Raw genomic sequence first — 71,565 nt, 5'->3', positions numbered from 1 at the left:
GTGTGAAGTCCTGGCTCATAGTGTAAAGGGGTGTGTGGGGACCCAACTACTTTGAAAATGAGACTCCTTAGGATGTTTCTGAGCATGTGCTTTTGAGGGAAAGACCCTGTTTCTACAGCCTTGACCTGCAAGTGATCCCAGTTGGTGTCTCTGGTACAGGACAATCTTAAGACACGACATGCAGGTAAAATACAGACATGTAACTTTGTGGTGTATTGTATGTGCTCTCTGTGCAACCTAAGAGCATCTTGTATGTGAGTACTTGTTCACCATTACATGGAAAACATCGTATGTGTTCAGTCTAGTGTGCTGGTGTGTGTCAGCTTGTTAGAAGTGGCCTTTTTCATCTTGGAGAGACAGGTAATCGGAGGGGAGAACCAGAGGAGGATGTTGGTGGGTGGATCTGCAGGTATGTCTTTGCAATGTGTTTTCTGTCTTGTGGGTTAGTTGCCCTTGAAGCTGGTGGCGTCAACAAGGCTTCTGGATTCACTAAGGCTTTGTTTCATGATCTGTGGCTCCTACTTCTCCCATTCCCTCCTTTCTCCAATGCACGTGTGTTTTAGGCCATCAGTGGAACTAGCTGATGCAGAGAGAAGCTGAGACATCCTTTGCCAAATACCTACTTTCCCATCTAACTTCTCCCATGTCAGCTGCTGTTTTCTGCAGCTTTTTACCTTCCCTTCTCTCCTGGCTTTCAGTTCAATTTCCTAAGCTCCTCTGTGAAGAGATGGGCTTCTTTTGCTCTGGCAACTGGAGTCAAAGTACTTTAAGAACTGACTTCTATTTTTTATCCCAGGTTTACTCTTTTAGGACATTCCTATCAGTTAGAGGATCTGCAGCTTAAGACTAACTGGTGGTAGGGTCTGTGGGCAGTGGATGAGCTGCAAGGGGCTTGTGCCCTTCACATGGCCATGGAGCTGAAGATGGTGTCACACAAAGATTGGGTCCAGTTCTGTCTCCTGATGGATCCTTGCTCTGCTGAGAACAAAAAGGGCGCCTAGTCTGACCTCCAGCGCTTGTGCTGCTCTTGTGTAGCCCATGATGGAACTGCAGCACCTCCTTTAGGCTGTTAATGTCGAGCTACTGGCTCTGGATGGTGAAGGATTTCTTCTTAAGCCAGGTAATTTTTTGTTCGCAGACAGTCAGTGATGCTCTGCTCTGCCCTTAGCTCACTGCAGCCACCAGTCTTTCTCTCAGGCCAGATGCTGGTGGCAGGTATCTGGCTTTGATTTGAGCACAGGCTTTCTTCCTGAGCTCTGTGAGACACACTGCAAGTAGGAGTAATGTCACTGAATGAGTTGGCTGAAGAGCTGGGCATGCTGACAGTAATTTCCCCAGCCAGTAACAGTTAGGCAGCTGTAACAGAGGTCTAACAAATTAGATGAGTCTCTCCTCTTTCTTTCCACCCTTAGGCTCTTTTACAGTAGTTTGCAATTTATAGGGAAGACCGGAGCCTTTCACCTTGTGCCTCGTGAGGACATCTTTGCCCAAGATGTATGGTACCCTGTGTACTTTGTCTGCTGATTTTACTGTATGAAACAGATCATGAGAATAGGGAGATATTCCAGCACAGTGTTCTGTTTTCCCTGAGAAATGGAAGCTAGCAAATGAGACAATAAAACATGTTTCATGCCAGCATAAGGAGAGCAAAATGGAGGGGAAAAAGAAGGAAATTAAATGGGGTGGCAGGGCCAATTAGGAAATCAAAAAGCGATTGAAACCCAGCCCCTCCCTCACGATTTAAACTAATGCAGTGTTTATTTAAAGTAGCTAATGGCCTGATGTCTGAGTCCTCATGCCCCTGGGGACAGGTGGTGAGGGCTGTCTGGGAAGGCAGAGAGCAGGTCCCAGTATCCCGTATCAGCAGCACTGTTGGTGATAAGTGTGTAAGCAAGAAACTGGGCTAGGACCTGAAATGCCCTCCGATTTCTTTCTGCACTGTGGGCAGTAACACTGTGACTGCTGCCCTGGCATTGCAGGGCAAGCCTGTATCTGGAGGCAACAGTCTGTGTCCTATTCCCAGTCCCACAGACACCCAACCCTCACTTCTTTACTTTCACCTTTCCCTTGGCGTTAAGCACAGCAGCAGGAAACAAACTTACAGCCCATGGTCCTAGTGCCAAGGTCCTTACTCCACATTTTGAGTTTTATCCTTTCCCATTTGTTATCCTTGCTTTAGCCACTTTTTGCTGCCAGTAAAATGTGTTGTCAGAGCCTAACTGTGCCAGATGTAGTATTTTTATTTCCAAAATGATTTTAAAGCCTTGTTTGATTTATTGTCCATTAAAGAAAATTTTCCTTGGGAAGTAAATCTTCATCTGAGGATAAAGAGATCATACAAAGGAAGGCAGAAGCTTTGAGTTTCCCAGTGAGGAACACCAAACAGTAGCTAGCCCAATGATCTCTCTATTCCTGCTGTGTTGTCACAGGACTAGCAGTCAGTCTCAGTAAGCCCCATGTTACCTTGTTCTCTTGCCTAGACATCAGGCCAACATGTCTTCTCTTGAGCTAGTTTTCATTGATCTAGGGTATCTCCTTTACTCAAAACTTTGGGTTTAAAGAGGTGACCCTGTAAGACTCCTAGCCTGCACTCTTTGAGAGCTGTGTTTTCCCTGATGTGCTCAGCTTTCTCTGCCAGATCCTATGTGTGAGTTAGATGAGATGGACAATGCTGCCGTGACCTTCCAACCTGAAAGCTTTCCTGCACTGCGAGGTGGGCTCCAGAAGTTCCTGCTCACTGCAGGGGGCATTGGAACTCCGTCACCTTTGAAAGGTCCCTTGCAACCCAAACTATTCTAGGATTCGATTCTATTCTAAATGTGTGAACCACCTTGACAGATAGCAGTGCGCTGCTGGGAAGCATCACCATGAAGATGGAAACCTGAGCACTTCACCCCAGGAACACCAGGACAAAAAAGGTTCCGGTTTTCTTTTTTTCAACCACCTTGCACACAGCTGTTTTACATAGCTGAGAAACAGGCAGAACATGTGAGTGAATCTGAGCCAACCACTGGAGTGCTGAGCTTTCTTTTAGGGTTTTTTTCCCCCTTTATCAGCTACATCTTCCATCAAAGTGGTCCTGTCTTACTCAGTTAAACTTGTAAGAAATTTGACCATGCATTTTATCTCCCTAGCACAGAACTGCAGCTGGGGAGGGAATGGCTGAATTAACCTCCCAGGTAGGACCACAGGATGATTTTTCACTGGGAAGAGTGACTTTGCTCTTTTTTTATTCATTTATTTTTACAAGGCAAGCGCAAGTGCTGGTGTGAGTCTGACTGCAGATGAAAACAATGGAGTGATATCACTGCATGAATGAGCAAAATGCTACCAGCAAGTTGTGAAAAATACTTTAATCATAATTAACAGGACCAAATTAAAACTGAACTTTAACTCTTCCCTGGTGTTTTAATTAGTAGTGAAGTTTAATATTGGTTATGGCACATCTTTGCATGCTTTGAGGTACCTGTGGCAGGGCAGTCAGGAGAGCATAGTTCTAGAAACTTCTATGATGATATATTCATAAGCTAAGGCTGGAGGGACCCTTATGAGCAACTTGTGCCATTGTGTAAAAGTAATCAGTCCTACAAGATCAGTGGATTGATGTAACGTGGCACAGAGCACTCAGGTGCAGGGTGGTGTTAACTACACCTTGTGTAACTATCTGATACATCCTCTATCTGGGGCAGATGCTATAGCTGCTTCACAAGCTATATCTTTTACAGTTTAGCCAGTCTGTTTTGCATTGAAAGTGCAAGCTCTTCCTCATAAGTTTCATTTAGCATCCCTTTAGAGTGCTGCAGACCCTGTGAGAAGTATAGGCCAGGAGATGCTATCTGGTGATTTAGGGTTTTTTTTCTAACCCACCTTGAGCTACAGGCTGGTTTCCAGAAATGTGATTGCCTGTGGTGGGGGCTATGGGCAGCAGGTGTGATCCCCAGTGGCTGTGCTTTTCCTCAGTGCTCAGCTCCACAGTCCCAGGCAGAGCACTTACTTCTCCCACCTTTCTGCTCCACGTGGATCAGTTGAAAGCATTTCTCTCTGTGGGTACCTGTTTTGTGCTGAATCCTCCTTCAGAATGCACCTGGGAAGCAAGAGGAGTATGTGAACATGTACCTAAAGCTGATGGGTGCTCAGAAGTTACAAGCAGGTCTGTAGCACTGGGTACTGTAACAACCAAGTTCTACAATACAGCCTGAAGATGATTGGGAAGTCCATGGGCAAAGCTGATGGCTCGTGAGGGAAAAGCACATAGAAGATGGCAACTTTTATTTCTAAGCACCTGTTCTGAAGCTCTGATGATGCATAGTTGGGCTGACTGATATTAGTGACAATGAAGTGTGTTTGGTGGCTGCTATCTGTCTGGGGCTGAAGATGGATGCTGAACCAGCACGTGGCTTGTGCACTGTGCCTGGGGCCTTTGGGACTGTGTGATGGTGGGTGAGGATGTTCATGCTATGGGTTCCCTCAGAGCTCATCCTTCCCTTAGGGATCAGCCTTGTGCTGACTGTTCCCTGGCATGGAGTGTGCTGTTTCAAAAGCATGGAGAAGGGACTTGGCCAGCTAGCGAGGGACGATTCTGAAAGTGCAGAAGTTGCTGGGGTCTTTGCTCTCCTGGCCATGCTGACTTGAAGCTCTTCCACAGGAGCCTGACTGGGAGGAATCAGATCTTTTTTAAAGAAGATAAACCAGGAGGAAAAAGATCAATCTTGGGATGCCTTAAAACTCGGGGCTGTAGTCCTGGTTGCACAGGGCTGGATGGAACTGTGGTATGGAAACTGGGAGACTTCCTGTGCTGCACTGGAAGAGACTTATAGAGGAAGGGAGGTATGTTGTCTCTTTTGACCCACAGGGTGATAACACCTCTCCCAAAATGCAGGGCCTGAACAGCTGTGGGATTGTAGAAATACTCCTGCTTGCTTCGGTGAGCCGTCTCCACGTGAAACACACCTTGCTCGTGGATGTTGTGCTTTCAAATATGTCCACCTTCAAAACGTAACTGGTGAATGTCATGCAGGTTAAAAGATGGGAGATGTGAGGAAGTTGAATCTGGTGACCAGTGCACTTGTGTGACTTCTTATGGCCTCTTAATGAGGCCAATCTTAGCTATGCAGGAAGATGGCTGTGAGATGAACAGTGCTGAGGGCAGTTGTTTTCAGAAGGTCTCTGCCTTGGTTTGCAGGTGCTTGCAGAGTCCCATATTATGTTGATCCAGTGGTGAACACACTGTTTGGAAGCATTGCTAGGAATAGCTGACTTGGTTTCTGGCTTTACAGGAGTTCAAACATAGCAGTAACTAAGGCAATTCCTTACCTCGCCCACCTTTTCCTTTGTCCTGCAAGCTTCCTTAAAGTTTGCATTGCTTCTGTGCTCCCTGAATGGTCTGAAGGTGCAGCAAACTGTAAGGAACTGTTACAAGGTGGTAGAAAGTGAGCTTTGAGGCTACAAATGCAACAATTCATCCTGGGATGGTGACTGTGGTGTTATTCAGTCGGGAGTAAACCACTCTCAAGTCAGAGGTCAAATCTAAACTGTGCACCAAAGATTTGCATTTCAAATCTCAAACACTTGCAGTGAGGAGCTCATAAACAAGTTACAGGTCAGAAATCAGTCACCAAAACCATTGTGACTAATTTTAAATAACAGGTATGGGGGGGGAAGGAAAATCTGCTCAGAGATCACTTGCAAGCTGAAGAAAATAGTCGAAAAATTATTCATCGAGCCTATCAAGCTTTATTCTTGAGTAATGTTGTGTCATCACTAGCAGGTGGTGGGAGAAATGACACAGCATACCATAATTAGGAATAGTCATGTATTTTTGATACTGGTTTATCTGCGATGTGTGTCCAGATGGCTTTGGAAATGGAATGAAGATAAAATACAGCTTCCTGAATCAGAATTTGCTTCTGGTTATTGAGTTAATTCAAAGCTCATTTTTGTTTAAAAAAATAATTATTCTGGATTACTAAGGAATAGTATTAAATGTTGGGATCATTCCAGCTTTATCATTGGATTTCTATTTTAGATGAATATGGCACATGAACATTCCTGCAGGTATGTGTTATAATGCCATCGTGTTATGTGCCTGCCTACAGAAATGTTTCTGCTTGGTGCAGATGGTCGTCATGTAGCCTTGCCAAACTTCAGCTGCTGATCTTCAAACTGGAAACAGCAGGAACTTCCTCAAATGGGCCTAATCCTCCCTTAAAGAAGTACTGCTCATTCATAACATACACTGTCTGGGTCACAGAATTCTCATCTACATGTCTGTAGCTTTTGCTAATATAAGTTTGCTTCCAAGTAGCCTTCAGCTCCAGCAAACACCTCCTCAAGTTGCGTCTAAATCTCTTGACCTGGCGTACTTGGACGTCTTTTGCAGAAGTGTTCTAGGAAATCTCCAAGTAATTTCTTCTTTCCCTTTCTGACCCCCTGGGCAAGACCATAACCTTTGTTACACACATCAGTAGTGCTACTTGTGGACAACTGCAGGTGAACATGCATCACTTCGCAGAATTTAGCCACTGTTCCAAAGAAGAACAGTGGGTTTCCTGTCACCCTAAGTTTAGACATCTGCTAAGTTTAAGATAGTTCTCTACGCTCCTTCTACAGCCAGTAGAGAGAAATAGCTTCAGATCCATTCTATCCCAAGGGAAGCTTCTGAATTGCAGCAGCTTGCTTAGACTGCGATAACTATTTGCTACTTAGGTGAGATGAATTTCACCCTGGGTTTCCAGCTGACCACAGTTGGCGACTACTTGGTATCTAAATACAGACATTCAATACTCTGGCTCTGTTCTGATTAATATACTACAGTGGTAAACTCTGAGTTTGTATCTGAACCTAATGATGATTTTCTTTGGAGGAGGGGATAGGAGGGAGACGTGAAGGGATGGAAACAGAAATCCTGTATTATCTGGTGTTCTTTGTGCCAACCAACAAAGGTGAGGAAAACTGCTGTTAGGAGGTTTGAGTGTTTGTCATGAGTGCTGGTTACTGGGAGACAAATTGTTTCTTGGTGCAGCTGAGGAATATCATGCCTCTTCTAACACTGGTAGTAAAGAAACCAAGAAGCACTCTAGATAGATAGGTCTCTTCAGACATTGTCCTTGAAAGCAGACTGCTTGTTACAGTCTGTGACAATGGGAGCTCTGTATTTTCAGAGTGACTCTGCACACTTACTTCAGTGATTGTCAGCTTAGCTCGTCAGGAAATTCCTATGACTAAAGTGGGCTCCGGGCACGAGAAACACTTCTGAATTTGCTATTAGGAGCTTTTCTTCCAGTAGAACAGGTATTTCAGAAGGATGCTTATATCTGTTTCCTGATATGAGTACGTTTGATGCTTAATCATCCTTTTATGCACCAAGTAATTTCAATTGTCCATGTGAGGCACAGTGCCTCTCGCCAAGCAGCATGCTGTGACTTGCACTGGGCTGGTTTCTGGTGCTGACCTCCTTTTCTCTGCCTAGACCTGCTTTATGGTCAGTCTCAGTGCATGCAGCACCCAACTGTACTAAGGCAAGGTATAGCTGATTCTTTGGAGTAAAATCGGAATAGCAGCATATATATGTAATAATAGTTATAATGCAGATGTATGTGGAGGTGGATACTATGGGTACATTCTCTGGCATGTAAGGGTCATTACAAAAAAGAATGAGTTGTCACCAAAAATGCAGTTAACACTTGGGATAAGAGTGCTTAAAAAGAGTTCAGTGAGACAGAAATACCCTTTGTATCTGGCTTAAGCTGCAAAAGGAATCTAGGTTAAAATGATTTACAGTGAGTGGTCAGATCAGTGTGGGTTGGGAAAGTTAGCATCCTGACTCAGTAAAGGGAGAGAAGGTTATGCTTCAGTTTTGCATCACTATGAGATGGTGTCTTTGGGCACAGAGCCACTCTGGTGCCATCACGCAGTTAAGAGTGGGATGAGAGGGATCTGTGCTGAAAGATGTGGTTTTGCAGCCCTTGGGTGTTATCATTCTGCCTCGAGCTCCCAGAAAAGGGATCAAGTAATGAATGTGTGCCCTTTTCCAAATGAACCCAGTGAAGTTTGTTGCCAGGAATTCAAACCTCTGGTGAATAACTTGTTCCTGGGCAGGACAAGAACAAAGCATGAAGGTATCCTCCTGGGATGCAGGTGAGGGAGCAAGCCACCTCCCTTGAAACAACTGGTGTTGCAGGGAAGGAGCTTGTGCTGTCTAGTAGTTAACAGGTTCAGCAAATGCCAGCTCATGAGTCACATTAGTGGGCAGGGTGAAATAATGCCTCTATCAGATGGAATGTGGTTGTGTGGATTTGTCTAATCCAGCTAATGTTTCTATTTCTGGAGATTTCAATGCAAGAAATAGCGCAGCTTCTAGCAGAACCATGAGTGGATGTGTTAAACCCAAACTTGGATGAGATAGAGAGGCTACAGGCAGGAAAACGGAGAAGTAAAGGCCAACAGCTTCTTAGAAAGTTGAAGGGTGGGGGAAATCCCTTATCTGTGGACCTGAGCTTTGAAAGCCACAACCCTCTGCTCCTTCTGAAGCTTTTCAGTACCTGCTACTTTCAGCTGAGCTGTCTGATTAAGCTGGGTCTTTGGAAACAGATTAATACAAGCTAAAACAGATATGGCACAAGTCTCTGTAAAACATCTGCCTTATCTTTACGTAATGAATTAACAAAGATGAGCTTTGAAAGAAATGTAATAAATTATTCAAAAACCTCCTATGCTTTTGAAATGCTAACAAGTTAAATCCTTTGAGACTGCTTGATCAGATTATGGTGTGTCATACAGTAAATCTAATTGCTTATATCCAGTCCTGAATTATCAGATTTACTAGTTTGGCCAAAATAATGTAAGCAGGGTATAGAACATCAGTGCTGTGTGTAACAGAAATAATGCCAATTTTTTTTTTTTAATTAAAATAAATTCACTTTCACAAAATAGGGAACTCAACCCAAATTCTCTGCAGTCTGGATGCTGGGAAGCGTTTGTTCTTTTACCAAATCTCTGCTCAGCAGCAAGTCTCATGGCTTCCTTCCCACTCTTTCTGGGTGCCCAACTTGAGACTGTAAGTGCCCCAATTTATTAAGTAGGTGCCTGGGACTTTCTGAGAACCAGACTTCTTTTAAGGCAAATATATAACCACAATAAAGACTAAACATTCAAATGGAGTTTGAATTTGTTTAATTTAAATGCTTCTGACCTAAATATTAGCATGATATATATGCTGAAGTAGTTGGCTTCAGGTCCAGGCACATTATGTGGGGCAGAAATAAGCTTGCTATAGGACCCTAACCTTAGCACCTTTTACATATATTGGTAAGGACAGATCCTTTAACACAATTCACTCATGTTCATCACATTCTGTGAATCCCATTCTTCATAATTGTCATGGTTTAAACCCAGCCAGAGGGCTCGTTCACTCACTCCCCCCCTTTCCTCCCTCTTTCTTTCCTTCCCCCCCGCCTTCCCTGCTCCCAGGGGGATGGGGAGGAGAGTTGAAAGAATGTAACTCCCATGGGCTGAGCTAAGAACAGCCCAGTAACTAAGGTATAACACAAATCACTGCTGCTACCACCAATAATAATAATGAGAAGGGGAATAACAAGGGAAGAGAATACAATACCACCCACTGAAACGAGCCTGACCCAGAAGACCCTGTGTCCTTCTGGGTAACTCCCAGTTACCCCCTTGGGCATGACGTGCTGTGGTATGGAATACCTCTTTGGTTAGCTTGAGTCAGGTGTCCTGTCTCTGCTTCCTCCCGGCTTCTCCTCCTCCCTGGCAGAGCATGAGCCTCACGAAGTCCTTGGTCAGGGTAAACATTACCGAGCAGCAACTAAAAACATCGGTGTTATCAGCACTGTTCCCAGGCTGAAAGTCAAAACACAGCGCTGCACCAGCTACCAAGAAGGAGAAAAATTGACTGCTACTGCTAAACCCAGGACAATTATGACCTAAACTGGAAGAGTGTTTATGTGCATATTGGTGTACTTCAGTGAATAGAGCTGACCTTGCTGAGTTAAAGCCAATAAAAGAAGCAGTATATAATAAATAATTAAAATAAATAATAAAAGAAGCATATACAGGCTCTCTCCTCTCTCTTCAGCAACAGTTTTAGAGTTCAGCTTCCAACCAAAATCTCGCACAAAGGAGAGGACCACATCTTACGCTGACTGGGAAAATACGTGTATCCCTTAAAACCTCCTGGTCACTGTGGATGTTGCATGGTCTCACAGCAATATTTGTTCTCTCTACCTATTTTTCTCAGCCAGGAAAATATTCTAAAATGTGGTGATTGTTTCCAGAGCTGCTCAGTTGCCTAACCATCTTCCTTCAAAGGCTTTAGCTCTGTGCATGGGTTTGAGCCTGGCAAAAGGATCCCTGGCACTGCTCAGCACTTGATTCTTTCTCACTTAATGCTTTCCTGCTTCCCATCTCTTCCAAACCTTTGGGACAGACTGACCCAGACAAGACAGCACCTACGTCTTGGAAGGGGTGCAAGTGCTGGGTGTGTGACCCTGTGCTGGTTCCTGTCCTGGTGTGAAGGTGAGCTCCTGGTGCATGGCCCTGCTCAGGGCTGCAGGGAGGGGAATGGGGTGCTCAGCAGACCCACCATCTCTGACAGGGTATTTATTACTGCTCACCTTCTGAGGCTCAGAACATCTCTGGGAGGAGCTTTAAATATTGCTTTCCCTTCTACAGCAAGTAACAAGGAACACTGCTTAAGAGCCTCTTCTGTGCTTTTGAAGGCTTTTGATGGGCTCCTCTGTCTGTCTCTGTGTGAAGAAATAGTAAGGCTTGAAGAGTAAAAGCATTCCCCTTTTGGGAATGTGTTTTCCTGTGCTGATTGATAATGCATTTGCTGAGCAAGCGAATTCTTTACCAGCCTTAGCAATCCCAATGCCAACTGCATTTGTTATTCAGGAGCAGTTAACACTGACCAGTGCTCTTATCTCATTGCTTGGTGAAGAGGAAGAATGAACGAATCAATCCCATAAATGTTCAGGCTGGGAGCACAAAAACTGGGGAGAAGCTGCTGTCCTCTGCCCAGGCTGGCCTCCCTGCAGGGAGACGGTGGCCAGGGCTTTACTCTGTCTTGGGAGCAGTGGAGGGGAGAAGTAACACAGCTACACCCATAAATGCTGCTTTTGTCTTTCCCACCCCTTCATCCAGACCCTTTGGGTAAGTGGTGATGTGCCCTTGTGCTGGGGCAGCACATCGCAATGCTTTTGTCAACTGCGGAATGTGAGAAATTGGGATTAAAAACTGAGGACAGAGGAGCCCTTGGATGTTCCAAAGGCTTTATGTATAAATGAGTATTTCGTGCCAAATTCTGAACTCCTTGAAAAGCTCTGATATGAGGAATATAGTACTGGGAGGAAATAGGGCTTTGGTGTAGAGCCAGCTCTCCACTGGCGATGCCCATCTCTGGGGGGAGATGTGGCAGTCATCCAAATTGCAGCTTAGCTAGCTGTGAAGCTGGTGCCAGCATTGACAAAGATGGGGAGCCAGGCTGTCCCCATGCCTCCATCATCAGCCATCATCTGTCCATAGAGTGGGCTGGACCCTGTTTACGAGCTGCTGCTGTGGTGCTTTTGCCTGAAGTTAAAACCTTGGGTCTGGTACAAACTAAGAGTGGTAAATGGTGTGTCGGTGTATAGTTGGTGTGATAAGAGCATCTTGGCTTGATCAAGCCCTTCCTTGGCAGATGGTAGGGCAGTGCATGATACTGAATGCAAAGAAGAGAGGTGATATAAACCAAAAGCAGTTTGTAGGGCACGCCTCAATTCCCAGGGAGGAGGCTCTGCAAAGACAGTGCTGAGCAGCACAAAGAACTAACAGCTTGTGTGTAAACAGAATCATGTGTAACGAGACAGCGAGACGGAGGCACAGCCAGGCTGGTTTAAGACAGGCTAGGGTGCTAAAGGCAAATATTGTGATGAGTGCTAACACAGTACAGGGAGTGCTCGGGTACAGTCTGTGCTGAGGAGCAAACAGACCTGCATGGGGGCCTGCCGTGCCTCATGCTCCTTTGGAGACGGGGCAGACAAGTGACCTGGATAAATATAGGAGAACAAACCCGTTGGTTTGCTGCCCAGAGGTGGGTATGTTCTGAGTAACTGTTATGTTCAAAAGCATGCTGTAGTCCTCGGAGGCGCCTGAATCCAGCCCTGCTGCCCAGCGTTGTGTGGATTTGTCTGGGGCACTGCATAACTATGAAGGGAATGCAGCCTGAGCCCTTAGTTTGCTCTGCTGATCCCTTGTTGGGGTGAATGGCTTGTCCCAGATGCAGCAATATGTTGTGTTGTGTTTCTGGCTGCGCCACGGCCAGACCTGCCGTGCAGGAGACTTCCTGCTGCTCCCTCCATGGCTGTGACCAAGCTAAGATGGGGCTCTGGCCTGCAATATGCTGGTGTTCGGCACATGGACAGGTTTAATGGCCTAAAATGAGCGGTTACCTAATGATGCAAGGGGCAACTTTGGTATTTGGGCACAGCCAGATGCCACTGCAGATCCGAGGGTGTGAGAAGGGACCCGCATCCATGGGCACCCCAGCAAAGCCCAGCAGGGCTGGTGCTGCAGCTGGGCACTGCAGACATCTCCCAGCGTGTTTGTCCATTTTGCAATTAACTCATTGAGAAGCTGAGTGCTCATAAGGCTGTCTCATGATATAGTAGGGGAGAAAACAGGCTTGTATATGTTTCAGTAATACCTTTAAAGTGTCAGCTGAAGAGACAAAGCTGGTCCCTTACCTCCAGAAGTGAGTCATGGTTGGAAGCTGGCCGTTTGCAAGAAATCACAGGCAAGTGGGTGAGTACCTGGCAGGTGTTTAATCATTTTGTGGATTCTGCCTTTTCCGCTTAATTGAAAATCTGCCTGGTGCAAACCCGTGCTGCAGAACGGGGCTCCTTCCCCACTTGTGTGTGGGGACAGAGTTGGTTGGGGTGTTTTGCCATGATGAACGCTCAGACTGTAGATTTCAGGCGGACAGGGGTGTGATGGACTGTGGGAGTTTTGACTTACAGTGACTGAATGTGACTTCTGTACACGAAGGTAGCCTAGCAGGGCTGGCTGTTCCTGCTCCTTTGGGTGGAGGTGTTGGCCAGGAAGGACTGCCTGTTGATTTTCTTTTGATTTGTCTGTGAAAAAGCCTATGAAATTATTGTCTCTCAGGGCAAGAGCCCTTTTGCAGAGGGTTGAAGTGGCTGCAAGAAGCTTGGTGATGCAGAAAAGTACAATGACTGTTTGACGGTGGTCAGAGAGACTTCAATAGCCTAAAGCACATCATAAAAGAGGAAAACTGTCTTTAGCCCCTGCATGGGCAACAGGATGGATGATCTTTGAAGACAGACCTGTCAGAGCTGCTGGAGACCAGTAGTGAGGCGACAGTGTGCAGGGAAGGTGTCCTGTGGTCTGAGTGTCTGGTGTAGTTACAGGTGGAAATGAGTGGTGCACAGAGAGGGTGACAGCAGTGCCTGCAGCCCAGGACTTGTGCAGGCCGACTCTCTTGGCCACTCATTGCTAGCTCTGACATGGGTGCCTGGCTTTCCCATAGCGGTTTCCTTCTGGATAAGAAGTGGAACTTCTCATTCCAGTCAGTTTGACAGCCTGAGAAAAGGGAATTAAAAGCATCAATGCTGCTAGCAGAAGCTCACATATCCTTAGGTTTTCTCAACTACTCTCCACAGAGCTGTAAAATCCATGGAGAGCTGCAGTGGAGAAATGATATACATATTCCCAGCTTAAAATGCCACGGTCCAATTTGCTGGAAATGATCTGCCATGACAGATGTATTGTGTGCTGTCTGCTGGGTAACCACCGGGAGACAAGACTTGCCGGAGCAAAAGAAAAATAATGTCCTTCTGCCTCTCTTATTTTCTGGTAAAATTACCTGTAGGTCACTGATCACCCTTTTCAGCCAAGCTCACAAGTGTCCTGAGTAGGTGAGAGACTTTTCTACACGTGCTTTAAGCAAGATGGTAAAGGCAGAGTTACGTTTCTCTGCTCCATGTGATGGCATAGGGATGCAGAAGACCTGGAGCTTCTCGGTACCACTTGCACATCCCCGGCACTGGTGTGAGTGGGAATCCCAACAAAGCCACAGGCTTTCCTCCTCACACTTGGAGATGGGAAACCTTCACCTTGTCCTGCCTGCGTGAGTACCACCACCAGTTGCAGTGCAAAGAATGGGCACCTGCTTCTGCTCCAAAGGAGAGCCTCGAAGAGGAGGCAGGGAAGGATTTGGAGGCAATACCAAGTTGATCTCTGTGTGAAATGCCAGCTGCAGCATTTCTGAATGCAACTCTCTTAATCAAGAGGGGGTTTTGTTTTATAGCCCTATGTGGGGTGAGAACCAGACATCAGTGGTGGTTTATGGCTCTCTGGGCTAACTACTCAAAATGAATGGCTGCAAACCTGCTTGCTGCAGGTGCCACCAGATCTTGATTTACAGGTGACATGAAAAACATATGAAAGCTTCCTCAGGCTCCTAATGGGAAAAATGCTGGTCCAGGTACTCAGCTAGTGCAAATCAGTGTAACTCCACTGAAATCCATAAAGATTGATTGACCATGTTGGAGGAACTGCACTGCTGGCCTTTACTGAAATACTGCTAAAGTTAACAGGCACTTCACATGTACTTTTGCTGTGGGGAAGGACAACCGAGTGGTTTGAAAGCAGTGAGATATTGATTTGGAGAGACACCAGTAAGCGGTTTGTCCTAACAATCAATCCCAGGAAAGTTTTGGTTTAAATTAAATCCACATCACCAAAGATGATGCAGTGAACTTGCAAGTTTGTCACTGCATTTCTCCCCTCTTGATAGGGGGTGGGTTGAAGGCAGAGCTCTGATTCTGGTTCAGAACTCTTGATTTGGGCACTTGCTTCCCACTTTCCCTAGCACTGCCCCATACCACCCCTTCCTCAACCAGGCTGGCTCGCTCCCTGTATCCTTTTCACCTTATTTCAGAGACAGCAGTGGGGGAATGCTCTAAACCCTCAGTGTCCAGTGCTGTTCCTGCTGTCAGAGGAGCCCTGGAGCAGCAGTGTGCCTGGCTGGCTGCACCTCCGGGGAGTGCATGGGGTGATGGTAAGGTTGAGGGGATATTGATGTGACCTCAGACTATGCTTGTCTTGTTTATTTCCTTGCACTGTCCTGGCAGAGAAACCCCATCCCAGGACAGGGGGGAGGCTGATGCTGCTCTCCCTGTCAGGGATCAGCTCTGGAGGCAGCCTGCTTGCTCTCCTGAGAGCACAGGACACTGCCTGAGAGGTACTAAATGATGGCTTGGGTGCACTGCACCTTCTTGAGGGAAGGATCTCCATTTCAGGCGGCTTCAGTACTAGTTTCATGCCTGCATTATTTAAGGCTTCACTTATTCCTTTCAGTTTTCATGGGCTTGAATTAGTCCTTATTCATCCAAGTGATATTAACATCACATCAGAACTGACAAACACACAGAAATGCAATGTAGTACAACTTTTTACAATGGTCACTGCTCCAAAACAATTTTATTTTGTCTCATTCTAAAATAGCAAAAGCTCTTAATTCCACCAGGAGTCTTTATCCATATTTGAAAGCTGCTGCTAGACAAGTTTTGGTTCATATGTTCAGTTGCCTTTAATCGGCTGCATTAGAGCTTCTTCCATAGGGCTGCTCTGATTTGTGTCAGCAAATGATCTGGTGTCTCATGTCACAGACCTATCTTTATTGTTAGCTGACTGTACACAGGCTAACTTAGTAGTTGGTACTCTTATTTCAGAGGCGCCCATTAGTTCCAACTTTACACTGTTTTTTTTAGCACCCACTTTATGTTCTAAGAAATCCTGTTACATAAAAACGTGCTGAAATTTTTGAACTTTCTATAAATGAAATTAGGAACTCAGCAAATGGATGTGGACAAAGCCATGCAGTCCTCCTGAAGCTGGTATGGTTTCAGTTGAGTGTGTTTGAAGAAGGATGCTCATCTCTGCACTGACACTACCTGTGATGAATAGGCATTACCAGAATGCTTGCTAAATGTGTGCCGTATGCATGGAAATCATATTTGGTGTGGGGAAAGCATCCATTAATCCTGTTGGCTCAGTGAACATGTACAAGAAATACAAGGAGTGCACTGTATGCAGAGCAGGCTATGCCAGCTGAAAGCTGTTGGCTTGTAATCTGTACTCTGCTGTGACCAAGACTGTAAAGACTTAGGTTTAGCACATGGGTGACTGGGAATTATCTGAATAAGAGGAGATTGTTCACAGGACTTCTTGAAGTTGCAATAATTAGGAATCTGGCTGCAGAAAGACAGCAATATTAGTGTGGTGACTGACAAATGGTTGGGTCCTTGGCAAGTGAAACTTCATAAATAAAGAAATTATCTTTATGAACTTCATAATAAAGAAATTATCTTTAGCAGCTGACCAATCCACAAACAAAAAGAAACTCTGATTTTAGTCACTGGAAAAACATTTGTTTGCCAGGGTCCCTTCCAAACCATATTGTGATCTTTGATAAGATACCTCATTTGCTATAGCTCAATTCAAGCATGTGGAGGGAGCAAATGAAACCTTTTGCTTGTTTGTTTGCCTGGAAGGGCAGGTGTCACTGAGATACCCATAGGAAAATTGCTGAACTCATTGCAATCAGCCATAAAACGCAATTCTTGTGATGTAAACTGAACAGTGTTCAAAATGGAATTTCACTTCTCTCTTCTCTGGCATCTGAGATGTTGTACTCTGCTCTTGTGAGACCTCACTTGGAGTATTGTGTGCAGTTCTCGTGTCCTCAGCATAAAAAGGACATGGAGCTGTTGGAACAAGTCCAGAGGAGGGCCATGAGGATGATCAGGGGACTGGAGCACCTCCCGTATGAAGACAGGATGAGAAAGTTGGGGCTGTTCAGCCTGGAGAAGAGAAGGCTGCGTGGAGACCTCGTATCTGAAAGGGGCCTATAGGGATGCTGGGGAGGGACTCTTCATTAGGGACTGTAGTGGTAGGACAAGGGGCAATGGGTTAAAACTTAAACAGGGGAAGTTTAGGTTGGATATAGGGAAGAAGTTCTCTGTTGTGATGGTGGTGAGGCACTGGAATGGGTTGCCCAGGGAAGCTGTGAATGCTTCATCCCTGGCAACGTTCAAGGCCAGGTTGGACAGAGCCTTGGGTGACATGGTTTAGTGTGAGGTGTCCCTGCCCTTGGCAGGGGGGTTGGAGTTGCAATTTTTATCCATACCCCATTTTTGTAGGGGTTACTGTACTGAACCATACTGAAAGTATGTATCTTGGCAACTGGCTTCTGTCACTGGTTAGTAGGTGGTTAAAAGTCCTTAGCTGCTATTTTTATTACCTGTTATCTGTATATTTTTGCAGTGTAATGGGTTATCAATGCCTGTATTTAGTATTTAAAGTGGTCTGAAAGCAAATAGAAGTAGTGTTTCCTTTTCAAAGCCTTTTAGTGATTGCTCAGGCTCTACTCCTTCTGTGCTGTTTGGAAAGGTGCATTTGCCGGAATGAACCTTCCTGGTTTATATCATGTTTTTCATTGTTTTTCCTTTGAATCCAGTCCATGTGTCCTCTTGACCCACATGTATGTTTGTGGAAGGAGCTGTGTGAATGTGGAGTGGGAATTAGTCTTCCTGGAAATAATTTGCATGTTTTTCCCCATGTCTACACATTTTAGACACACAGCTACCATTTTGCTTTTCCATGTTCTATTTCTTTTTCCCCCAGATCCTGGTAACAATTGATTTGGGACCTTTCTTTTCCCATTTGTTTCCTTCTTCAGACGCAGTAATTTTCCCTTGTCCCAGGATCTATATTATTGATCTTGGGTGGTCCACTTCACTCTGGCAAATGTTTCTATTCCAATTCCAATTGGATTGACTTTGGTTTCCTGGCCAATTTGAGAGCTGGCAAGCTCCTAAGTGACTCCTAGTGTCTGTGTAATACTGTGAAAAGCAAGATTCAGCTGTAATGATTCTGAAGGGGGATATTTATTAAGGCCACTTGGTGTTCAGAGGATTTTGTTCTACTTTCTGACTTTCTAGCCCTCAGGCAAATTAAATTGTTGACTTCTGTCAGTCTCCCATAGTTTCCTTAGGCTGGGCTGGGTCCTGGGGACTATTTAAGTTACACAACCTCCCTTGTGTTCTTAGAGCAAGAGCTTAGCCAGAAAATCAGGAAAAACTTCCTGATGATAACTGTAGAAAACCATTATGACATTCTTACATAAGGCCCATTTGTGCCAATAAGAGATGCACAAAATATCTGTCCTTTCCCCTTAAAGAAACAGTGGTACTGCACTTAGTGATGAAGTCAGCCAGCTCTTCAGAGCAGGAATGGGATGAAGCAGCTCCTGGCACACCAGTGAGAACAGCCTGAACGAGACGCTGAATGGCTGTTGCTTCAACTTCTGCTCCTAAGCTGCCTTGTTGGGGTTTGCACCCTGAGCTTCCACTCCCTTTTAATTTAACTGATTGTGTATGTCCCTTACAGACTGCAGAAAACTGAGTTTGTTTCCCCATCCTGAAGGCGTGCAGCTCTGTCACAGGGAGCTGCATCCAATCAACATCATCCCTAAGAAGTTGCCACTGGGGTCCATTGAACTTGTCTGTGTGTTTTTTCAAGGAGAAGCATCGAGATCAAAGTCTGAGAAAACCATTTGATCTTTCAGCTGTAAACAACTACTAAAAGAGAACATACGCTATATTTAATTACCCTTTGTTGAGGTGCTTGTATACAAACTATGACAAGCTGGTTGAGTTTTTCTCCTTGTTTGAAGCCATAGGTAGAGGAGATGGGCAGTGCAAGAAAAGGTGAGTGAAGAGGCAGGAGAGCTGAACAAGTTTCAGTCCTTTAGCCCTTTTTATTTCCCACTGGAACTACTGGAATGCAGCTGGGATGTTGGTTTAGCTTTGGGACTGTACCCATGGGCGCTCAGTCTCCCACTTGTGTATCCACTGGCTGTTCACAAAAACATCATCCAGAAAGCTCTTGTCAATGTGTCCTTCTTCTCAGAAGTTTTCTATGTACCCACCAACAATAAACGTGGCAGATGGTTAAATCTGAACGGTAGCTCTCAGTTTCATAGTTAATTATCAGAAAGACCTTGCTTTGCTTCACTCCCTTCCCCCACACTCATTAAATACTTGAACAAGATGAAGTGGTGACCTGATCACACCAAAACTATAGGGGTTTTGTAGGAAAAATGAAGTCAGTTCACTGGTCTAGTAAAGCACTTGTGTTGAACTCCCACCACATCAATCCTGACCCTAATGGAATTGTCTGTATGCTGAAGTTCACATCTGCTTTTACATTTTAAAGCAGCACCCGGACGTCAAAATTCAGCAGGAAGTAGATTTCCTGATAATATACGTGGATTATTGCATCATTACTGTAATGAGGTGTTACTATCTACATTGCCTTGGAAGGTTGATTCACCACATTGATAACTGATCAATCTGGAATATTTCCAGTAGCTAGGAGCATTAAAAACAGCAACAGATAAAGATCCAACGCAACAAACGTGCTTCTCTTTCCTACAAGGAGACCTCCTGGACTGATCACTGGTTTTATGTTAACCAAATTTACAAGATTCAAGGTTTGACATGTTTTGCCTCAGTGTTTGATACTTTTGAAAAAACATAGTAAGTAGTTGGGCTAAATTATCCTGGAATTTCCCTGGAAACCTATTTTTCTTCATCTTCCCCTCTCCCAAGCTTCTTAGGTATGATTTTGTTCCAAAACAATGATGCATAGCCATGAAATGGCTTTGCCCTTTATCGCTTCAGCATAGGAGGAGATAAACCAAACAGACCTGTTTATTCATTTTGGAGGAAAAACAAAATTAAAAGGCTTCTGTGTATTGTGGTAATGTAATTCTTAATCAATGACAGTGGGTTTAACAGATTTATGGGTTTTTAACTTGCAAGATTAATGGCTACATACATTGATGCTGTCAAAATGACAGTATCATGGTCACGTACCTCATGGAACAGATAGCAACCTCCTGCCAGACACGTCCTTAAGGAAATGCAATTATTGCTACCCATTTTACAGTGCTTAACTTTTTTCTCTTGGTAAGTGATAACAGAATGGGGTTTGAGCATAAATTAATCTTTCTAGATGAACTGTTAACCCTTCATGCCTAGCAGCTGGTTTTATTAGCTCAATGCCTGCATACTGTTTTCTAGGGTGGCCCTGGCAAATAAAGCAGTGCCAGAAGTACCATCTGGAGGCTCTCTGGAGCACTCTGTTCCAACAGCCATGTGGAGGATCAAGTCTGCAATGTGACTGTCTCGTATTGGACTTTGTTACTGAAGCAGTTACTGACAGTGCCCTTGGCAACACTTTTTCCCAAATGTGTATGTGCATACACAAGCATATACAGGTCTATGCATTTACATATACATAGAGCGTAGCAGTGAGCCTCTGTATGTGCAATGCACTGCAGGCAGGTAGCTAGCAAATGCAGATGTGGGGGAATATCTGCTCTAGCTGTGGCTATTCCCAGGACAGTGGAGTTATCACAACATCTGGTTATGGGTGTATGATTACAAGATTACCTGACTGCCTGTGTCCTGAGAGCTGGGTGTGAGGTGCCAGGTCTGGGACATGGTCAGGCTGAGAGCTGCAGTCACTGTCATAGCCCTGTTGCTGGGTGGCTGAGATGTCCCATTCTTGCTTGCGGATCTCCCACCTTGTGCTGGGCTGCAAAACATGCCAGCACAGCCTCTTCTTGGGAGTGAAACCTGATGGTTGATAAAATACATGTGAAATGTGGTGAAGGGACATGCGGGAGTCTTACTGGAGGCTTAGAAATCCCAACGACAAGTTATAGATAGCAGAACAAGACCATCCAGTGCTGGTCCCAGATGCTGCTGGGAGCCAGCATGCTGTGCTCTGTTTCTGTGCTGTTCTGATCTTCTTTCTGCTTCTGCTAGTGCTGTAACTCCTGAGTACTTACACTGCAAGTCCATCCTTTTGTTCTGAAGCTATTTATTTTTGGGGAATGATCAGGTTCAATTGTTCCCGTTACTGACACTTGCCAAGCTGGATGCAGAAAGCAGCTTTTCTCCATATGAGTTGTTCACGTGGTATAATTACACTATTGGTTCTTGGACCTGAACAAGCTTATGTTGTGCCCAGAAGCAGAAGGGTGCAGAAGGGTTGTTATGGGTTTTGTTTTGGGATGTTTTCTTGGGGTTTGTTTTGGTTTTTCATTTATTTGTTTTGGGGTTGTTTCTTTAAATATTTTTTGCTTTTCCAAACCTGGGAATTGAATACTTGGTCACCTGGTTTTCTGATGGTAGATGGTCTCATAAGGGCAACCGCTCTTCCTTGTTCACCTGCCATTTTTACCATTGTCACCCCTGGTGGGGCACAGCAGTGGAGTTGGGGCTACAGCTCTTATTTTATATGAAATAAAGCTCAACTGCTCATTTTAATGTGTAAGAATTAGTAATTGCAGTTGGTTTTCTTTGCTTCCTGATAAGCATAATGATGGTTTGCCCAAAGCAGTGGTGAATGCTCCTTCCCTGGCAATGTTCAAGGCCCAGTTGGACAGAGACTTGGGTGACATAGTTTAGTGTGAGGTGTCCTTGCCCATGGCAGGAGGGTTGGGACTAAATGATCTTAAGGTCCTTTCCAGCCTTAACCATTCTATGATTCGATGGCAAGCCACTGTAGACCTTATCTTTGTCTTGAATGTCATGTTTGTTCAGGACTCAGAGGTTTGTTCTCTCCCAGTATTCCTCCAGGGATTAGAAGAGGTTAGAAGCTGCTCGAATGTTAATAGCCATCCTGGAAAAGTACAGTGTTCTGGTCTCCTGGATTTTGCAGCTCTGTTCGCACATTCTGGAGCTTTCTGTCCATTTATAACTTCTCTTAGTGTTTCATAGTCATTTTTTTTGCATTCAGTGCAGAAAGCATAGAATGAAGTTCTTGGCTTCTCCCTGTTAATGACCTCGTTTGCATATTAAGGTAGTGTCCTCTGGATCTGGCTGCTTGTTACAGAGCAGAAGATGGCAATGTAGCAAGGCCAGCGTGACCTAAATTTCTGACCTGGATGTTTGTATATTTCCAGGGAACATGTACCGATTTCTTAGTCCTGAATCTTCAGTCCATAAAGGGAACCCAGCTTTTTCTCTACAGTTTTGCTATGAAGTCAATTGTGTTTGCCACAGGAACTTATCCCAGGTGACCAGACGTGGTGCTAGCAGCATTTGGTATTGATGGAGTCATGTTCAACTTGGTTCAGCTTTGTCAGATAACACTGGCTTTAGCACAGCTGTCCCTTCATGCAGGTTTTCCTGACAGAGGGCAGAGGTGGTTTGGATCATACATAGGCTTTTAAAGTGGCTGTTAATGTTGGATTGTGTATTTGCAGTCATCCTTACAGCAGTTTCTGCAGCACTGCAGTTCTCTAAGCAAAGTACTTACAAGAAGGCAGTGCGCCTGGAGAGTACCCCCATAGTCCTGGAAAGCAGCTGTCTATCCTAGCCCCAGGTCTTGAAGCAGATCTCCATACCTGCTGAGAGGCCAGCCTGGCCAGAGAAACCTTAATAGTGTGCACAGCTCGGTATAAACTGTATTCACAAAACGTTAGTGTGCATGCAGGTGTCTTTTGTCTGACTCTGTACTAACGCAGCATTCAGCCCCTGGTTGTTTATTTATGTGAAAGAAAGGTTGCTTTAGGAACTGTAAAACTGAGCTGTCTTGGCAAGAAGGATGTGATTCAAAAGACTGATCCAGATGAGCTGCTTCTGAAACATTGTTTTGATGGATAGGTACTCCGATCATCCATTGCTTAGCTGGGAGCTCACCGGACATGAGCACCTCCCATTTCTGAGCCCCTGACTGTCTGAACTGTGTCACAAACTTCATCAGTGAGCATCACACGGCCGTTGGGAATGTACTGAGGAGATGGGGCTTTGCAGGTGCAGGAAGCGGCTTTGGTGGGAGGTAATGTTGGCATGGTGGCATTTATAACCAGCAAGAGGCTGGTTCGCTGGTTTGAGAACCCACAGCAACATTCATTTCTCCACCTGCTTCCTTCATAATACGAGAGCTGCTTGAGACTGCCAGACTCTGCTGGCCCATGGGATTTGGGTTGAGTCAGTTGAAGTGTTTGCTACAGAAGGCTGGTGTGACCCCAGCTGAGGGTGGTGGTTGCTCGTGGGAGATGTCCAAACTCAGAATGTCTTCTGTAAGAATGCAAAAGCTGGGTTTTCCCTGATACCCACTGCCGGAAGCTATTGATTAATGAGAGGGGTCTGTGTTCCTCTGTGAACCACTGATGCATTAAAGAAATAGATGGGGAAGGACCACGGTGTCGTCCCAGTCTGGCTGTGGGTAGGTGTGTGGCTTGTGAACTGAGAAGGATGTCCAATGGCCTGAGGAGGAAGAATGATGGCTGCAGATGCAGGCAGAATGAATGTTGTAATCTAAGTGCACACTGAGGTTTGCCTGTTAGACAAATAGACAAAGGAAAGTGCAGTAAACATCGTAACTCAGAATGTATTAGTTTGTTTTCCGGAAAATACTAAAAGAGTGTGCAACGTGGATTTTAAATGATCAGTCTCCTGTGAGCGTGTGGAGATGAGGTTTGCGGAGTAGTTAATACTTTCATCTCCTGAACGCTTCAAGCTTTTAGAACCTGGTATCAGATGTAGTAAATGCTAGAACAGAAGAAGGAAAAATGCTTTATTTTTTCAAGTCCAGCTTGCAAGTTTGTCTTTGGAAAGGAGCTGTTCACCTGAATGAATTCAGTGTAGAAAGAGATGATGTTTTTTAGTGGCAATTCAGTGCAGTCTCTTGCTGGTTGCCTTGCAAGCATGAGAACCCAGATGCTAGCAGACACTAAAATAGCTGATGTGAACACTGTGCCCTTTCACATGGAACATGAAGGCTAAGGGATACCGTGTCTAAATCCTGCAAGATCTTGTATCGCTGTTGTTGATCAGTGGTTGTTACCGACATCGGGGCTCTGGTCATCTCCTTACCACCAACTCCTGCTTTGTGGGAGCGCTTGGCTGCACCCTGCACCTTTGTGCTTGAGGGTCTCATCAAATGGGCACCCAGTGACTCAGGTCTGGATCCATACCAGTTTGTAGGACGTGTGGGTGCATGTGCTAATTCAGAGAATAGGGGATTTGGCAGTCTGGTGCACAAACAGAGCACTGGTGTGTTGGGGCATGGATTTTGGAAGCTTACAAACCTGAGATAAGCAATCTGTAAAGGGCAGATAGAGGAGACAATCCATTATATGAAGTTTTTATATGCTTTTTAGCATGAAAAGTATTAAAATTCTCCAGCTGCCCCTCAGTCTAGCCATTATGTGTGATCCATTTCTTAGAGGCACCCAAGCAGATTGGCGCTGGAGAAGCAATTTCCCCTGGAATTAAGGTTTATGAATGTTTTTGGTAAAGTGGAGCACCTTCATACCCAGACTGAAGCAAATGTTTGGGTCAGCAGCATTTCAGGTGTTTGCACCTGAGAAGGTGGACTCTTGCCCAGTTTTACCCACTGTGGTAAATTCAAGTGCCAATGGTACTCACCTGCATGGGGCAACAAACCGTTCTGCACAACTGTGCTCACCTAGGGAGGGAGCCCAGAGAAGACCTGGGAAAAGAGCAGCTGCTTTCAAAACCATGTAGAGCTGTATGGTTCCAACTACAGCCCCATTCAGCTCTCCTGGAGTGTAGCCACAGCTCTGATGGGAGCAGAGCCTGGCAGTTTCTTGGTGTTCATAAAGTGACCCTTGGGGTCCTGTGTTGCTGAAGGGGGCACCATGGGGTGCTTGTGGGCAGCATCTTTCATCTGGGGCTTTCTCTCCCTGTTATAAATCAAATAACTTTCTAAGTGGGCAAGGCCAGGGATCACTGCCTGTAGGGAAAATAACTTGTCCTCATAAAAAAGGACAAGTCCTCATAAAGTCCCCAAGACTTGTACAGACAGGGAAAAGATGATGACAGACTTAGCTGTAAGGAAGAAGGGGGGGGGGTCTACTCGATATTTATCCTTTTCTGTTTCATGGAGTTCAAGAGGATAACTGACACAGAGAGGCCTCAATGGAGAATGGTTTGTTTTTGTTTAACCTACATCAGCAGCACTGATTAGTTGTCATCTCTGCCGTTGCCTTTTTCTGCTTGATTATAGCTGACTCTGTGCTCAGGGGGTACCTTGCAGCATGTCAGCTTGATGTGATGCAGTAATTGTTCCATTTGGCAGACATGGAGTGGTTACCGAACAAGCAATAGCTCCTGTCTCTTCATGAAGTGATGTGGTTAATGTGTGTGATTATACATAGATGCTTAAAACCAGTGTGCCGATGTGCCTTTCTCTTGGAAAGTGGTTGTGCCACGTGGGAAGCTCCCTGTGTCCTGTTAGAGGAGAAGGGGAGGCTGGCTGTAACCATGGGAGGTTGCGCTGAGGGATGGCTGTGAGCCTCAGTGAGTGCAGAGGGAGGAGATGTGCTTGCAGCTCCATTCTCACTCCCCACAAATGCAGGCAGTGCTGCTGCTGCTGTGCAGGCTTGGCCTGCCTTTGCTCAGGGCCAGTGTTGTGGGCATTGCTGCATGGAGTCCCCCTTAAGCAGCAACGTGCAGCGCCCGGGATCAAGGCACACTCACATGTGCCGTTTTGCTACATTAGTCTCCAAAACTGCTTTCCTTTCCCGAGGTTTCTCCTGGCCTGGAGAAGAGCAGAGCCTCTTGTGGCACATCTGCTGGCTGCCACTTAAGGGACTCTCATGGTTTCTGGCTGTAACAGGTGGCCCCTGAAGGACAGCTCATTCTGCACAGTCTGCATTGCCCTCAGCCTCTGTGGGGATCTGGTAGGACCCCTCTGAGACGGTGATCCACAGGAACGCTGGCCCTTCTGATACTTTAGACTATGGTTGTACTCAGTATTAAGGATCTTTTTCAACCTAAATGATTCTGTGCTGTCCTAATTCTTATCTTTGTGCCTCCTGGATTGTCTTCCGGATCCTCCCTGCAGAGACCCACTGAGACTTTTGAGATTTAGATTTCCTTTATTTATACTAATATACTCCTGTACTAGATGACAGCTTAGCAAAATGGCCATTGCCTTCTGCCCGTGGATTCCCCTGTGCCTTTTCTCAGTTTTCCCCACTTTGATAATTCCTAGTAGTTTAATTAAACTTCAGATTTCATCCTTACTCATTCTCATCTCTGAATCACTGGTGCAGTTGCTCACACAGAGCATGGTGGTTTTGCATGTTAAACAGGTCTCTCCTGCGAGGCTGCAGATGTGTATCCTTATCTTCACCCCACGAGCCCTGCTACCATCTCCGTGCTCACAGACACAAACACAAAGTGCTCTTCTCTCTGGTGTATGCTGGGTTTGGCTGCGAGTGGTGAATTGTCAGGCATGAGCCTTCCCACATGCAGCTGCTGAGTATTAGTGCTGTTGATTGCTGGAGTTTACACATAGACACTCCTGGAAAAGGTCACACCAGTGCAATATTGGCTTAAATGAAAATTGGTTTATTATGCATGTGCCTCTTCCCTTGGGCAGCTGATTAGGCAGCCAGCTGTAGCCAGATGTCTGCTGGAGATCCTCTGGGATGCACGCAGCTTTAAAAGATGGTTTGGATGACTTGTAGTGGGGCCTGTCTTGGCTCAGTTGGGCTGGTGGTACTTTTCATGGCAATTGGGCACAGCGCTTCTCACCAGCACACGCAGGGCTGCTTGTCACTCGCACCGCTGGTACATGGAGCATCAGAAGGGGGAGAACCACCTCTGGTTCACTTGGAGTGCGCGGGCTGTGCTGGGCACTGAGGAGGATTCATTTCAAACACTCTTCTGTATTGGGATGTATCAGAAGCAAAACATATGAGAAGTAAATTGGTTTTCTTTACTTAGGCTGTACTTTTCCAACCTGAGTCAGCTGTAATCTATAAAGCAGCTTTCAGCTCATGTTTTCTGCACATAACCTCTAGTTATATTTGTGAAAAATAACAATGGATGCTATTTTAAAGACACTATTTGATCAGATCAGAAAGATGTATACAGTGTGAATCATTTGAGAAGGGAAAGGAGTGCAAACGGGGGGTGCCGGGGCTGTGCAGGCTGAGGAAGAACAGGACTGAAGAGCAGGCAGCGATGGATGGGTCCAAGAGCCAATCTGGGGCAGGAGTGGAGCTGGTAAGGCAGAGAGAGCAGGAGCTGCTGTGGGAGCCAGGGCAGTCTGAACATCCATGTTCAACCAACATGGACTTGTTGTTAGATGAATGCTTGCTTGTGTTTAAGGCATCGTTTGACCCCTGTTCAGTAGGACCTGTTAGGGATTCATAGCATGACATGGGGGGTTGGGTGGTTTCTGTTTAAATTGAGCCCCCTAGTGATAGAGCTGAAAGATGAGGTAATACTGATGATCCCTCTGATACTGCTCCTTTGTTATTGGGCATAATTATCCCTTCCTTGAGACCGCCTGTGGTTCAATTAGATAGCTTTCTGTGGAACTCCTAAGTAGATGAAAGGAAGAAAAAAGAGGAAAAACTCCACAGCATGTGCTCTTTTTCTTCATTTTCTTCATATAGAAGTAAATCAGGGAAACACATCTCTACTAAAGGCTGTTTTAAGCAATGTTTGCTAAATGCACAATTTGGTTTGGCTGCATCGCTGTGTGATTTGACTGTCATGTGGTCCCAAGTACCCAAATACCTTAGATGTGTGCTAGTCAGAGGCTCTGATCGATTTCCTCATGAACACAGCATCTCAGACTTAGACTCTTACTTTACCTCTTTCACCCCAGAAACACAGCAGTGCTGTGAAGGTCTTTACCTGCAGGACAGAAACCTGAGAGAGCTCAGTCCAGCAGAATCAGTTCCATTGACAAAGATGACTGTAAGAAATTACTAGTAAGGTACTGTTGGAAACCAGTGCCTGTCACTCGCTTTACAGTGATATTTAATTCACAAGGTTGAATGTCTGTAACTGTTGTTGGAAAGCCTGGCTGTCCTGAGGCTGGGCTGAAAAATCCATTGTAGAATGCAGCAGGGTAAAGTCTTAGCTCATGTAAATTCTGTACCTGTTTTCTAAGCCCTTTTCTAGGTGGGCAGCATGGCTGGTGGAGGCAGGGTGTGCTTGCCCTCACTTTTACAATGAAGACAGTGACTTGGGGGCATGGCACGTAGGGCTCCTCTGCTGTGCTTTGGGCAATTCCAGCAGCTGAGATGACTTTTTCTTTGCTGGTCTGGGTGAGCCACTGATGGGGAGCTGTCTACATGATGGGCATCTCCATTGTGTGAAGAGAATCCCACCTGCAAGTTGAATCTGCAAGGATGGCAAGGGGACACAGGGCACTTCTCCCATGGCTGGGATGCTTTGCTGTGCTGCGACACTGCAAGGGCAGGAGTCACAGATGTTTTAAGGCACCAAAAGCTGATCCATTCTGTGACAGTAACCCTTTGCTGCTTTTTGTTTGGGGATATGAAGGCCATTGTTCACCTGCAGTGCTGTGTCCGCACCCTGCGGTCACTGCCCCATTAGGAGCTGTGCTCTGGTAGTAGGACCTGTCCTGAGACCACTTTCCTTTCCATGGTGAGGACAGCATCATAGGGTGCCTATCTGTTCCATGTTATTTTATTGCCTTTCCTCATGACCTGTTTCCAAGCCTAACCTGCACCTGACGGACCTCCTGGAGCACTAGGCTGTCTTCCTGGATACCAAATGTCCCTGCAGAGTCCTCAGGCCAGGAGCTGTTTTGTTGTGCTGCTGTACACCACCAGCCAATGCAAGGTGCAGCTGAAGATCTCTGGTACACTCTGTTACACCAAATTAATCTTCTGACTGTAATATTCAATATCATACTTTTGCCTGCAGTTCATCTTGTCCATTTAGTCTGCTAAAAGCAGGTGCTGAGGGAGAGAAATGGATGGAGCGAGGTTTCTACCCTGTCAGTAAGGCAGGAACACATGAGCTTTTAATATTTCTATTTACACGATTTTGTAATTGTAATAAATATTAGTGTCTTTGGTCCCTTGTAACAAGGTAATAGTAAATTCAGTTGTGAAGCCTATTTATTACAAAAGGCTGGAGCCTTTCAACCCCCTTGTTGTGTCTGGCAACTCCTGGGAATTAATTGCATGCTGTCAGAAAGGCAGGTCTCCCTAATCCAGCCCCAGCCTGCTAATAGCAGTTACTATTTAACAGTTCAAGACTCTGTGAGGCTGCTTTTTATTCTGCTCTGCTTGGTGGCTATAAAGAGGTTTTTAGAGAACTGAACAGCTGAGGCAGAAGTCAGTTGCAAGTTGTCCCACCCGTAGCATCCTCCATGACCTCTACTGAGCTAATTGTGCCTGCACACAGGAATCACTTTGAATAGCTGATGGCTCTCATGCTGGCCATCTCCCTTGAAGCAGCCCCAGCGGGGTGAACAGGCTTGGGGGACACCCCTGATGACCTTCAAGCTGAGTTGGGGACCTGCTGAGCTGCCTAGCTGGTGCAGGTTAGGGGTGTGGGACTACCAGCTCTGAGAATCACAGAATTATAGAATAGTTATGGTCGGAAAGGACCTTAAGATCATCTAGTTCCAACCCCCCTGCCGTGGGCAGGGACACCTTACACTAAATCCAGGTCCATCCTGCTGCCTGCTTTGTCTCAATCCTGCCTATGAACACCCGAAACTCCACTTAAAACCAGTGGGGAGAGCTTGGCTGCTGGAAAGGCTTTTGCTGAGACTCCCTGCTTTGGTAGTTAGAGACTGTCTTCTAACTCTCAGGGCAGATTTACCTCAGGAAAGTTCACAACAATTTATTCTTGTTCTACCTCTGTATATCAAGCTCTTCTCTATTGCTGTTTATCCCTTTATACATATGAATGCATATGGCCTGTGAAGTCTTGTAAAATGTAATTAATTCTATGCTGTAGCTTTAGAAATGTCTGTGATTAAACTCTAGGATTTTTCTCAGCTGCTTGACTCATGGCCATTCAAGCCCAGCTGGCACAACTGGGTTCTTGGTTGTTTCTGACTACTGAGGGTTTATAGCAAATGTATTGTTACAGGCAGACAACTGGAGAGCCTTGTTTATTAGTATTGAATTCATCCCATTTTATCACTCGAATCTGCAAGGTCATCCGGCTCTTACATGAAATACCTTGCCAGCGGGGGACTGAAGGAAATACAGTGCCTTTTTTAATAACCCGGGAGCTTCATCAGTACTCTGCATGCCACGGCTGTTAATGGAAGTATGGAGACGGGCAGATCTCAGGCTCCCTCCGTAAGGAACAGCTCTGATAAGCTCCACCAAATCTGACACTTTGAGCCCCTTTCAGCAGTGTGCCTTCCCCACTTGCCTCTCTTTGATGCTGTCCTTTAAAACCTGTTGCCAAGACTTGACAAGTGGGTTGGGCATTACCGGGATCACCCTCTCCTCTCATATGTTTAACCTTACATTTCTTGATCTCTAAGACACTGGACTTTTCTAATCAGTTCCTTCTCTAGTCCACTTTCTGCTTAGTTTTAATAATTAAAATATTCTTCTAATGCCCTGTCATGTCTCCAGAGAAGCAGGAGCTTGAGCACGCAAAGTTCTACATTTGATGGAGATCCGAATTCTGCATAGTGTTGGTATTTCTCATCTGAAGAAATATTGGGCTTCTTCCACAGGCAGTCCCATGAGGTCCTGAATCCACTCTAGAATTTTGTATTTTCTGATCACAGTTCCTTTCTTGCACTTTCTATTTCTGGCAACAGGTATAATACGTTGATCATGTTCACATATGTAACAACATGCAAATCTGTAATGTTTTACTGAGTAATAGTTGCCAAGGACTGGTCTTACTTATAGTATAAGTGCCTATAAATCAAAAGTACGTCATAAGAATCTATAAATCAAACAATAGCTCCAAATACAGTGGTAAGTTATGCACCATCTCATAATTTATTATAATACAAACAAGTTTGTCAAACACAATATATTGTCTACTTATGAAAATATCAATATTCACAATTTGAATAGGTGATAGGTCCCATAATTTTATATACCAGCAACTTGTCTAAAAAGTATTTTGTTCCTATCTGTGGTCTTCAAGGACATATACCTGTAAGTAATTGTAAAACTGTCCATTCACAGCTTATTTTTTCTAATTGTAGATATTTGAAATATAAATTAAATAGAGTACAAAAGACCATCTCTACAACAGAGATGGTTTTGTCTCCAGGATACTTTTCCCATAAATAATGGCACTATATGCTTGGTTTTTACTATTGGAAAATCAGGAGGTACGAATAATACAGCAAGACATTGGCTAGTTAGCAACAGTCATTGCAAGACGCTTCACACAACCAAAAATAAGGCAAGTATTATCAACAGCAGCTTCCATATGGCAGACTAAAAAGTCAAGGCTTTGTTATCCAAACTGGACTCTAAGAAGGCTTCAAATGTCCATTAGCAAGATACATCTTGATCCAAAGCCCTCATAAATTGATGGGGATTGGAAAAACCAACCACAAAACCCACAAGCAACCTTCCCATTGACTACAAGGGGCTTTGGAAGTAAGCTCTTAAAACCCTAAATTATCAGAAATGAAATGACCAATACACCACACATGAAAATTGCACCTTGTCATTTCTAAAACCATATGGGAAAGGATGGCGAGGTTTTTCAAATGAAGTTAGAATTTAAAGGGTTATTTTTAGTGGGAAATAAAATATTCACAGAAAGGTTTTGTTTTCAGATACGGTAATTTACAAAAATACATCATCAGAACAGGAAAAATCAGATGACACTGCTTGTTTGCAGGATAAACGTTATGTTACAGAAACTAACAGATCACTGGCAGCATATGCCATGCACCTAATTGAATCTTTTTAATAAATAAAAGCCCTAAACATTCACTATTTTCTGTAAGGTTACTATTATATTAAGTAAATAGTGAATTTCTTGTATAAATATTTTTTTTCAATAGATACATTCTCCAAAATGAACCACTTATCTATACAGATATTGCACTTCAGACTCATTCACATGTAACTCAGACAAGCATTCCTCATAACAGATTTAGAATAAAAATGTTAAAAATACAGTGTTTTCCCAAAATGAAACATACAGTACCTTTTTCATAAGGTAACTTTGGTTACTATCAAATGACAAAGATCAGAGGGAGGTTTCTGAGAGGAGGGTAAAAGGCATGGCCCCAAAACTGAATTTCTGTAAAACTCTGGTAAAGGGAGCAATCATTTCAACCTTGCCGTGGCAAACACAGCAAGGCTGAGCATCCCTCTTATGCTTTATTATTGCAAGTAAGTGTGAAGCTTTGCTGAGATCACAGGGACAAGCAGCCTACACAGGATGAGGAAGCTCCTCATTTTCCTTTCAATCTGGGGAGATTTCGGTGGGTAGCATCCCTTTGGTGGGTGAGGGTGCAAAGGGTCACCTCTTGCTCTCAGCTCCCCTTCTCCCTACTCTAACCAGAGCAGGTCCCTGTGGTGCTCCGGCACCTCGCAGAGGAGTGCTGAGCAGCAACGCCGACTGCCCTGCTGGTAGAAGAGGGTTGGGTAGTGCCCCCCGAGGCACTGGGCATTCTGTCTCTGTGCTCCTGACTGACCTGAGTAGCCTCGATCTGTCCTGAGAAAGCCCCTCCACTCACAAGCCAGCCTTTGCCTAGGGTCCTGCTCGTCATGGCTTGTGCTGCTGTTCCCTCCTAGGGAAGGCATGCTCAGGTCTGGTGTGGGTTTTGCTCTTGCAGGATGCTAGTATAAGTAGGTATGCAAACACAACCTTTGTGGCAGAAGGGAACCAAGCTGCTGTCCTCAGTAGGACTCTTGCAACTTGGTGTTTCTTAGGGGAAATGCACCAAAACTGAGCCAGCCATGGGGTTTAGAGAGATGCTTTCAGCCCTCGTATCCCACCAAAGTGGGATTGACTGGATCCCTTCACAGAGGACCTTGATGTTAGCCCCTGATGCCCCACTGGAAATGGAAATGGAGATGGGCACAGGCACAAATGCAGAGCTAGCACCAGGCTACTTCTCATTTGCTGGGAAGCTGCTGTGTCCACTGACCACATTGTGCTTGTGTTCACCACGCAAGGAAGTCTGCTCTCACATTCAGTAAGGCTGCATTAAGTGTCTAATATAGAAGTAAAAAAGGTGGTATGTGGTCTGAGAAGGAGAGAAATTACAAGAAATACATTTTCCGCCTTCCTGTAAAACTCTTCTCAATTTCTACACTCAGCATTACTGGGATTGAGTGTCAGGGAGAAGTTAAGCTAATTTAGATAAGGTAAATACTCAAAAGCCTTAGTCCAAGCTGATCTATGTTTTTACTGCTGTTGGATATTTAATAGACTTATTTCATAAATTGTTTTTTTAACAATTAAATGGCAAATCTGCAATAGGAGGACATAAATCGTCAGGAGAAAAATCTTAGACTCAGGTTTTTATATGTTAATGCCTAAAGGCCTGAACACAGGGATAACAGAGAGTCTTTATTGGTTAAGAGGGAACCTGAAGGCTGTGATCACTCCAAACCTCGCAGGAACAGCTTCAGTGGGATCTCTGCATTAGGCAGGACTTGGCCTCACACCTGAAAGTCTGTACACACCATAACTGAAATAGCTGGGAAAAGATGCTGCTTTTGTTCTTGGCTCTAGAAACCTCCCTCCCTCCCTTGAGCTCTCCTATCTTGGTCTCATTCTTAAATAACAAATTAAAACATATCACTATTGGCAGCTTGCAGGATTGCTTTCCATGCCAAGGCTATAACAGGTACTATAACAGTCCTCAAGCCTTGTTCAGGTGAGCCAAAAAGGGCATATCCCAGTTTGTGTCTTGCAGGCTGCCTCCTGCAGCAAGGTCTTGATAGCAAGACTGTGGTAGTATTTTGTGTCAGCAACAACGCATCACTTTTTGGCAAGTGCACACACCAGAAATGGCACCTTCCACAGTACATAAAAGCATCCATTTGCTCTGTCAATAGTGAACTGCAAGGTCAAGTCAGGTTTGGTTGTTGTGTTTTAAAAGTTGTAATTAAACACTGTTGTGGCTTCCCCCCTCCAATGACTTCAGACTGCACTGGTGCTGGGATGCAAAGCATCTGAGTGCAACTGAACACTAAGACTTGAACTCTGAAGCATATTCAAAATGCTGTGTAAGAGATGGAGGCATTTGCCTTCTCACTTTTGCTCCTAAAATCAAGTGCTCCTGATCCCTTCTTAACAGTCTGATCTGCCATCGGTCTCCCAGGGAAATGAAATCAAATGACCACTTGTCAAAACAGCCATTTCAGCAAATTACATCCTGAAGATGTAACCACTTGAAAACTTGCATCCAGAAACTCAAACTGTTGCCCTTTTCATGGTGATATTTTTATAGGCTTTCCATTCTTATCATACTGGTAAACAAGCATTTTGATGCAGTGCGAGTTGGCTGGGGAAATCCAAGGGCTGCTTGTTATGGAAAAGTTATGGTTTGTATAGAATTGCACAGGTTGCTTCTGACACTTAAAGAAGGCTTTCAGCGTGGCAGCTGCCATTGTGCGAAATCTTTTGCTAATAAAACAGTAGAGGAAGAAATTAATTGCAGTGTTCAGCAGCGCGAGCATATTGGCGATGTCTGACACAATATGTACCACCCAGCTGTTGTTTATAGGTGATACGTAGAGGTGATACAATATCATGATTACTCTTGGTGCCCAAAGTATGGCAAAAATAGAAGTTATAGTAAACAAAATGGCTGTTGTTTTCCCTGTGGAGTACCCTCGCAGTCGGAAATGGCTCTTTCGACGCAGCTTGTACACGATGATGGAATTCAGGATGAAGAAGATGGAGCAGGGCACCAAGTAAACAGTAAAGCAGTGGATCCAGATGAGGACGTGATGCATTGATGTGCTTATGTAGTCTTCAATCCAAATGTTAGGCCACCAGTAGTAGGGGATGCTGGTCAAAAAGCAGGTGATGTAGACACTTACAATGACTTTTCGAGTACGAGCAGGGTAGGAGACTGTGTGATATTTCAGAGGATGGCACACAGCAATATACCTATCGATTGTTAGTGGAACCGTAATCCAAATGGAGGTGTGGATAGAAGAGAACTCCAAGACCTCAATTATTTTGTCCAGTACCTGAGGCATCTGTTTGTTTAAGATGAAGTCTTCCATGAGGAAGTCAACAAAGACGATGAAGAACAGAACCAGGATGTCAGCAGCAGCTAGAGCTAGAAGGTAGTTATAGGAGGACTTCTGCCTGCGAGCCACGAGCTGGGAAAGGATGATAACTGTCAAGATGTTTGCTATGGAAACAGAAACACAGAGTTAGGCAGTTAAGACATAACACTACCTTTCTTGAGCACTTGCTTGGAGCAGTAGCTCTGTTCAATCACCAATCACCATGGCCACCTTTAATGAAATTCAAGAAACCAAAAGGAAAGCACTACGGTTGGGTCCCTCAGAGCAGCTGTTGCAATGAGGGGCATGTGGCCCTGCTCCCAGCTGTGGGACACACTGACACTCAGTGTCCTGGCAGCCTGGGATGAGAGACACAGGAATGTGGGACTCCAGGCATGGGGTTAGGTGGTATCCAACATCCCTGGGCTATCTCCGTGGAGCAGATGTAGAGTCATAGCCCTAGCTCTGTTGCTGCTCACTGGTGAGCCCTGCTGCTGCTGTTGGCATGGCAGCAGCATTGTGAGCAGGGGGTGCTGAGGCCCCTGCCTGTGCACTGCGAGGAAGGGCAGCAGGAGAAAGAAACTGGTATCTCTCACACACACTCTTATTTTCCCACTTTTTTTTACTTTTTAAACAACTGACAGATCGGTAGGGTGGGGTGGGCTGTGGAGAGAGACATTTTGTTCCTTATCCTAGCTCATGGTGCTTCCCTGTTCTAGTTTATAACTCTGTCTAGAAAGAGCTGAAAAGCTACCTGGATTAGGTGATTCCCCCTTGACTGAGTGGGAACCTAATCTAGAGAGGGGCTATCTGGGAAGCACATCCTTGGGTCTCCTGAGAGCTGGAGCTGTGTTACAGCATACAAAGTTTTCAGCTCTGCCCAGGATGAGCTTCCTGTAATTGTCATCTCTTACAGACAGGCTCTGAAAAAGCATCTCCCTTCCCACCACTGAAACAGTCTGTTCCACAGACCTGCTTGCTTATCCCGAGCTGTTCTTTAGAAGTCCTTCAACTGGAAGGCATTTTTCCTCTGGTGTGATACAGCTGAGTCTTTAAGGAACAGCTGCTGGTCGCCTCAGACATGATGCATGTTCTGATTCAGGCTAAGTATAAACATCCTTGAGTTTCCTGAAAAGGCACCTGCTTGCAACTTTCTGGCCACAGTACAGACCCATCACCTAAACCATGCCTAGATGTATTGCATGACACTAAATATTGCAGTGAAGTGAGTGTCGTATCTCTGCTGTTTCACTGTCTGGTTTGATTCAGTTTTCTAAAGCTGTGATATGTTTTGGTGCCTGCTTGAACCGGTACTATAAGTGATGTTCTAGGAAGGACTCAGTCCTACAGCCCATGGCCAGGCAGAGCTGCTCACCATGGCTGCAAACAGCCCTTGCAGTCCTTGAGAGCTTTCCTGGAACACTAAGGTGCAGCTGAACTTTAACCACTTGCTCACATTTAATAGAACTTACTGTGTAGTCTTGAATAGGGAAAAAAAATCCTATTATTACTAGCAGTATGGCTGGAGTGAGACATGTGAAATTGTTCCCATCAGAAGTTTGTATCATTTGCCTACAATACCTGAAGTAGTGCTTAAAAATCAGGGATGTGGTTTACTGTGCTAGAGACTGCCAAATGTTTGTATTTGACATTTTCATAAGTGTTCTATAAATCACCCCTTCTGTGAATTCAGTGCTTCAAACGTTTCTGTCAGCTTTGATGGATTTCCCAAACAAATCAACAATAACTGTAAGGATTCTTTTAAATCAGAGAGAAAGGAAGTTGCTGACGTTAAGGTAACAATGACCTAGAACATATGTCCTACAACTGAAAATGCTCATTCTTTTTGAAGTGTTGGCACTGGAGAAAACTTGTGCCTTCATAAATGCCTTCAAAGCCTGTTGTCTGGGTGCAGGTTTCTGCCACCAGGGAAATGAACTGCAGCAGAGTGAATGATATTGAATAATAGCCCTCGTGTCACCTGCTTTCGTATTAACTTCATATTAATTTTGTAACTTGGAACAAAACTAAATGAAACATGACAATCAACTGATTCCTTCCCTAAATAAAGAAATAAGCATGAACTTTCCAACAACATTGTCTCAAATCGCCTTCAGCAGGGTGGTTTTGCCAGTTCTGCCCTCTATTAACATGAATGCAACTGCATTGATTTCCACCCAGAGCAGGCGTAGGAGATGGGGGGCAATACAGCTAGAACTGCTGTGTCATTTTTCACTTACTTGCTTATGAAATGCCTCTGTTATGCCTGCTGCTGTGCTGTAGAGGTACAGTGAGTGATGTACTGTCAAGGAAATCCTCAAGCTGGAATGTTTATCTTGACTCTGCAGCAAATGTTGGTTTTGGCCAGCCAGGCTGAGTGACTTGGCTTCACAATTACTGGATGTGACCCACAGGGTTCATCTTCTCTTTAAATCCTCTCGATTTGACTCACTCCAGTGGCAGCAGCTGAAGCCAGTGTGCAGCAAGGGGAATGCTTGAGGACACTGGTCACTGCTGGTAACACTGGCCTGCCTGTCAGAGGGTATCCTGCAGGGATGCTGAAGTCATACCATGTCCAGGCACAGCAGCTTTGCTCCCCACCCCTTCTGCCCATTGTGGGGATCCTGCTGTTTGGTTCTAACCCCACTCTCACTTTCCTACAGGAGTAGATTTATGAGCATTCCTTTCCTGTGTACCCCCTCTCCCTGTCTTTCTCAGGGTTCCCAGCAATAGCAGTAATAGCATGTACTGAAATGCAAGTTATTCACTTACTGCCAGCGAGCTTTGCTTGGTGAGCCAGATTAAAAAAATGATCTGACAAAGTACATGCCATTTTTCTGCAAGGGGTTACAGTATCTTGCATTGGAAATGCTTTCTCTGGGATCACATTAGGGCTTTTTCTGGCTGGATGATAAGAAATATTGTAGTATCATTTACTTTATAAAAGCAGACATACACTGGGGTGCAGCAGAAAGTTGCCAATATCACAGTGCCTTAGCACAGGGCTTGGGACTGTTTTTCCTGCTGCATGATGTGTAGGGAAAGGGAAGATGAGCTGTGGACAAGTCTCAGTCCTTCACCCATTTCCTAGCCAGTGTCCTCACTGGTGTGTCCTCAAACGCTGTCTAAAGCTCAGTAAAATGGGAAATGGGTGGGAACAACACTGTATGAATAACTGTGTCCTTGTGCCAGCACCTTGCTGACTCCTGGGTGCATACTCAGTGCCCCACAAGCTCTCCTGTAGGCAAAAATTATTTACTCCAGGTGAAAGGTGATGAAAGAGTATTTGCAACCAGATCTTAACTTAATTTATGCTAATTTTTGCACTGATATTGTAGTCAGTGATAAAGACTATGGTAGAGATGGTGATGGCGCTATAAAAGTGTCTATCCCTACTGTAACTGGGGAGCTGCAGCTACTGGATAGGTCAGTGCCCCTAAATTGTCCTGCATGGTGTACTGCACATTTCTTGCAGTGTTTTTTCTAGATACGAAGTAGTTAAGATCATCTGAATTTAAAAGACATTGATCACTGTGCTGGGAGTTGATTAGGGGACGATAGATGGGAATTTCTGCCACTGTTGCTTGCTGCAGTGCAGCATTCTGAATTTATAAGTACGTAGTTGAGACCTAGGACTTGATTAGGGACTAGACAGCTGAAGCCTTGAGATGCCACTAGCAGATGATAAGTAACCATAAGAATGCCAGTCTCAAGTCTTTCCCTTCAGACATTGAGACGCAACCTCAGAATGCCTCTTGACACACAAACACAATTGGTCCATGCTGCTCAAAATACAGCAACCTTCTAACCCAGGCAGGCTTCATCATGGGATACTTGAATCTCTGCTTTGACATCTCTGACTCATCTTCTGAGAACAAACTGCAGCACTGAAATTCATGCCATGGGGATCCTATGTATCTGAGAGGGGTCATCCTTTAGGAGGAGCCCTTACTCTCATGTGAATTTAGGTCTGTTTCCCATACCAACGCCATGCTGCCTTGCCTGCAGACCCCATTCAGCCTTCTGTGTCTCTCCAAAGCGGTGCCTGTGACCTAAAGACACAGTTTTTTTCTCCACCTTCTTGTTTTATGGATTATAGTCATAGCTCAAATGCAGGGGATTCGCAGAGCTCCTTCCACTGACTATTATCACAGTGTGTGAGCTTAAGCAGGAGCAATTGTGTTTTTCTAAAGAAGAAACAGGCAGGTTTCTGGGCTTTGTTGGTGTTGTTTTTTTTTTATTGAGAGCATTTTGCATGTACACAGCAGCCTGTGCAGTGAAATAGCCTTTACAACGCAAGTGGTAGCACCGCTGAGTTGGGAATAAGGCCTGCTGTGTGGTTCAGTAGTTCAGCATCATAAACCACCTAAATGAAGTAGCCGTGAGTGTCGCTTACTGAGTGTGATAAACATTAGGTCACTGACTATAATGGACACCTTTTACCGAATGCAGTTGTTGCTAGGATCCCTACAAATTATTGTGCAGGGCATGAAACTACTCTGCAGGCCTTGTGTTAGTCACCTGACTGGCACAGAGAGATGGAAAACTTAAATTGCTATAGAAAACATGTATGTAACACCTCCTCCTTAGATTTAGAAACTCTGAGTACAATATGCTGAAAGTATATGGTGAAAAAAGGTAATGTCTTGGCTAGATGGAAATAGATTATTTCCTCTAAACTAGGAAGTAATGTTATTAAGATGTAAACAGGTACAGTGTCCAGCAGCCAAATCTGACCATGGTTACGAACACAGTCACTTGCCAATAGCTACCAGATTGGAGATGAGGATGGTATTCAGCACTCACTCTGTGTGTGGGCTCTCTGGAGAAGATGATGACAATGAGAGATTTCTGACGGAAGCTACACAACAGAACTGTTAAGAAAATAAAATGCTGTGGTAACAGAAACGTGTTTATTACTGATGTTGGCTATAGCTGGTTATGTGGTCTTTTAAAATGACCCCTGGATGCTGTCTGCCCCTGAAGAAGATAGGGTAGTTACATGTTTTCCTCTTACAACTGGTATTGGCCAAACTCAACACTACAGCATATAGGGACAGACCCTGTGAATGGTGCCTGCTCATGGCTAATGTAATTTGTTTCTCTCTTTTATTATTGTATTCTGAGATCCTTCCTTAAACCATTGTGAAGTGTAAAGAGATACTTTATAGAGTATAATTAGTGCAATACAATTTTTTCCTTCCCTGAGAGTTCCTGTGAGGATTGACTTTTAAAATAAATTGATTTATTTGTTGTTCAATTGTCTGAACCCACTGAATGGCACAGACCTGCTCGCCCTCGGGAGAGGGGAGAGCCCTCAGCCCCTTCTGCTGGTGCCTGCATCACCTCCCAGGGGATGGAGAGGGCTCTAAGATGGAAAATGATCATCACAAAAGCTACTGTAGGGGCACGGATGCAGGACTGCCACTGGAGGAGGTGTTGAACCTTGCTGGAAGGCTCTCATGTGGTTTGTGCTTAGAAATCACATGTACAGGGACAGACTGCGCCAGTTTTGATGGTTGGAGTGAACCTGAAGGTAGAGGACGATCAGACTCCTGCCCAGATGCTAGAGGAAACACGGCATGGCCTTGCACTTAGTGAATTAAAGAGTTAGTGTCAGAGGCCAGATTCTGATGAGGAAGTCTGGCCTCCAGGGCTGTTTTTCTCACTGACAGTGTTATTAGCTGAGGTGGCTCTGGGGAAGAATGCAGTGAATGGGGTACTCTGCTCCATAGCTGGCACTAGCCATCAGTGCATCATGGAGGCCAGAGAAAGATTTTAATCCAGCCAAAAGCACTTCCTCTCTGTTGGAGGGCACATGTGGTAATGGCGTGGAGATGCCAATGGTGGGTATGCACTTTGAGCCTTGCCAACCACTCAGGCTTAAGTGCAGTAACTTGTCTGGCGGACAGGTGTAATTACACTGTGTTGCTTTTGGCTTTCCTAGACCATTGGAGTAGGGTTTTTTCCCTAACTGTTATAAAACAGGGCTATTTCTGCAATATTAGAATGGCCCAGAGGATCCCTAGGCTAGGATGTGGGGAGGACCAGTACATGCTCACTGATGACACATGTAAATGTGACAGGGATCTGGTTCTTGCCATCTTCACCCTCTTCATCCACCTGTCCTGAGCAGTGCAGAAAGCCTCTAATGACACTTGGACTTTCTCCCCCACCTTGAAGCCTTTCTTAAAAGGCACTCACACCAGGACAAAAATGTTTAATACACCCATCTCACAATCTAGTGTTGCATCTTGTCACCACAGCAGTAAAGCTTTCTCATGAAATTCATGCTGGGAGGAGGAAAAAGTGATCTGCAAAATGATGGTTATTCATGTAACATATCTGGACAGAAGGAAATTTTCAAGGCAATTCGGGTAACTCATTTGGCAGGTGTCTGTGGCTTCTAAATGTAGCCTGTCAGTAAAGTTTAAGAGGTCTCAAGCTGAGTAACTTGAGCTCAAAGATGGCATTATACCCTTCTGATACCGAACACCAAAGCATTAAGGCAGGTGCCAAAGGTATTTGATGGGATGACTAGGACGGAGGGAGGACGTGATTTCATAAGGGCACCAGCATGAACTCTTTACTGAACATGAATAATTAAGAGGATTTTACTTCTGATTGAGGTTTTACTAAAAAACCTAGTCTTTATGTCTTCCTAAAGCATTAGCTAATGCAATAGGAGCTCATGCTTGCAAACCCCATGGCCAAGCTTTCTCAGAGACTCTGCCAATTTTACACAATATGCAGGAAATTACAAGCTGTGTAAAATCATCACAGTTTGGCTTTATTTCCCCCACACAGAATACACTGCATCCATATTAGATAGATCGCTCTTTGGTGTGCTAGTCTGGACATTGAGGAAGACACACACTTGGAATGAACAAATGTCTGTGAAATGTCCTAGTCTGATGTAACTGACAGGTAATTTGTCTTGAAACCAAAGGCAACCTCTAGTGCACCTGTCCATAGAGTCAATGCACCATACGATTGAAAAGATGGAGAAGTTAAATGACTCTCTATTCCAGGGACTCTCAGTTTCAGATGGTAGAAAAGAACAATTTCAGTGAAAACCATGTGTTCAGTGTTTCATAGGCAGGCTTCTCTCCTCTTCCATATATAAAGGGATAAAACTCCTTGTAGTCATCTTCTGTACTGCTAATTTTGGTCCTACTTGGTTGCCTCTACTCCATTTCCTCTGCACAATCATTCTGGTGTCCTGGGTGGGAACCCAATACCATCTTCTCCCATTAGGTCACCCCTAGAACAGCACCAACAGCACTCCAGACACTAGGGTTTAGGATGCTTACATACAGATGTATCTTTACACTGCAGAATAAAAATGGAATTGTGTGCAAGGCCTCCTATGCTCAAGAGGTTAATTTTGGCTTTACTTCCTTTTCTGGTGTCTCAAAGTTAATGGGGAAAGAGATTAAAGGCTCAAAAAGACCACCTGAAAAAGAAGGTTATAGGCCAGAGAGTGTTTTGCCCTTAGCATGAGAAAGCAGAGAGCGCATCATGTCAGGACAGATATCTCCATGTTGTTTGTTGCCTATAGCAAATCGTTTTGATGTATGCGAATGAAGGCCTTCTCCTGCTGGCTTGTTTCTACTGATTCACCCCCATTTTACAGAAGGGAGCACAAAGAGGAGGAGGAGGATAGAACTAAGGGATGAAGAACAGCAGGGTATTAGACTGCCTAGTGCTTCTGAATGCTTGACTTCTTAACGACTAGGGGCTCTGCATTACCCACCTACCGTGAAAACTGGCTGTGCTCTCTCTTTTGTGTCGTCATTTCAAGGAAAAATCTCCTTTGGAGTTTTTCCTTCCCAATCCATTTTAGCAGCCTGCCATGCAAGGTTGTGCATTTCATAGTCTACTGAGCCTCCCAAATATTGCACCTCGTTATCGTTACAGCCCTGACAGTGATGTTTCCTACTGATGTGGCAGAAGAAAACCAAAGTTAGCAGTTGTACTCTGTAGTGGCATTCAGAGATGCGCAATCAAGTCCTCTTCTGTATTAGCATGGACTCAGCCATACGCTGCCATTCAGGATGCAAGGTTTTAGTGGCCACAGTCTACAGACATAGTGACCAAACTAAATCACTCCCATCTGTCGCCGGTTCTGTGCAGAGACACTGTAATGAAACTATTCTTTTTCCTAATGATTCTTCTTTCCTTAAAGAAAAAGCATTCATTTTACAATAGGAAATGACTCATTTAAAGCACATTAGCAGCAGATTTGTTTCCCTCTGTCCAGTAGCGCTACTGCAATGTACTGTAGTGCCCTTCAGTTGCTCTGACAGCTGAGCTAAAGTTCTGCCAGTTTATTTACCCTCCTTTAAGCAGGATGCAATGTACTGGCTTTGTGTCCAATTCAGATTTTAAGTCAGAGAAAGTGTGGCCTTTAAAAGGGGGGTTGAATTAGGCCTCAGGAGTGTTCAGTTCTTATTCATTGTATGAACTATATCTAATGAGCAACAGCTAAAGACTGCTGTTTTTTCAAGGTCGTAACTTTGCTTGTAACAATTCTCCCACTCGTATTTTCAGATCTTCCTCTAGCACTTCTATTGTTCAGGTGTTCTTTTATGAAAAAGGCTATTTATTCAGGTTTTTGGAAATGCTCTCTTTAATCAGAAGCCTCTACTGTGATTGCAGAATATACGAGGCAGTAGATGGCAGGAATCCAAAACAGGTCAGACACACTTCTGCACTGCTGTGAGCTGTATGTACACCTACCTTCTGCCTGCTTTGGTATTTACTGGGTATTACATGCCACGTGAGTCATCAACAAACATTGCTACCTGTCCTCCTTCCTACTCGTGGTACTAACCAGATCATGGCTATAAGTACAGAGATGGCAGTGTTCTTCAGGTCTCATTCCCCCTACACTGTGGGAGTGGAGGTAGCACAGCTGGGCTGTTGCATGGTGGCATGCACAGCCCACCAGCACTACCCGCCTTGCCAGGATGATGACCCTGGCTTGCATTCCTTCTGAGTAGCCTCCTTATTCCACACTGCATCTGGGGAGAAGGCTGCAGAAGGACCAGCTCTCCACTGTTTCAGTTTGCCTGTGACTGTACTGTGGTTTGCATGGCACAGTGCAAATGTTATGCTCCTGAGTGTCAATCCAACACCCTAGGGAGCATCTGGCTTGCTGTGCGAGGACACCCAGTCTGTTGGAGGAAGGTCCATAACGTTGTACCTATCTTTTGACAGTGTGTTATAAAGGTCAGGCACCCTGCTGAGCTTACTTCCTCTAGGTCAGGACTACAGCTTCTCTTCCTCTGTGTGGAGGCCACTGAGTACAGTCTGTGCATGGCTGAGCTTTGAATGATACAGGTTGTCCCCACCTCCACAACACCTTGTTCAGCAGTAGGTCTGACATGAGAGCTATCTGCTTACAACCAAGTGTGTGCAGCCTGCTTTCCCAAGCTTGCAATCCTGAATTTGCGTTTAGATGAGATCAGTTTTAAGCACAAAGAAAAGAAGCATTTGTGGACTTTCAAAGTCTGAAGTGGTACTTCCCTGGGACATTGGTTTGTAACCTCCTGGAGATGCTGGGTATGTCCGTACTTTGTGTCACTGGCATGTGATGACCCCTGAAGCAGAGTTGCTCCCCAGGTAGGCAACTGACCAGGGAGCAAAGTGGAACCAGCGATCACACAGTAAGAAAGCCAGATTTTACTCTCTCTCTCCAGGAGGAGGAGACCGTGGAAAGAAGGGATCATGCCAGGCCCTGGTGTGTGAAATGCTGCCACTTTGTCCTTTCTGCAGCAATACACTACACCCCGACAGGGAAGGTGAGTGCATGGAAGGCAACTCTGTCACTGCTGCACCTTCTAACAAAGCAGGAATCAGGGTCAAAGCCAGGTGCCTACAGAAAGCGCTGCTGCTTCTCTTCTTGACCTTCATGGCCATGTTCAGAAGCACAGCCATAGCAGGAGCTCTTTGGTGAAACTGCTTTGTGCAGCTCTCACTGACAAAGGGATGGACTAAGAGTTGGTACCTGTTGCTCTTTCCTTTCTCGCCTTACCAACCCCCTTCTAGATTGAATCAAAGCAATTTCTTCATTTCCTCACATCCCACAACATCTCTTCTCTGTCATTTTCTCTCACTAAAGCAAGAAACATTTCCATTAAGCCTTCCTGGAGCCCTGCTCTTGCCTCCTGGCTAACTGGAGGTGCTTGAGAAGTTCTCTCTGAGTGACAGTCAAAGGGAGTGCAGGGATGGTAGAACAGGGGCTGCAGAACAGCTCTGTAAACTATACCATTCCCCCCACAAATGGGAGTATGACCCCAGTTCCAGTGCTACTGCCTCTCTCTGCTCCCCACCCTTGCACCAGCAGCTTCCCCCTGTCTCACACAGCCTGCTTCTGGCAGCACAACTGCACACTTGTGGGACACCTTTGCATATCTGCACTCAGAACAAGTCTGAGAAAACAGTTTCTGTCTCACCAGTATCTGCTTAGAGGGAAAAGAGATCTCTCATCCCTGCTGATCAGGAGGCAGGATCACCTCCGGCAGACTGTACCTGAAGTACAGTACCAGACCACCTGGGGACACAGTACCTGCTGCAGCAGGGTCTGCTTGCACTCATGCCCCTGTGGTTGCCCCTCTTTGCAGGGCACAGCTTGCAACTTGCCTCTGTGTGCCACAGCCAGAGCAGGGGTGAAGGAGTTCACTTTGTGCTCTCTTGTCTCTGCCTTTCTCAGACTTTCTGGTGCCTGATTGAACAGGGAGGGAGAAAAAGTCACTGCTGAGAACAGGATCTGCTGAGATGCCTGGGTTCCGCAAGGGAGGGGAAAGGATGCTTTCTCTGCCTGCACAATCAGGCCTGGCATCAATTGGCCTCAAAGTGGAGTTGTTGAGTTAGTGAAATTTCCTTCAGACACTAGAGCAGGAAAGGCAGAAACAGTTAACCGGTTTCTCTTCTCATCAGTCTGTCATCAAGATTTGTGGCAAGGAGTAAACCGTTTGCATTTCAGCAAAACACTGCACTAGTGCTGTATTTGAGAACAGATCCTAGACACTTTCTCTTAAATTCTTGGCACCACACAAAGCTAATTGCTCTGATCCCACAGACTTTAGGGTTCTTTTTCTACAGGTAGTTAAGTGTGCTACCTTTCCAATTTTCTAATGTCAGAAAATGGAAAAGCAGCTTCAAATTAAAACATGAAAAGCTCTTTTTAGCACTGCTCTCACCCTGTAACATATCCTCAATGAAGCCTGGCTATTTGAGTCTTCCCCTAAACGTATCCAGCTTGTTCTCATCTCTGTGCAGTCTTCACATGAGAATCATAAATTTCTCATGCACTCAGTACACTGTACATGTGCAGTGTTTTCAGGTGTTAGTGCCAACGTTATCCTCAGATAATGTGCACTGAACAAGCTGACACATTCATACCTGATGTGAGTCCACTGAACCCAGCATTGTTTCACCAACAAATGCTTTGGTCAGTTCTGTTAAGTACTACCACTGGTGCCACTGCTCTAATCAACTGATGTCTGATTCCCCAAGAAATGCGTGTCACCATTGCTGATGTGGATTGTACACCAATTTTAACCATGTTCTTAAAGTAACAGCATTAGGTCTCTAATTACAATGCAGTATCCCTAGGGAGCTGGTGCAAGTATGTGCTGAACACTCATTAAGTGATCTTTCTTGTCTGTGCACATAAGAATTTCCCCCTTTCGAAGACATACAAAGGCAAGTTTAGCTACAGACTGCTTCATAACAACTTCTTCACCTGATAATCTTGAGAGGGTCTTGGTCAGTTCCTAGGGGACAGGTGTTGAAACACAGCTTGTCATTACTGTGGACATCTAAGGCACTAATGAAGAGGAAACTACCTCCTTACCCCTGCTGGCTGGGTCCCTTCAGGTCAGAGCTGATACTCATCAATACTGTGGAGCAGAGACATTTGCTTATGCCCTACATCCTCTGTGGGGAAATACAGGACTTAACTTCCCAGTTTTGTGAAGTATTAGTCTGAACTATTAGCCAATCTTCAAATTTTAATTATAATCCAGGGAGGCATAAAAAAAACCAAACCAAACAAAACCCCACCACAAAGAACATCACTTCATGCAGGTACCTGCTGTAGTAGGCTGCTCTTCATGTCTGATTAGATTTTTTTCTATGAATTAATTGCTTGAAGAAGGAATTTAGGTGAACAAAACATTTAGAGATTGTAGACTCCCAAATGTCACTGCTGCTTGTCATTTCACACAGCGATTTAAACGTGTAGCTGTACATAGACACAACCAAACTCTTGTACTGCACCCTTAAAATACCGATTCACCCTGGTGCATCACATTGCTCTAACTTTTCCCCGACTCATTCTGCCTGTCCTTGGGATCGCTGTAGGTCACTCTGAGGCTGGAGATGTTAAACGAAGGAGCAAGCCATGATGTTTGCCCACCCAAGCTGTGCTGGGCTGGCAGCTCTGCCTACTGAAGCCCAGTCTTTACCTGCAGAAGTGGTGCTGTGGACCCTGTGGTCCTATGTGCCAAGATGTCTCACTGACAGCCTCAGACAGTCCCCTCCAGGAGGTGAAACCTGCTCATTCCCTTGTCTCAGCTGACACACTGATGCTGATGTGATGCTCATGTGGCTGTGGATACGTGCATGCTGGCAATGGTGCTTCACAGGTATTCACACCCAAGCCTGAAAGATCCTTTCCTTCCCCATTTGGGGTCTCTCTTGCTTTTCTCATCTCTAGCATCTCTATATTGTCTTTGTCCCCTTTCTAAGTAGGGGATTTCACTGAGGGTTATGCAGGCTGTAGGCTGGTGCCTGTGAGCTGGGACTTTCTTCTGAGCCCTGTATGTGCACTCGGGGATCTCAGTGTCAGTATTGCCATTGCCCTTGCAGGGCACTGACCCCAACACCAGACTTTTCTAGATACTATCCTGCTCCATCAGCTGTAGACACAGCCCCCTGAGTAAGACAAAACTCTGCTAACCTCTTGACAGCATGCTCCTTCCCCAGCCTAGTTCCTCACTGGCGGCACGCTGCTCCTAAAGCCAACCTTGCCCCAGATTTGCACTACAAAACCTCCTCAGCTACATTTCTCATTACAGCCAGCCCGGCCCGCGATCGACAGGGGACAGACCCTGCTGTCCTCGTACCGCTCTGTCTTCACATCGCCAAACTGATAACGGCCGGAACTTCACGACAGGCTGAGACTTTGTATGTCAAGTTCAAAGTCAGAGCGCCCGAGCCCGGGTGAGAAAGCGGCTGCAGCGGTGCGAGGGCACGCGGGGACAAACCCCGGCGAGCGACCAAAACGCAGGGACAGCGGCGTGTCGGGCGGCGAAGGCGCTGTCTACGGAACACCCGCGCTCAGCCCCGCCGAGAACCCGCTCCCGGGGACGCCGCAGCGCGCCCATCCCGCACCACACCGCGCCGCAGGCAGCCTGGCAGAGGACGCTTCTGCGGGCGCTACCGGCAGCTCTGCGGGAGCCTCTCCCGGCAGCGGCAGCTCCCGGGGCAGCCCGGCACTCACCCGGCAGCCCGAGGCACAGCAGCAGGCTGTAGTAGACGACAGGTGCGTACCCCAGGCCGCAGCCATAGCGGTGGTGCGCCAGGAGGGAGCCGTTGTGCAGGTGGACGTGGTTGTGCTCCATGGACCCGCTCTCCCCGCGGCCGCGCTGCCGGCGCCCGCTCCGCCGCACGGGCCGGCCCGCCCGCCCCTCGCGCGCTCAGCGGCGGCAAGCCTCCGCGCGGCACGCGGCGGCGCGGGGGGGGGCGGGACCAGCCGGCTCCCGGAGGCGGGGCGGGGCGGGCAGCCCCCGCCTCAGGGCAGCTCCCGCCTCAGGGCAGCTCCAGCCTCAGGCAGCCCCCGCCTCAGCGCAGCCTTCCGCGGGCGCTGTTCCCGGCTCAGTGCAGCCCCGGTTGCCGGCGCTGCCTCAGGCCGTTCCCGCCTCTGGGTAGCCCTCGCCTGAGGGCAACCCCGGCTGCCGCCGCCGCTCGAGTGATGGAGTCTGGGACCCCCCGCTCGGCAGAGGCAGGTCTGGGGCCGAGGAGGAGGGGTAGCCCGGCGGAGCAGGGCCTGAGGAGCATCCTGAGGGCACCTTGCCTCGGGGCTGCGCTTTGGCTTCCCCGGGACGTTCTTCCCTCTGCCCGGGGCAGCACGGGGGTGGCCGGCTCTGAGCCGGGCCGGCCGGTGGTGAGATTGAACCTCCCCCGGTGCGGCCGGCCCCACGGAGAAGAGCAGCGAGGGAATCCCCCAAGCTGGCACACAAGTCGGTAGGGGAGAGAGAGGCGGGTAGGGTTTATCAGCGGTGTGGAGCTGTATGACAGCCCCGGTTGCGCTTCAAAATGGGCTGTGAAGGAAAGTAGTAAATCCAGAAATGAGCATTTATAGCCGCAAAACGGAAACACAGACCTGGGGTTAATTACCCTGTCCCTCTTCTCCCCACAGAGAGACACGGTCAGCAGTGACATACACCGTGCTCCTCCCCACCCAGGAACCCCAGGTGTGTGTACAATTCCTGTGAGGTAAAGCAGAAAGGGAATCAGGATGTCTGAAATCGTTTCCACCCTTTCCTTAGCACTTGTGTATTTCAGTAGTCCTTTGTGTAACTAGCAAAGATAGAGTTACACTCATTACATTAAGGTGTTAGAGCCCTATGTTTTATGCTACCTACCAGTGGGCTGGACACTGATGTGTTGAGGAGGTTACAGTTTAGTGATAAAATAGATGTTTGATTACACTTTTACTGACTTTTTGACACCCAGTGTGTAGGGTTGAGTCCCACAGCCTGGCACTGCCCATGGAAAGCATCCCCTGGATTGCTGCCAGAGCAGGGCAAGGGGGTTTATGTGCACAATACCTTTGAAGTTAGTCGCTGAGACAGGTCTGTTGAGATGCTCACAATGTACAGTGGGTGAGTTATAAAGCTAAATAAAGATGTGGTCTCTTGCTGTCTGAAAACACCCAACATAACAATAATACAGCGTGAAATGTGTGCTACAGGTGAAAGGCACTAGTAGGGCAAGTGCTATAACAGTCCGTCAGGTGACTAAGCAATGACAGGTATATCTTTGGGTTTCCATGAGCTTGTTTGAAGTTGTTGAAATGTAGTTTAGCTTCTGTTTAGAAACATAGCAAGGAACAAGCAAGGTTCTGGTCCTACAAGGGCTTGGGCAAGTTACTTTGCTGGGAGTCTCATCAAGATTATTCACATGGTTTTTAACAGAAGAGGTCTTTTTGAACTGTACTGAAACCAGTTAAGCTTCCCAGGTTAAGCATGCTGGAAAAAGTATATTTTTCCTCTTATTCAGTTGGAGTCTTTGTGAACTTAGCTGTAAACATGGTTACAATCTGCTAGTATGGCCTTTAAGTTCATGTGTTCTTAAAATGAAGTCTTTTGAATCTATTCATTCAAATGATCAACACATTGTATAAAGCGGTGTGTGGAGGGCTGTGATTATACAGCACAAGGCCTTGTCAATTCAGCTCTGCCTGGGTGGCTTGGTTTTTTTATAGACAGTTAACTCACAGGGTTTTCTTATTATTTTGAAAAGTGTAATTTCTTCTTATGTTCCTCCAACAGACCTGGTGAGGAAAGAGAATTGTTATTGCCTCCCAAAAGGGAAGTGGTGATTGCTAAAACTTTTTCTTGGGTGAAGTAAGTGCATCAGCAGGGTTGAAAGCGTGACCCCCTGTTTAAAAGTTATGTGAAGTTTACCGGTAAAGCAGCACACAAAAGCAGAGGGCAGTAAAGCAGTAGTCAGCAAGCTCTGGTTAAAAAGCCTCGCATCCCGTTTGCAGTGCCCTGGGTCTCTCCAACTTCCCAATTAACAGCCGTGAAATCCCGCAGAGGCTGGAGACTAAGGAAGTGCCTCTGCCATCCATTTTTTGTTGTGCTGCTGCCACGGTTCTGTCTGGCCTAGTTTTAAACATCCTGAGCAATAGGACTTCCCTGGAGAGGTTTCTGTAATAGTAGCATTCATTTATTTGGTGTTAGACTTGTCTCCAGGGCGCTGTTCAGGTACCTGCTCGTGTGCTGAGAGGAGATTTTGGTCATAAGAGAAAGAATCTTTTGCCATCTTCCCACCTTGAGCTCTCACTAGAGCTTTGCAGCTGCAATCTGATGTGTTCCCATTGTACGAGGGGAAAAACTGGAAAATTTGGGTATGTTCTCTGACACTTCCTCTGGCCTGCCCTGCAAATGGAAAGGCCAGAGAAAATGAATCTGCTCCTGGTACCTCAGTTAGCTTGATTCAAGTTTGAGGAACTTTTCTGCTTTGCTGCACCAAGAGATTCTAAGAACAGGATGGACCAGGTTTCGAGGTCTGATTTGCTTTTGTTTCACTGAAGACAAGTTAACAAAATACATTGTAATATATAAGAAATAAAGGCTCAAAGATTGCTCTTCTGTTCAGCGTGTAAAAGGCTATTTGAGAGCATTCTGTCCTTCAGATAACTTCAGATGAGTTTTTGGCTTCAATGAAATGAATTTGGTTATTCTGCTCTCTGAATTGTGCAGTAACAGTACCTTGGACATAAAAGAAATTTCAATAAATCCAATCCAAACTTAACCTCAGTGTTTGCTTCTACTTGAAGTTGTTTATCTTTAAACTTCTTGTTTTCTAGCTACTCTCTGAAGGGATGACATTTACATGTAACATCAGGCCCTCAGTGAGAAGAGCACTGTGTTCTGCTGGTGAATTAGCAGTGAAGGCAGAATTCCTCTGGAGCTTTAAGGAGGGTGGTTTCTGAATCTCATCTCATAAACAGCTGTGTGCTCAGACAACGAGTAACTTTTTTTTTTTTTTCCAAAGAGCTCTTTATTTTTTTGTATGACATGCTACACAAGAGATAAGCGTACTTTGCTTTTAAAATTCTAGAGCTATTTGAACTTGGTTAGCTTTCTGTTTTTCAGAGGAACTGAGCCTCCCTGTGAATTGCAAGGCAGTGGTCCTTGGGGAAGGAAGATCGAGCAGTATGTTAGTCACATACACCCCCCTCCACTCATGCTGTGGAGGAAAGCAGGAGTTACTTCAAGAGAAATGAGGCATTGACTCAAAGAGTCTGGAAGAACTAAATGTTGTGTTGTTGCAAGACACTGGCATGAGTAACATGCCTGGAAGGTAGCAAGGGTAAAACTGGAAGACAAATGCATGGAGTCTGTACAAGGGATTAGGAGAGGCATTGTGACGATAGAGGAGTCTTTCAAAGGAAGAAGTATAATTTGGACAAAAAAAGGGGGCTAACAGTTACAAGAGGAAGGGACGTTGGCAATAGAACTGGTTTACCTGATCCAGGTTGTCTTACTTGTGTGGCAGTGCTGCAGGAATTCGTTTCAGAGCTGCTACAGAGAAAATGGTAGCTTATGAATGACAAGTCTTAGATTATACTTTATTAGATGCTTGTATATAATTTTTGCTGCAATGAAACCCTTCTCTTCAAAGCAATATTTTTCTCTTTACTTACTGTTAGCCTGCAGAATAATTGAGTCAAATTCTACTCCTGAGTTGAAGGACTGTCTTTGTCAATACCATTCTCCAGGTCTCTTCAGGCTTGGAAGGGGAGAAAGACCTTCCTGTGTTCTCACAAAAGCTGTTAAGAAGAAAATGTGATTATGAAAGTTCTTTACTGGAGCCTCCTCAGTGCCTTTGAATAGGCAGGCTCCAGTTTTACAAGAGAACACCGAAGATTTATTCATTTTTAAGGTGAAAATTTTTTCTTGTGCTGGTGGTGATTACTGGAAAAGGCTGCAGGGCCAGAATACTGGTGCATCAAGGCTTCTCCTGCTTGTGCTGTGGGTTCACGGCCTGTACCCTCAGGCTCCCCACCCCTGTAGACTCCACTTCCTCTTCCTGTGGCCTTACATCTCTCTGGAGACCTCACGAAGGTTACATCAGGTCTCAAACTGTGGCTGTAATGGAGCTTTGCCTATTTGAACCATTTGCCTATTTGAACCATCTGAAAACGTGTTTAAAGCCATTAAACACCTATGTTTTTCCTCCTAAAATTAAATATTTATTCCCAGAACTCCCTTTTAGGTTTCAACTGACGAATCTCATTGTAATTCATTTGAGCACTATTGTGAGTATACTTTGCAAGGGAACAGAAAACAGATGTGATAAATGCCTGAACATGAGATTTAACGGAGCATCTGTTGTTTTAAAGAAGCATTGCAAAACAAAGGAAGGTAACTCTGTTTTGTTTGCATTTAACCAGTAGGTGATAACACCTGATTTTCCATAGTAGTCTTTTCAGGTTACATTGAAAACATGGGGCAGAAATGTGCCCTGAGATAAACTCACTTCACCTGTCCAGTTTGCAGTGGTTATGACAAATTAATACTATTTTCGCAACCATCAACATATAGGTGGTGTTTCAGGTAAAATTAATTCATTATAATATAAATAAAATGCTTTCTGCAGGATAAGGAAGTGAAAAGTATCCATCAGAGTTTGCATGATGCTTAACTGTAGTGTTAATGGGCTTGGGCTAATTCATATGTTTAGCATAAGGATATGCTTAAATGCTTTGCTGGATTCAGGCATAAATAAATTAGGATTAAAATGTAACTACTTGATAAATACTTGTAAAGACTGAGGCTAATTTATCCTCTCCCCAAGGTGAAAAGGAAGCACATGAGATTCATGTCACAGACACTTTGCATCTCTTCTGCTGGGATTTTTAAAAGTTGAATAATGAAGTACTTGAATATTGAAGTTTTTGCTTGGGCTGGAAATTCCACGTGGTTTAACTGTAGAAAAGATAGTGTGCAAAGGTCTAACAAATGGAGGTGAAACGTTCTTGTTGCATTACTGTGCAGAAATCAATCCCAGCCTTTGAATGCCAAGAAAAAGAGTGAAAACAGATTAGATTATCTCTTATTTTAAAATCATTGTAACAATTATCTGTACAATTGCAATAAATGTTATTGTTACAACAATGCATTCATATTCATCATGCTAAACCTCATTAGACCTCATTTCAAGATTAAGTCACAAAGTTGCATACTTTGTTCTGTAGTTTTCTATGTAAATGCCATGTTTACTGGTTTGGTTAAATCCTCCTTGCACATTTCAAGATAAAGCTATGTGATTTTCATTTAGATTTGGAGCTTTTCTTCAAGAAAAAAAATACACTCCTTCCCCATATGTACTTGTTGATGCCTTCGCATTACTGGAACATAACAAGCACCAGCAAAATCAATGCACCTCTTCATGAGAGCTGGGAATGACTTCTGTATGGAGCAGTCGTCACTGGTTGGTAACGAGGCTCCTACAGAGAGTGTCTTGTCAGGAGTGGTGGTTTTGGCATTGGTGTGCTTGTCACGGGTGTGCACAGCGGCAATCCCTGCAGCTGCAGGAGCTGAGTGCTGGAGGCAGCTTCTCCACTGACTTGTATGTGGCTTATTACTGACAGCCTGATAGAGCTGAAGGAGGGTCTTGCAGCATCACCTGTGTTTTCTATGGGGAGGGGCAGGAGGCACAAAAGAGCGTGGCTCCGTGGACAAAAGGCTGATGCAGACTCTGATCCTGTGGCCAATTAAATAGATTGCAAGGCCACTTGTTAACTTCTGCCTGTCTACCAAATGAGCAGCAGCCTGAGCAGAATACGATTATGTTCTCATTTTACATATGGTTTTCACATGCTATCCCTCCTATTAATTAACTAGATTAAAGATTTTGTCTTCCTTGAACTCCTTTTCTTGTCTGATACGCTCTGAATTAGATGTAACCATTATAAAACATGGGTAACCATTATAAAACATACCAGAAGCAGAAGACTAATTTTTTCTAACTTTCTGGGTATTGTGGGTATTTTTAGGTACCACATTTGGCAGATACAGCAAAAATACCTTCCTGCAGGTGGATGTTTTAAGTGACCATAAAAGCTGCTGTTTATCTGGCTTTTATTTCCTTGATGTAAAAAAAATCTATTTTGAGTCTTCAATAAGAGTAATTTGTCTGTCAGTGGACATGTATTTTACCGCCTTGGGATTGTCTTTTTTGTTATTGTTTTTGCTCTAGATAAAGAGAACTAGCATTTATTCAAACAGCAGTGCCATTAAAAACATTAATGAGCTTTGTACCCAGTCTTACTCTCATGTAGTTTCACTGACTGGGCCACAGTTTCTCCTAATTTACCTTGGCATAAGTGAGGCATAAGCAGGATCTGGCTCAGGTTAGCCACAGTTTTACTGTAATCCATAAGGCCAGTGAGAGCACAAAAAAGAAGACAGCTGTACATAATCGGAAATCAAATAATGTAGTCCCTCTACATCTCTGCTTAGTTACTTGCTGGTGATGTTGAGCATATGTCCAAGCCTACACTAAAGGCACAACAAGCAGTCACCTGGAGGAAGAGGAGCAGGACCAGTGGTGTATCTGAGCCCTGAGACTAGAAATGGTTTTGATTAAATTCATGTCATTTTATAGACAGGTGCAGCGCTCTGATATCCTTATGTTTATTCTGCAGCTCACCTAGCTTTGTCTGTGGCAGGAGGAAAAGATGTTGAAACACATCATTGAAGAAAGGAAGAAAAAAAGAAACCGAAAATTGAACTTGTCAGTATTCACAGGGAGAGAGATGTAACTGCAAACTAACTGATGTGGTTCAACTCAGCTGAGACAAGCAAGCAGCGGAGGCCGAGCTGCAATAAGGCTACTTTCTAGGTGGGGACCAGTTTCATTAAGGTTAGTAAAATTGCTTCACTGAGTGGGGTGGGCAGGATCTGGCTTTTAGAAAATTGCAGAGAATATTATTGCAAGGTTCTCAGATTTTTTTTCCCCTGTTTAAATTGGCTCAGCAGGCCTTGCAAAAATCCCTGTGGGTTTGAACAAAAAATGATTTGCAGTTTCCTAGAGGCTGACAACTGTTTCTGCTCTAATCAGATAGTGCCCTGAAGAAAGCTTTGGTCTCCCTATGGATTTGGCAGCGGTAATCTAAAGTTACTTACAGGGGGCCTAATCCTGCTTGCCAGCATGTTTTAAAGAGGGTTAGTAGATTATTTTACACCTAAGACCACATAGGCTCTGCATAATATAGAGAGTGTGGTAAGACTGAATGGCAAAAGTTTCTGTCCTTGATGATATTAGTGCTTGGGCACACTTTTGACAAAGACATACGGCTGTGATTTTCCTACCTTGAACTTAGAAGTCAGGATTTCATTTTATGTCAGCACCCGGAGGCTCTTTGTTTCTTGCCTTTGCTCTTTATTGCTCCCACACTGCAAAAACATACACCAAACTGAAGCCTCTAATAATACAGCCTATGGAAATCACAAATGCAGGGTCACACAAGTGTTTGCTATTAGCCCCTGAAGTCCAACTTGGGCACTGCTATAAAAGCAGAGACTCTTCTGCCATTGACTCTTCTCTTGCACTGCTGTTGGCCTGGGAACACTAGAGTACTTACCAGACTACAGGGCTCTTCTTCCAGGTATGTCATGAACAGAACATTATTTTCCAAAGAGGCCACTGACTTTTCACCTGGAGACAGTGGAAGCTGTCAGTGGTCAACATTTCCAGTATGAGGCCTGAAGTTCCTAGTTGTGTTGCTGCTCCTGCTGGTTGATATGCACAGGCTTTGTCGGATCAATGGCAGTATTGCATTCCTGAATCAGACTTGGCCTTTTTTTGTCAGTGGAATTGGGTTTGCGTGAGAGGGGAAGGAAAGCTATCAGGAGGACTTCATCCCTTTTCCTCTCTTTGTACAGGCCAGTGCCTCTGGCCTAGATAATGCAGGTGTAAACTTCTGTGGATGTGTATAAGCATTGATGGAGTACTGTGCTAGCAGTGAGTTGCCTGCAGCTGTGGGTTGAATATTCTCTTTTTAGTCTTTGAATGAACCTACATATTTCTGAACTTCACTTCTTTTGCACGATACTGGTGGTAGATCTTAAAATACTCCTCAGCTCAGACACTCAAGTGTTTCCTCATTTTCAGGGGTTTGTTCTGTTTTGTGATGGTTGTACAATGACCAATGAAATAAGCATTTGGTTTTCAGTTTGAGGTAGCTAATGGATTTCAAGGCAATTTTCTATTGTAATTTTCTGCCTAATTGTTTTCTCTCTGTAACTGTATGCCTTCACTTCCAGGATTTACTCTTACATTCCTGTGTAGTTAGTTTGATGCAGATTCTGTGTGCTTCCACAAAGTGACTCTTCAATAGCAATCAAGGTTGCAGACAGGGGAGACAGAAGCTCCAATAAGATTATTTTCATCTGTCACTCAAAATGTAATTTCTGACCTGCATCTGGAAAAAATGACACCCCAATCTCAGAAAGTGGGTAACGTATCATTGTATGTGGCAGTCATTTGGAAGTGCTGGGCAGCTGACTAATGAGAGAGACAAACAGGCTGTGCATGAGTCGAATTTCTGATTCTCTTTTACAAAGGCGTTTTTTGCGCAGGTACCAGTTTATAACCAATCTGCTTTAAATTTTGTCTAGCATGTGGGAAGGTTCTTGTAGATCAGCACCACTTTGAACATTAGGGTAGTATCTAGTTTCTGTAAATAACTGATTTCTCTTTAAAAAGGTTGACTTTAACTTGTTTTTAATTAGTAATGGCAGATGTTCAGCTGGAAGAACACCTAGGGATCCTTATTCTAATAATGTCCTATTAGCTTTTAAACCTTCCTCTTAATGTAAATCTGTAATTAGAGTGCTCTATCTGCTGCATCCTACTACAAAATCTGTCTGTAAGCCAATACACTGGGATGCCAAAAAGCTGCAGGGATTGTAAATAGTGTCTTATGACTCTGTGTTTCGGATAATTGCACTCTGAGGACAAAGCAGAGTAACACAGCAGAGCTACAGCAGCAGCCCCCATCATCTTCCAGTTCAAAGGAAGGATATTCCCTTGGGTGGAGGATGCTTTGAAAGCAAGGGAAGACTGAAGAGGTGGAGCATTGTTTGTAGTCATTATGTCCCACTGAGACAGAATCCAGATGCAGACCAGCCCTTGGAGTTGATGGCAATGTGTCCTCCAGTCTTGCCCACACCTTCCTTGCAAGGGCAAGCTTCGTGATGGTCTGTCCCAGCAGGGCAGGGCAAGAGAATGCCTCTGGCTCTAGGGGGAGACTGTTGTCCTCTGAGTTTGGCCAAGGGTCTGTGAGAATTAAGACTATTTCATGTAGGTCCCTGGCTACATGGCTGAGATAACATGTAAGGTATCTGAGGAGGCTTTACCTCTGCTGGAAGCTTTTGGCTTTTTAGGTATTTAGATGTATTTAGGTGAATGTTTCTTCCTTGCGTCATTATTTCACTACCTCACATGTGTTCAGTCCCAAACATTATGGCACTGACAGGTCACTTCCTTAAAGTGATTTTATATCAGCACATCTCTGCTGACGCTCACCAAGCCATTCCAGCACCAAACTGATATAAACAACAAGTGAACCAGGCTGTGAGCTGTGTCTGTAAGCATACATGTAGAATTTAGATGGCTTAGTTGTTTTATCCTTAGAACTTGTCTCTTACGAACAAAACCCAACCCATTTCATTCACTGCCCTCTGGTGGCATATTCCCTTTTCCTCATATCTCTTCGTATCCTCATGTCTCATATCTCTTTAGAGAAGAGATTCAGAGCAGCCCTGTGGAGAAGGACTTCGGAATGTTGGTCGATGAGAAAATGAACACGAGCCAGCAGTGTGCACTCACAGCCCAGAAAGCCAACCATATCCTGGGCTGCATCAAAAGGAGCATGACCAGCAGGTCGAAGGAGGTGATCCTGCCCTTCTACTCCACTCTCGTGAGACCCAACTTGGAGTATTGTGTGCAGTTCTGGTGTTCTCAACATAAAAAGGACATGGAACTGTTGGAACAAGTTCAGAGGAGGGCCACGAGGATGATCAGGGGACTGGAGCACCTCCTATATGAAGACAGGCTGAGAAAGTTGGGGCTGTTCAGCCTGGAGAAGGGAAGTCTGCGTGGAGACCTCATAGCAGCCTTCCAGTATCTGAAGGGGACAGACTCTTCATTAGGGACTGTAGTGATAGGACAACGGGTAACGGGTTCAAACTTAAACAGGGGAAGTTTAGATTGGATATAAGGAGGAAGTTCTTTCCTGTGATGGTGGTGAGGCACTGGAATGGGTTGCCCAGGGAAGTTGTGAATGCTCCATCCCTGGGGGTGTTCAAGTCCAGGTTGACATCCCTGGCGGTGTTCAAGTCCATGGTTGTCATAGTGTGAGGTGTCCCTGCCCATGGCAGAGGGGTTGGAACTTGATGATCTTAAGGTCCTTTCCAACCCTAACTGTTCTATGAGAACCCCATGGGTTTTGGATCTGCAGTCCCCTGGCTCCCACCCCACCTCCTGTGAGAGGTGCTCTTCAATCTGTTACTCACAAACCACTAATCCCATTCACATTTTCCATTGCAATAGAAAATACTAGTTCTTGCCATCAGATAGGAGAGCATATGTGACTGCCTATATATTTTATGTTTCCCTTGAGAATGTAGCTTCATTAAACTCCTTCAGTGTTGAGTCTTAACCATGTACCCACACTGAAATAAAATGACATTCTAAAAAGCTCACTTCAACTTTCCAGCCTGCTGGAGTCAAGCATAGAGTGGCATAAATCTGCCGGGCTGTCTGTGAGAGACTTATTTCTAGTCCTGCAGTGACACGATCTTTTTGACTTATCTGCAAAGATTTCCCTCCTTTCTCTCTTCCCATCCCACTCACTGTCTCTTTTCTCTTCCTGCGGGCACAGTGTTTAGCTACTGGCTTAATTCAAAATAAATAAATAATGCTCTAAGGTATCCATCAGACTCTTTTCAGGATCACTCTTGAAAGGTCACTCCGTACTCACATGGCATGTTGAAGTTCCCAGAGCCTGCTGACCTGTTTCTCTTATTTATCCTCCAGACTTCACACTGGCAGTGTCTGCCTTTGGTAATTGGATAATCTGCAGAAATGGAGTCAACAGGTGCCAGGTTTTATGCTGATGTAGAAAAAAAAACAGACTCTTTCTTTACATTTCTTTTACAAGACAAAGACACCTGATACTTTTGAAAGCCACCAAATTGCCATCCCAATGCGTGCTGATATGTCCAGTTTATTTCCTTTAAATCCATACCCTGCTCCCTTCCAGTATGCTGTGCAGTCTTACTCGAAGACTTTCCTGTATGTTACCTCTTGCTTTTTAGGGAAGAAAATATTAGGGTTCTTAATTACCTTGTATTTCTCAGTGTTTAACTCCATTCTTTCATTCAGGCAGTGCTTGAAGCATATCCTGCCTGATGTGACTAAGCTGTTGACTCACTCCTTTTATGGCTGTAATAAAACTAGATCTAATGACCAGTGTCTGGATATCAAACACAAACAGTATTTGCAAAAAAAAAAAAATCCAGATTGTTCCTTTTCAAGGTTGTGTGTCCTGGAATAACATTCACTTAATTTCTAGTATCAAGTAAGTATGGCCCAGATGTAATCACAATTTTGATTTCTTCTTTAATAGAGATGACCTTCTTGGCTTTAGTATTATCCCAGACCCTCCAGTTCTGAAAGTTTTAAATAGCAGTGTTTTGGAATCTGTCCCTGCAACCATTAGAGCTGGTAATTGCACTCAAAGACTTAATGTAGACAATTAGACTTGCACTGGGCCCTAGGGATTCAATAATTTTATGAATTTGCAGCTTGCCTCGATTTTGCCATCCGGCTGGTATAACTTTGGGGCCTCTCAGCCCCTGCTATCATCTCAGGTGGATTATTGTCTGTGATTCCAGCATGTCTGTACCACACAAGGATGGGGAAGAGCAGGCATCTAATTTTTGGTTGTGGGTGACCCCAACAAGTGTCCCCAGGATAAGGAAGGCTGTGGTGAGCATCTGCATGAGAATGTGGCCCTTACAATTCTGCTTATGTCTTTGTTGAGTATAAGTTGGATTTCATGCATGGGAAGGTGGTGTGAGAGAATCCATTTCCTCCCCATATATCCTTGGTAGTTTCCTTGCCAGTGACAAAATAGTGGACTATTAAATGTAGTACAGGGTATGGATAGGAAGGAGAATCGGGGACCTGGAGCTGGTTCCCTAGAGACTCCACCATCTGCTGTGCTGAGAAAGCTCACAGTAATTCTACACATTGAATCCAGACTCAGGGAAACGGTGGGGTTTAACTGTAAGACATCTACAGTCTTTTCCAAATTGATATTGTATCACAGTATTTGGTGCTGGAGTCATTCAATTACATAAGATTCTCAGTTTCACTTACAAGAAAAAATAAGTTTCTGTACTGCAAAGTACCAAAGATTAGCTTGCAGAGATGAGCTGAGGGACTAGTAAAGGTTCACAGTCCATGGAGTGAAGAGTCTGATGTTTGTTGTTTGACATCTCATCATTTTAGAACCCATCTCACAGTACAGCCAGCCTCATAATGGGAAGTTCCTTTCAGTGAATGCTAAGTTTTATTATTTTAAAAAAGCCCCAAACCCAACAGTGGCAGTTTCAGCAGATCTGAAGCTTTCTGTGAATTCAGATGATATTCAGCAAATACTCTGGGAGGGAAACAGGAGACATTTGCTTTGGAGAAGCTGAATTACTTTTCTCAAACATTCTAGTTTTTGCTCTGACCCAGTGTTTACATTAGAGAATTGAGTTGTTCTTAACAAAGGAAATTAAACAAAGAAGATAAACAAAACAATAGGGGATGATTTAAAAAATATGGAAGGTGCAGACATTTTGATTTGACATAATATACACCCATTATATGCACACTCTTAGTTTGGAGATGTGGCTGGCAAGCTTTTGTTCTTTTGGGGAAGAGTGCTGCAGGGAAAGCTGCCCTGGAAAATAGAGCCTAGACCTTAAACATGCTGCAGTGGTTTGTGCCTTAGTACCAATGGAGAAAAAACAAGTGCTTCTCAGAATCTGGCCCACTTCTCCAAAGAAGTGGTAAATGCTCCATCCCTGGCGGTGTTCAAGGCCAGGTTGGACAGAGCCTTGGGCAACATGGTTTAGTGTGAGGTGTCCCTGCCCATGGCAGGGGGGCTGGAACTAGATAATCTTAAGGTCCCTTTCCAACCTTAACTATTCTATGATTCTGTGTATGCAGGTAATATGGGCTTCCTTTCCTTTGGCTGTCTTGTTTTGCGACAAAGCGAGCTCACCTGAACACCTCACCTCCTGGCTGTAATCAGCAGGGCATTAAAACACACATCTAGGCTTTGGTTTGAAAGAAGTTTTGAGGTTATATTGAATCACCTTGTCAAACTTGGTACCACTGACTTGGAATCTGGCTCTTCTGACTGATGCTTCTTGCTGCTTCTTATGTACTTGCCCATGGGCTGTCAGCCCCTGCAGCTTGCCTCAACCCCTGCTTTAGCTAGGGTTGTATTTAGAGTGGGGGGACTGGAGTGGGGAGATGGACTACGCCCCTCTTTCTGCAGCACAGCCAATACTTCTTGGTATTAAGGGAAGAGACCATGGCACTGTGCGGCTCTGCTGGCACCACCCTTGTGGCATCCACCTTGCCACATCTGGCCAGCTAGTGGAAATGGGGACATTCATGTTAGTGGTTGTGTGTGTGAGAAAAGCTTTTCTTCTCTTTTTTTGCCATGATTTTATAGAGTAGAAGGTCTTCGGGGCAGTGATGGTCGGTTTTTTTTTGTACAGCACTGAGCTGAGGACTTCAAACCTCATAGGTGTCAACTGGTGGTATCATTTGTATTAACAAGGTAACTGGTATGTTTCCAGTGCCAATACTGGTAGATGTCACCCCAGGCTTTTCAGAAACCTCTGACCCTAGAGAAAATGATCCCTATACTCAATCTATTTGGAGAAGGACACGTTTTCTTTATCTGCATTATGTCAGGCAAAGTTCAGCCTCTGAGGTTCCTTAAAGGAACAAAATTCCAGAGAGGAAAACTCCCTATTAAAAGACTGGGGGAGGAAATAGCACCTTGCTTTCTTCTGATAAAAGCAAGCGATGGTCCCAAGGAGACATCTCAGGATCTGATCCCACTTAGGGAATTCTGCCTGGGAAACCTCAGGGTCTGGTTTGACTGTTGCATTTCTGCAGCTCTCACAGTGTCCAGGATCCCTAAAAAATTATGAACTTTTCAGTGGAGCTGAGCGAGAAGTTTTTATGCTCAGTTCTAAGAGCAGCGCTGGCTTTTGATAAGTGGTTGAGTGGTTTTAAACAATGAAAAATTAAAACAATCATTCAATTACATGTGAGCAGATGCCCTGAAGTGAACTGGTGTGGCTAACTTTACAGTTTTATTGATGATAAGGCTTGGAAGTATTTCATCATTCTTATTTCATGACTCTCCCTTGCTTAATATAATCCTTTTTTATAGCTGAGGTGGTTTTAAAACATGTGAGAAATTTTTGCAGCAGCAATACATTTTCCTGAAGAAAATGCAAATCTCCAGGAATGGCTTATTTAGAGTATACTGAGCCAGAGGAGGTCCTGCTGGACTTTTATTTAGAGCAAGATTTCACAAGATATTTAGGTGTCTGTATGGGATATGAACAACTGGGCTTTTCCAAATCACTTTGCCAAAGCCCCCCATGAATGCTTTTTGAAAATGTGCCTTTACTTCATATGGAGACAAAAATCCCTATTAATAAAGCAGCCATGGTCTCTTTGGTCCCGTGAAGGCAGGAGCTGCTCCATCTTGGCACCTGCAGGGACTACCATTGCATGAAAGCAGGAGCTAAACCACTTCAAAGAAAAATGACCCCTATTTTATTTGCCTGTTCTTTTGCAAAAACTGAAAACTTCTGCTTTAGCAGACTTCATCCCCAACTCTCTTGAATGCACTGTATTAATTGATGCTCCAATATTTTTTGAAGGTCTGGGTTTCTTATTTATTTTGGTTTTAAACTCTTGTAAGCTTTTGAAGTTAAGGGGAAGTGATGGGGAGAAGGCCCAGCCTGGGGGTCCTTCATGTTATTATGTTATTGCCCTCATATTGCCCTGTATCCCTGTCCTCTGGATCCTAGTATAAAAATAGCTTGCTGAAGAATCCCCAAGTATGGGAAACTGCCCTGTTTCATTCCTTCATTCTGAGAAGTGGAAAGAGCTTCAAAGTCCACATTTTTGTTACTTTAGATTTCACCTGCTCTGTTGTAGACCCGTTTCTGTCTTCCATCCATCCCAGCTGCGTCCCTGCCAGGCCAGTAGAGCACTGGCATTCAGCAGGTCCCATCTACCCAAGCTGTCCCTGGAGTCCTGCTGCCTTGCTAGATGTGCTCTGCCCCATGAACATCCCCCACCAGCCTCTCTGCATGGTGCAGAGTTCGCTGTGCCCCGCTTGTGTTTCACATGCTGGGAATGGCCATGTCATGTTCAATATGCAGAGTGCCTCAGGGACAGAGGCTGAAGAATCAGAGGGTGGCTGGCTGCCCTCTTCACTGCCAAAGCTGGACACTAATGAGGTGACATGTCTGAAAAGCAGCTCGTCTTGTCTCTGATTTGACTGTTTACGTCTGGTCTGTTGTGTCATTTTCAGGAGCATTTCCCCCTTGTTTCTGTGTATGCGGGTTTTGCTGCATTTCTGAATAAGCCAGCTTCCACCCCCATTGCAAATGAAGAAGGTGGTGCAAGTACTGAAAAGCAGGAAGAGTGCAAATAATTACTTCCTTGGAAAGGTGGGATGTAGTTTACCTCATTAGAGTAAACTAATTAAAGCTGGGCTCAAATCCTACCCTTTGGGCTATGCATTGACACCTGGTGATAATACGGCCAAGTATTAGCACATAAGTCAATGGGAAATAAAAGTCCCTATTTGTATTAATATAGCAGAATGAGCTTTAACCATCCCTTTGGGTTTTTAAGAGGGACTATTAACAGGAAGGAAATACACAGTTCTGGATAAGAATTTAATTTTCTGGAGGCAAAGCCTGTAAAGATATTGTCTGCTAAAGGCCCGCTCAGGCTTTACCTCTTTCTGGAGCTACCTCATGCCTCAAAATGCTCTGCACTGCTCCCTCAAACCAGGTTGACCTTAAGAGGTTCACATTTTCCTTCACCATGAGATGATGACTGGAGCAATCCTGGTTGAGAACTGAAGAGATTTCCTTATCTCTTCCTTTGTTTTCTGCCTTCTTTTCCCAAATCTAACACCACTAGTATTTTAGAGGTGCTTCCACAAGTTCCCTGTGGAAGTTGCACCTGTATTCTTGGGCAGCAATTGCTCATGATGCGTCCTCCTCTCTTGTCTCTTGACTTCAGTGGATTTTGCCTTGAACCAGTCTCTATCTGTATGGCCATGCTGCAGCATTTGTGGCTTTGGATCACAAAGGGATTTTCCAATCTGTAATGCAATTGCTAGTTATTTACTGGTAATAAACTAGAAATAACTCACCTGTCTGCAAGTATAGGAAAAGAAATCCAATGAGGAATGCCAGTGAAGCCAGCTAGCAGGTTGTGTTTTTGAGGGAGTGTGAAACTCAGTTCTAGTCTGAGCAGAAAGAGCAGCATAAGCAGCTCTTACATGCCCAGAAGTGTCATTTTAAAGGTACCACTGATATTACTGGCTCCTTAGCCATGCCACTGCTTAGCAACTGCGCATTAAAATGTCCAAAAGCTCTGTGTTAACTTGAAAGAGGAGAAACAGAGATAATAACTTCAAAGTTGGAGGCATCAGTGCTTTAGGTATCAGTTTGAAAACCCCACAAGAGGGACCATATGCGATCCTGTAGTCATCTGGGGCCAGATGATCAAACCAAGAAGCCATCTCCACACCTAAGCTGGATTCTTAGCAGATGGTAGAGCCAGTCCACCTTCTCATGAGGCTGTAAAACATTTGCAGAGCTAGTCCATGGCAGCCATGGTGCTGCTGTTGTCCCTCGTGTGGTATCAGCTGGGACTCTGAAAAACTGGCTTCAGTGGTGGCAGAGCCTGCCCAGCTCTGATCTGTGCCAAACTGGGAGAAAATGAACCTAGGAAAAGGAGGAGCTGTAATGTGGGTGCAAGGGGGCTGCCTGCTGCAGGCTTGGGGGGGGGGGGGTGGGGGTGGTGGTGGGGTGGTTGCTTAGGCTTTGCACTGCTCATCTGAGGGCTATTGAGTTAGAGAGGAACTGGAAATCCCTTGCTCTGTTTACTAGATGTTCTCCCAAGAGATCTATTCTGCTTAGGTAATGCTTTGGTTACCTTTTGTCACAGAAACATAATAATATCACAGAGGACAGGAAGAATGTTGTGCTGGGTGGCTGTGTTTGGGAATTAGGGGAGAACATTCATAACATCACTTCAGATCTCTCAAGCACTCCTTTAAGGCAAAATGAAAAAGTTAACATGAAATACGGAGTCTGAATTTAACTGTTCTGATTTGGGTTTTGAACTCTTAAACAAATCCTTTGAAAGCATCAATCAGAGTTTTGATTTTGACAGAGTGTTATTCAGTATAAAATGGCTGAACAAATTCAATTCGAGTAGGAATGTTTTGTTTAAAGAATTCATTTCAGAGATACCTGAAGTAGAGGAATACCTACAACCTCTGCTAAGTGGTACACTGTGATGTTCCTGATAGGACTAAGAGATTATGTGTTATATATTTCAAGTTATTTTCTCAAAGGCTTTTAAGATGAAAGACTATATTTTTAAGAAGAACATGTTTGATGGGGAAAAAAGCAACATCCGTAAAGTGGAAGTGTGCATTCATCAAAGCAAAGATTAATTGTCAGAAAGGGTGGTAGTTATGATAACATCATGGTAAATCGAAAATGTCTGAAAATACCGTGCAAGGTTCAAAACCTGTCAATAGCAGACAGGGAAAACTTAGGGTGAAGAGAAGGCAAGCATTGCAGAGTGCACAAAGTGTAAACCTGCCCTTTTTTCTGATTAGAAATACACCAGCTAAATAAAATTAAGAAACATCACTTGTCTGAGTCAGAACCTGGAAAAGGTTAGAAGAAGAAATCTTTTCAAAGTGTTTACAAGCCACAGGGGGGTGTACATCCCACTTGAGTTTTACAAGCTCAGAGGCACTGGTTTGAACTCATATTTTTTGTGAATATCTACATGTTTTCAAAATGCACTATGTTTTATTCCTTTTCTTGGAATGGTAGCAGTGGTTTCTGTGTGCAACAGAACAGATTTTAAAGAATCTTTCAGGGAATGAGAAGTTATAAATGTCTGCTTGTGGCCACAAAGTTTTTTGTTACTGAAAATGAATCCACATGAAAAGACACTCTCTGGCTTAAGCATATAGGAACTTTGAAGAAATCTGGATGAATATAGTTTTTAGTTCAGATTTGACCATGCTGAAGATCATAAGTGATCACATATCATGCTGCTTTCACAAGCAATTGCTGCTATCCTGGAAAAAGGTCTTTATCAATAGAACACTTTACTACAGAAGGAAACACTGTGGTGGCTTGTGAGGAGCCAGAGGACAACTGAAGTCCCAAACTGTTCCCATCTCTGTGATGCATTGCACATAATTAACAAGAATGATGAAGAGACTGGAGGCAGAAATCTCTTGAGCAGAATGAAAGGTGAAATGGTCTCTGTGTACTTATTGAATCTAATAATTTACATCTCATTGAATCCAATCAAGTTAGCAGTTTATCACATTAAGATTGCATTAAGTTGGTTGTCTCCAGCAAGCCTGAATTATTGCTGGAGGGGATCCTACAGCTTTGTGCTTGGGGCTTTTATATTCCCCAAGTGAAAGGTCTAACTTTGGCTGGGATGTGCCTTTGCAGAGGCCACCTTGCCTGACATGTCTTACTCGCTAGTGATGAAAGAAAGCTGTTGGCAATCAAAAGGAGATGGCTCCACGCTCGCATCTTGTTTACACTCAGTCGCTGAAATGTCACAGAAATCAGCAGGTTTGTTTGGAATTTTCTTCCTTGCAGCTGAGGTCTGACCAAATCCTTTAAATGTAGTTTTATGATAGAAGGCTCTTGTTAGCCAGTCTGTAGGTGGGTGGCAGCAATAGTAGTTGTATAATGCCCCTTTACCATCACCTATTGAGAATATGCAGTTACTGGAATATTTTGAAATTCAGAAGTTGATCAGGTGTGACCAGAAAGAAAACCACCCAAGTGTCCAGTTCCCAACTGATTCTATGATTCAGCAATGCCCACTGGCTACAGAAACGTACAGCAAGAGCGAAGGACAGAATTAATCTTAACACTGAGAAATGGAAGTTAGAAAACGAGGTATTTTGTGTAGCCCAGTTACAATATCCCAGATTGTATGAAAATAGTTTTTGTAACTAACTTTTGCTTATGAGGCAAAACCAAATTACTGTGCTTTTTGTTTTTCATCTAAAAGTACTCAGCCTGTAAACTGGAATGAGCCTGAAGGGAAGAGTGCTCTGCAGAGATGACTTGGGTGCCATATAGATTTTTATGGGGAATTTTGTCTCCGCAGTGGAACTCTGTTGGGTGGTTTTACAGTTCTGAGGAAAGATTATTGCTGTTTCTTGAAGAGCTTCACCTAAATGCATGGGTCGTGCTGGTGCTGCTGCTGTTCAGCTGCGCAGGGCACAGTCACAGCCCTGCCTGCAGGACGCAGCACCTAGGGGGTAGGTGGAGGCCGCACGGGGTGGGTGCAGTTGAGACCAGTGTCTCCTGACCTACAGGGGGTTTCTGTGTTGTTCCAAGGGTTGTCTCCTATGCAGTCAATAGAGTCTGACCTTAGAGACGTACTGGTGCAGTCTTGACCTAATCACTGGAGGTATGGTTATCGCATTCCCACTGCCTCAAAGGAAGGCTGAGCCACACCATTCAGGGTCTTCAGAGGCACTTTTCTCACATGATGTCCTGTTCTACTTTGGAAGAGGTAGACTGAAGGGAGATGTGTTCCTGCTGAGCTGAAACCTGAACAGTTCAGCCAGAAGATAAAAAAATGAAATATATGGTGGGAGCAAGCTGGTTACTGTGCACAGCTTACAGGTGTAAAGACAAAGGTTTTCATTGGCAGTAGACTTCTAAATAGCTTTTTCTTTGGGGTTGCAGTTGTTGATTGCACAGTGTCACAAAGCCTCTTGGTCTGATTCTCCATTTTCTCCCAGCTCTGCAGTTTTCCCGCTGTTGTGCAGCCCACTTGCATTCTGCTGAGTAGTGTGCAGAGAAGAGTTTTTAATATTTTTTAAAACAGCTTGTGGGTAGCTGATCCAAGATTACCCGTGTCCTGCGAATTGGTTGTTGTTATTTAAACATCAGATAGAGAATTTCTGCCCTGGGGCCTGGGCCAAACAAATATGGTTTTGCTGCAAAATGGTTTTATAAGAATAATTTGAACATGAGCTGAAGAGAGGGGAAGGCCTTCATCTCACTTCCAGTATCTCATTACAACTTACCCCAGTGCAGTAATATGGGAATCATCAGGAAAGGCAGCTCAGTTTTCATCAAAGACTCGGTGTCATTTTTCTTGGGGCTTTTGCAGTAGCTGCAAACTGATTAGGTTTGTTTTGGAATAGGCTGGATAAAGTAGGATTCCACAGGGGTTAAATAAAAACCTGGGTTATTTCTAAATGATAATTCTGGGATTACTGGAAAGGCATTTAAATAAGTCCTGCATTTTCAGAAAGGAATGCAGGTTTTTAGTAATTTTCTATTTCTTTCCTGGACCTATTAAAAGTCAGTGGAGTTGCCTTTGGATAGTGACCCAATGTCCTCATCTGTATTTAGCCCAGTGTGAGTAATTATGCAGTGTGGTCCAAGTGACCTCATTTTCTAGAGCCCTCTGGACAACTGGACTGCCTTTCAGGTCCTGCAATCCTTCAATTAGCTTGATTTTTCTTCTCAGCTGCCATCTTCTGTGTAGCAACACTTTTAGTCCTTGCAAAGACCTTTCAAGTTTTTGGGAGGGTTCACACCTATTTTAATTCAGCCATATGCTGGTGCAGAATGGGGCTGCAGGGACATGCATATATTGAAGCTTGGCCGGTTTAACAAGGGTGACTTTCAACTACCACTGTGCTCCAGTAATTGTGAGATTGGTGAGCTCTGAAGGAGAACTGGAAGGGAAACGAGATTACATCAAGGCATGATATATTTTCTTTGACATCACTTACAAGTTTCTGCGACAGGGGCACCACTAACACATCCAGCTGATTTTATGTAAAGACTCATCAAGTCATTGCATTAGTCTTGCTATTTCGAAGTCTGATTTTTACCATCACAAAATAGGTTTAATGCACTAATGAATGGAGTCAGCAAGTTAAAAGATTTGGCCAATGGGCAGCAGGATAGAAAAGACTTTAAGTAAAGTTATCACAGAAGTAAAGATGTTTTTACTCTTCTCTTTTTGCTCTTTCACAGGGTTTATTCAACAGTAAACACAATTAATTTAGTGGCTATATTCCAAATCATCTACATGTTATTCACAGTGAAATAATACAAAATACTCCAGGGTGTTGTTCCAGTGATTTCTCTTGGTGAGCAGTTTAAAATGGCTGTTACATTTGGACTTGGTGGAAAATCCAATTTCCAAGACTGGGAAATACTTTATTTTTTAAAGTCAGGCATGTTTATTAGACTCATAAAAGTTAATGGAAACAACAAAAAGCCAATAAGATCCGGGCAGAGATAACAAGGTTTTTCTCCTTAATAAAACTACTTTTGCCTGGGATGGCATTTTCTGTCCCTCTCTGCAGGGAGCTGGGCAGTCCCTGGCACTGGGGGAGGAAGGCTGAGTCAGTGGCAAGGCTCACAGGTAACCATCAGAACAGAATAACCCTGAAAAACCTCTCAGACACCATGAACTCGCCCTTGAAATCAGGAATACACGTGGAGCTTGGGAAAGCAGCCTCTTAATGAGAGCCTCTGAGTCTACCCCTGGGCCGGACAGGGCCTTGTACTGGGGCTTTCCAGCAGTGATGGAGCTCCCAGATGAGTATCTGCAGCCTGAAGAGAAGAGAGTGAGGCTGGCATGTCCCACCCTGATGACCTGCTTCTCTGGCCAGGCGGTGGTGTAGGGAGCAGGAACCCTGACCTGTCCTTTGGGGTCACCTCTGCAGAGATGCTTCCTACTGTCAGCTTCAGTAGAATCCCTGTCTAAGGACAGGATTAATTCAGTGACCGTGCAGACAAAGTTTTGCTCGTTTCCAGGATTGAAACTGTATTTTGTGGAAGCAGACTCTATGATCCTGCTGAAGCACTGGCCTTTGGGAAAGATTATCAAGCACAACTCCCATTTATTTTTGAACACACAGGAGAGAGAACAAGTTATTTACTCTATTCTGCTTGGTTTGAGGGTTTTCTTTTTAGCAGTCAGTGTCTCCACAAACTTGGCAAACGACCCAGAAAACAGAGCACATGGACTGGCTCTCTGCTAGTAATGGAAATAGCAGTGGGAAGGATCAAGTCAGACCAGAACCAGGTTATATTACAGAGACAAGGACTGCTGTAAAGCAGGGGAAGGGCTGTCTTATTTTTCTGCAGAGTAAACTGAATTACAAGGAGGAAGCCCATCTTCTCTTAGGCATATACAGAAGACATCATTAACTATTTTGGTCACGAGAAGCAAGGAAAGGGATGCATTTAATGACTCTGTGTTAGAGCTGTAGA

The 71,565-nt window shown here is 44.7% G+C and overlaps 1 protein-coding gene across 2 annotated transcripts; it reads right to left on the bottom strand.

The window, feature by feature from the left end:
• Nucleotides 1-33,313: 33,313 nt before the first annotated feature.
• Nucleotides 33,314-48,812, bottom strand: GPR139 (G protein-coupled receptor 139). Of its 2 annotated transcripts, XR_008973461.1 has the most exons (3): nt 48,621-48,759; nt 45,681-45,836; nt 41,877-43,288 (listed from the first exon to the last, which is right to left on the bottom strand). XR_008973461.1 is itself a non-coding variant. In XM_057418991.1 (2 exons), exons 1-2 carry the CDS (start codon nt 48,739-48,741, stop codon nt 34,298-34,300), a joined length of 1,056 nt encoding a protein of 351 aa, XP_057274974.1. In that variant the 5' UTR covers nt 48,742-48,812; the 3' UTR covers nt 33,314-34,297. The 2 variants fall into 2 exon arrangements, 1 of the variants encoding a protein (XP_057274974.1); XM_057418991.1 differs by lacking the exons at nt 41,877-43,288; nt 45,681-45,836 and adding an exon at nt 33,314-35,232 and having other exon boundaries at nt 48,621-48,812.
• Between the last annotated feature and the right edge of the window lie 22,753 nt (nt 48,813-71,565).

This window comes from Pezoporus wallicus, unplaced genomic scaffold (genome assembly GCF_028554395.1).
Source record: "Pezoporus wallicus isolate ANWC-B61680 ecotype Strahan unplaced genomic scaffold, APGP_CSIRO_Pwel_v1 contig_13942, whole genome shotgun sequence".
Classification (NCBI taxonomy): Eukaryota; Metazoa; Chordata; class Aves; order Psittaciformes; family Psittacidae; genus Pezoporus; species Pezoporus wallicus.
The sequence above is the reverse complement of the archived record's forward strand: the minus strand, read 5'-3'. Positions and strand labels throughout refer to the sequence as shown.

Excerpts from the sequence above, each read along its gene's own strand:
- GPR139 (XM_057418991.1), bottom strand. The coding sequence starts at position 48,741 with ATGGAGCACAACCACGTCCACCTGCACAACGGCTCCCTCCTGGCGCAC. Across the intron at positions 35,233-48,620 it reads GCTGTGCCTCGGGCTGCCGG|CAAACATCTTGACAGTTATC; the intron begins GTGAGTGCCGGG and ends CTGTTTCCATAG.